Source organism: Dromiciops gliroides, chromosome X, assembly GCF_019393635.1.
Source record: "Dromiciops gliroides isolate mDroGli1 chromosome X, mDroGli1.pri, whole genome shotgun sequence".
Lineage (NCBI taxonomy): Eukaryota > Metazoa > Chordata > Mammalia > Microbiotheria > Microbiotheriidae > Dromiciops > Dromiciops gliroides.
Window position 1 is genome coordinate 84,607,981 of NC_057867.1, and position 60,948 is coordinate 84,668,928.

Consider the following 60,948-nt stretch of genomic DNA (forward strand, 5'->3'; position numbering starts at 1 on the left):
CTCTTGATATTTGTAAGGATGTGTTTAGACTTACTTGCTTTCTCTGTCAGGGTGAAATTAGCATCTCCACAGAAACCTCAAAGTTCTTGAGAGATCTGTAACTTCTAATTTGGGCGATTTGGTATTTCACTAGATAAATATTGCACTATAGAGGCCAAGGGTTTTTATGGCAGTTTGGGGCACATTTTTGTAGTCTCTAATTATACCTATTATTCTTAACTACTGTGGGAAGGCATGGAAAGGTAAATTGAATCAACCCTATGGGAGGCCTTGAATAGCAAGCATCCCAAATAACTGTTATTTAATAGACAACACTAGTGAAATTTTGCGAGCAATTAAGTGATAAGGTCATACCTGGGCACCAATAAGTCTGGTGGTAAATGTGGGAATGATTAAAAGAAAATGGTTGGAGGGAAACTATTAGGATTCTTCAGTTGTCCATGTGACATCCAATGAAGCATTGAATTAAAGAGGTCACCATGGGAATGATTAGAAGCTTCTGAACTTGGCAAGCCTTTGATTAGAGTGGATGAGGGAGAGGGAGGGGTCAGGGCTAATACCAAAAAATGGCAGAACATCTGGTAGTATGGTGGTACAAAATGAGACATATGGAAATCAGAAAAAAAAAGATACGAATTTTGAAGAAAATGAATGATTCAACTTTGGAAATGTTGAGTTACCATAGGAACATCCTAATGGGGATGTGATGGAAACAGCTAGAAACAAAGGAATTGGGAATAATTGGGGAAAGTTGGGGGTAGAGATTATCTTGAGGAATCATATAAGGGGTTAAGTGACCACACAGCTAGTAAGTGCTAAGTGTCTGAGGCCGGATTTGAACTCACGTCCTCCTGAATCCAGGGCCGGTGTCTTATCCACTGCACCACCTAGCTGCCCAACAATCATTAATTTTTTAAGCAATGTTATTATATATTCAGCAGGAGTCTGGAATAACAGGGACAAAATGAGTGTGGGGGTAAGGGATAGAGAACTGTGTTACAGAGGGAGGAGAGAGGACTGAGAAGAGGTGCTATCAAAGTAACAGGATGCTTTATTCATAAAACCCTGAAAATTTGTTCGATCCATAAGTTTTGAGTATGGGTTCAATTTTTCAGGGTCTCCTGTCATTAACCAATAATAATGTTAAAGACACAATAATGATGACAAGATATGAATGATAAGGTTTCCCGGATTACAGGACTCTGTTAACAAAACTTACCTCTACCCAGGGGAAGTTTACGTGCTGTAAAGGTGACATACAACTGATATGTTAGCTGTGGCACTGACCCCAGGAAGGCCTGAATCAATGCCATACGTTTGAAGGCATTATAGTGCATGCATAGCGTCCGTATTGAATGGGCAATCTCCCATTCCAGTGTCACTTCACTACCATTTTGGAGTATCTTTCTTCGTGTTGTACTGACATAAGTGTCCTCTTTTTCATGCTTCTGTTTCTTCAACAACTGAAGATATATCACAACAGCCTCCAAACATCTGTTAGAACAAATCATCATGGGAATCTAATCAAACTTTCTCTTTGGCACTTATGAATAGATGGAAATGCTGCTTTCATAACTTCCTTTATGTAATAGCCTATTCTTTTTATTATTCTTAAACACTTCTATGTGAAAGTTATTGTTGTCTTATGGAAATACAAAGATATGTAAAAGAACCATTTTGTCCTTAAATAATGGCAGTTCAGTAAAAATGGAGTTCCAAATCCATTCTTCTCTTCCCGCCTGAAACTGTATACCATGCCACAAGCAGGCAGAGAAAGCTTATTTTCACTGAGGACACTTAGTTTCATGTATATGCTTTGGGCTATCCATTTAGCAACCTCTCTTGATATGTAACACACGATGTACCATCCTGCTATTTGTCCAATATCCATCTGGTCTACATGTAATCTGTCTGCAGTCTGCTACTTTTTATTTTCACCCTTTCACAATCTCACCTACTGACACAACTTCAAATAATAACTCAATACAGATAACATCTCCAGATATGTATTCCCTCCTGAAATTTAACTGGATGTCCCACTAATACAGAAATTTTAGCATGCCACAAAAAAGTACCTTCTTCTCCCCTAATCCTACTGCAGCTTCCTTTTCCATCATTTTGTCTGTGACAAATTCTCCCATGTTTTTAAAAACTTTGAAGTTATTAAAATAATTCTGTGTCAGTTATTAACTTGCATTTATTTTACATGTACTTATTTTTGTAATTATTGCCTAGCACAGGACCCACCATGAATTAGGTACCTAATAAATGCTTCTTGAATGATCTACCCCCTCCTCTCTATACCACCACTCTAATACAAGCATTAACAACCATCCCAAATAAAGATACTAGCCAACTTCCATCATGTTCTCACTTTTTAATCTTGGCTATATAACATTCAGTATGTGAGAGAGTAAACAGTAGGAGAGACAGTCAGTTTCTTTGTTTTTCTATGTTTAAGCATGTTTTCCCCTATATTTTGAATACTCTCTCCACATCTCTACCTTTTCTAAACCTGCCCATTTTCAAGTCCCAAACCCCAAGCCATTCATAAAATCTACTGTTAGGCCCTCCAAACGTCGCCAATGTTGCCTTAATCAATCAACCAACACTGTGCTAGTCTCTGAGGTTACACGTACAAAGAATTAAATGGCCATTTGCACCCCACTCTCTCTCTCTCTCACACACACACACACACACACACACACACACACACACACACACACACATGCAATGCAGAGAAACACAAGCACAAACCACACACAGAATAGTTACTGCAAATTTGACAAAATGTTCCTTTGGTCAGACAAAGCTTCATGAATTGTTCTTATCTTTGCTTAAAACTTTCTCTCATGGGGGCAATTCAATTCAACAAACATTTTTATTGTCTACAATGTACAAAGGCCTGAAAGTGTTTTGATTTAAATGCTTTGAAAATAGACTGCAGATTCTAGGTACTCCCCCTTCAACCTTCCACTTCCTGCTGCCCTCACCTCCCCCTGGGGAAAAACCACCCAGCCCAGGCAATAGAAAGAATCCTGTATTTGTGGGATACTACCATGCCGTAAGAAATGATGAGCTGGTTGGTTTTAGAAAAACATGGAAAGATTTGCATGAAATAATGAAAAGTGAAATAATCATAACCAAGAGAACATTGTATACAGTAACAGCAATATTGTTTGAAAAATAATTGTGAACAAACAAGTTATTCTGAATACTATAAATACTCAAACCAACCATAAAGGAGGATGCTATGCACCTCCAGAGAAAGAACTGATAAATATGTTAGTATGCTTAGTACTGTTTTACATGTATTTATAAATCTGCATCAAATGCAGTGTGGGGTTGGGGGGCGGGGAGGAGGAAGGGAGATAGTTTGGAACTTAAAGTGTAACCAAAAACCCCCTTTTTTTTTGGCATGGGGCAATGGGGGTTAAGTGACTTACCCAGGGTCACACAGCCAGCAAGTGTCAAGTGTCTGAGGCTGGACTTGAACTCAGGTCCTTCTGAATCCAAGGCGGGTACTTTATCCACTGTGCCACCCAGCTGCCCCAGTAAACTAAATTTTTACAAAAGAATCACATAAGTGGATTCTGACACTTAATATATGAATAACCAGGGTCAAGTCATTTAATTTCTTAGAACCTCAGTTTTTTACTTAATGGTAAAATGGGGAATACTTACAGTACTAACCTCACAGAATTTGTGAGAAACTCACAAGGATTAGATAAGTATAAACTAAGGACGATGACAAGAACAATAGCAGTTATGAATAGTAACCTATTCCTTCATGATGATGTCTATTCCACTTATGAGTAGCTCTAATTTTTAGGGATTTTTTAAAAAATCACATCAAGCCAAAACTTTCCTCTTTACCGCTTCTGTATGCTGTTCTAGGTCTTCTTTCTGACCAAACCAATTAAATCTAATCCTAAGGATTTAAAGACAAGCATTTGTGATCCCCCTAATTATTATATTATTTAGGCTAAGAAGTGAAACATCTAAAATCACTACATCTTTCACCTGATTCTTGGACAACATAAACTCAAGGCACTTCTCAATCTCTTTTTTTTTTTCCTTAATGGAATGTATACTGGATAAAATGGCACTACAGGGAAGTTATATGAAAGAAAACATTCCAGAGTCAATACTAAAAGTACGATATATATGAATATAGGTATATGTGAGTGAGTGTGTGTGTGTGTGTGTGTGTGTGTTTGCAAAGTGTAGTAATGAGAAAATTTTAAAGTTGCTTACCTAACAATGGGTCCCATAAGTAGAAAGTGCATGAATAGCACTAGAGGTTTATTCTTGGATAAGTCCTTATGAACAATTATTAGAGTCAATTGGTCCATAATAGATCCACCAAAACAGAAAATGGATGTAAATCCCGTCCAGAACCTGTCGTTGTTTTTTCTATATATATCAATCATGTAGATAGCAGAAGCAACCTCACCACAGTAGAGGAATGTGGAAAATAGGATGCTAAATGGGAATGTAAACTGGGGCCTGGGACCATGTATCATTCCTTCCTCCAGAGATGGAACATGATCCACACTTTCTTCATCAGTACCTTCATAAGCTGTGGCCATCTTCAAGTTGCTGAGTATCACAGATTCTTCTGATCAGTTAACCAACGAAACTTCAAATTCTGGCCAAGTGGCAGTGAACAAGATACGTTTCAGGGTTCGTGTGTTTGGGAAGATGGGGGTAAGGGATATGAATATTTGATAAACAGGAATCTGTCCTACAATAAACTCGATGGGATCTGAGTTAGAGAACACCAAAACAACTCTAGTTTCATTGTAGTTTCTCCAGAACAAAAGCTATTAAGTAAACTGCACTTCCATTTTCAAATCCAGCCACAAGTCCTGACTCTTTCTTAAGGCACTGAATCATTAAGGAAAAATAAATTTTCTCCTCTTGTTGTCCCTTGGACTAAGTAGAGCCACCAATTATAAGGACAGAGAGGTTAAGTTTGCAATTTTTAAAAATGGCATATTAATCTAAATATATCCATGAAAGAAGTTCAAGGTGAAGTATTGGGGATGAGACGTCTCTCACTTTTAGTTCATGGTGTTTTGTCCCTTAGACTTCATGTCTTAATTCAAACAGAGCTGTTTAATTGCTTGCTGTTTCTTCCTGAGGGAAAAAATGTTTTTCCAAGTTTATCAGTGAGTAGCACATTTCAGTGTCTACAATACATACTCCCATATGACTACAGACTCTCAACTACAGTGTAACCAAATTTAACTTTGATCTCTAACCACCCCCAATCCACATTTTCCCTCTGAGTCACCAAAGAGTTTTGAAACAGCCAGATCCTTCTGGCCCCTGGCCTTCCTGACACAGTGCTTTCTCCACCATGACATTTTTCTAGATTTTATTTTCTGAATCCAATCACCCATCCTCCCATCCTGACATGCTTGGATCCTTCTGATCCTCTCTGTGAACCTGAGTTCGTCCCAAGTCTGAGGAGGTTTAGGACTGCATGGCATCCAAGACTCTCAGATCTCCCAGATACGTATCACACTGAACATGTGTGTGTGTGTGTACACACATTCACATCAGGTCTGTAATTTCTATTAAAAGAAAATTTTCAACTGCATTCACAAAGAAAGCTTAATTACTGCTTTTCAGGGTGGCTAGGTGGCACAGTGGATAAAGCACCGGCCCTGGATTCAGGAGTTCCTGAGTTCAAATCCGGCCTCAGACACTTGACAGTTACTAGCTGTGTGACCTTGGGCAAGTCACTTAAGCCCCATTGCCCTGCAAAAAAAAAAATTATTGCTTTTCAATTTCATATCATCTTCAAAATAGAAACTACAAGATCAGACCTAATTTGACAATCAGATAAGCAATCCCATTACCTATGTTTTTGATCGCTTCTTACCTTCTCTGGAAGTCTTCCTACAACTTAAAATGTTAATATCCCGATAGCCAAACTGTGAGATTTAAAATTGGATATTAGATCATAAATCTCCCCTACTTAACCTTTCCCTTAATTTATCTCCCAGACTAGTAAATGGAAGAAGATTCTGGTTTTCTAGTTAGAGCTTTTATTGTATGGTAGTCACAAGGTGATGTTGATTAGAAGGATAGGAAATTAGAAATAGAATACAAATCGTCTTAAGTCTAGGCTTAGTCTATATTCCGTATAAAACTCACCAAAAGCCGAAGGCCACCTTTGGGGAGAGAGACCGAGTCAAGCGCGTCCTGTTAATAATAATAGTTAATAATAATATTAATTAATAATAATTAATAATAATAGTTAACAATAATATTAATAATAGAAAACTCTGGATAAATAGTTGTGTCTACCTTAGTTTTTGTTTGTATAGTTTTCTTTGACTTCTACAGACACATTCAATATCTGACCTGTTAATTAGGTTACATTTCCTGGGTAACCACAACAATTGTATATTCTAAGTTCTGAAAGAGAATTTTCTGTGTGTTTCCCCAAAGTGACTTCTCTCTCAGCGTCCAGATCAAAGGGTGGGCAGAAATCCCTCTTGTGGTATTCAGAGCAGTTGCTAAAAGAGTCTGACTATTTGTGTGTTTTCAACATTCTGGTAGCTGGTAAGACATTGCTTTAGTTCACTATGTCAATGATGTTCAGAGTAAGACGATATTGTTAGTAATATTGTAAGCTTAAGTTACTTATATAGACTTTCTTTAACTACAGTCTGGTCAGTCTGTCTTGATTAATCTTTCAGTTAAGTCAACACCAGTCATTTTACTTCTGATAAGTTTCCAAAGAATCACATTTGCTGTGGCTCGGAGTTTTAGTGGTTTTTTGTTTTGTTTTCTTTTGTTTTTAAAAGCACACACATACAAACTGTCCATATAAACTGAGGGTGTTTTCTAGTTAATCTTCCCTCTAATGTTTTGAAAAAAGAAATCTAAGGACCTACAGAATTCTTTCAGTTTAAGCATTCTTTCTGAAACTGTTTTTAATATCAGTAGTTGTTGAACTACTTAATGGTAGCACGATGGATAGAGTATTAGAAGAAGACCTGGGTTCCCTGAGCAAGTCACTTTACCTCTGTTTGCCTCAGTGTTCTCAAGTGCAAAATGGGAATAATAACAGCATCTACCTCCTAGGCTGTTGTGAAGATCAAATGAGATCTCTTCCTCTCTTAGCCATGTTCAAGGTCACATTCTCTAAAGGTTTTCCTATGGTTTAGAGTTAATTACTTTTGGTTATTTACCTATGTTTATGTCATGCACTCCTTGCAAAATGTTTACAGAATCCCAAACACTCAAAGGGATTTAGGAGACCACCCAGGACAATAAGAATTTCTTCTTTAATATCACCAGAAAACTAGTCATCATGTTTTCGTTTAAAGCCCTATAGTGAGAGGAATCCAATCAACCAATGAACTAACAACTATTTTTTTTCCACTGCAACAAACATTTTATTTTTTTCCAGTTACATGTAAGGGTAGTTTTCAACACTCATTTTCATAAGATTTAGAGTTCCAAATGTTTCTCCCTCCATCCCTTTCCTCCCCCCTCCACAAGACAGCAACCAATCTGATATAGGTTGTATACGTACAATCCACAAGTGTTTTGGTTTTTTTTTTTAATAATTTCTTTCTCTGGGAGTGGATAGTATGCTTCATCATTAGTCCCTTGGGATTGTCTTGGATCATTGTATTGCTGAGATTAGTTGAGTCATTCACAATTGCTCATCAAACAATACTGCTGTCACTATGCACAGTGTCCTTCCAGTTCTGCTCACTTCATTATACATCAGTTCATATGAGTCTTTCCAGGTTTTTTTGGGATCATCCTGTTGGTCATTTCCTATAGCCCAATACCATTCCACTACAATCATATACCACAGCTTCTTCAGTTATTCCCCAACTAATGGACATTCCCTTGATTCCCAATTCTTAGCTACCACAAAGAGTTGCTATAAATATTTTTTTGTACAATTTCCCTCCTTTTCTCTTTTTCATGATTACAATTGTTAACTGTTTTCCTCCATCCTATTCCCTTCCCCATTATAATTACTCTATCTTCTATCTTCTTTCACCCTATCTCTCTTCAAGAGGGATTTACTTCTGTCTGTCCCCTCCCCCAATCTTCCCTCCCTTCTTTTGCCCCCTTCCCCTCCTATTTTCCTGCAGGGTTAGATAGACTACTCCACCCAATTGAGTGTGTATGTTATTCCCTCCCAGAATTGAGCCAGTTCTGATGAGATTAAGGTCTTTGATCTTTCTTATTCTGATGAGTGTAAAGTTCCTTTACTGCTCTGCTCCTCCCCCCTCTATTCCCCCCACTCCATAAGCCCTTTCCTGTTCCTTCACATGGAATTTCACCCCATGCTACCTCTGCCCTTCCCCTTTCCTCAGTGCATTCCTCTCACCACTCAATTTTACCCTGAAGATGTCATCATGGGGCAGCTAGGTGACACAGTAGACAAAGCATCCACCCAGGACCCCGGGGGACCCCAGCCAAAACCCGGCCTCAGACACAAGACTCACCCACTGCACGACCCCAGGTATGTCCCCCAACTCCAATTTTTTATGGTTCTCTAGGGTCTTGTATTTGAAAGTCAAATTTTCCATTCAGTTCAGGTCTTTTCATCATGAATACCTGAAAGTTCTCTTTTCATTGAAGTCCCATTTTTTCCTCTGAAAGATTATAGTTAGTTTTGCTGGATAGGTGGTTCTTCGTTGTAATCCCAATCCCTTTGCCCTCTAGAATATCATATTCCATGCCCTCTGGTCCTTTAGTGTAGAAGCTGCTAGATCTGGTGCTATCCTGACTAGGGCTCCCCAGTACTTGAATTCTTTCTTCTTGGCAGCTTGACCTGGGAGCTCTGGAATGCTATAATACTCCTGGGAGTTTTCCTTTTGGGATCTCTTTCAGGAGGTGATCGGTGGATTCTTTCAATTTCTATAGGGCAATTTTCCCTGACACTTGGAAGATGATGCCTAAGCTCTTTCCTTGTTCATGGTTTCCAGGCAGACCAATAATTTTCAAATTATCTCTCCTGGAGAGCATTTTTTTCCAAGAAGATATTTTACGTTGCCCTCTATTTTTTTTTTTATTCATTTGGTAGATACTGCTTATTATTTTAAGGAAAGCTCCACCTATTCCTAGGATCTCTAGTGTTTTTATTAGCAATGGGTGCTGTATTTTGGCAAAAGCTTTCTCTGCATCTATTGAGATAATCATATGATTTTGGTTAGTTTTCTTATTGATGTGGTTGATTATGTTAATAGTTTTCCTAATGTTGAACCAGCCCTGCATTCCCGGTATAAATCCCACCTGGTCATAGTGTATTATCCTGGTGATCACTTGCTGCAATCTCCTTGCTAATATCTTAAGATTTTAGCATCAGTATTCATTAGGGAAACTGGTCTATAATTTTCTTTCTCTGTTTTTGCTTTGCCTGGTTTTGGTATCACCACCATATTTGTGTCATAAAACAAATTTGGTAGAACTCCTTCACTTTATTTTTTTAATCATTTGGATTTACTTTACTGTATCTTGGTTTCTCATAAAGTCACTGGCTCCCATTTATTCAATTCTAATTCTTAGGTAATTATTTTCGTCAGAGAGATTTTTCCATTTGGCTGTTCAAGCTGTTGACTTTTTTCTCATGTCTTTCCTGCATCACCCTCATTTCTCTTTCCACTTTTCCCTCTACCTCTCTAACTTTATCTTCAAAGTTCTTTTTGAGCACCTCTTTGGCCTGAGACCAATTCATGTTTTTCTTGGAAGCTTTAGATATAGGGGCTCTGACATTGACATCTTCCTCTGAGGGTGCACCTCAATCTTCCTTGTCACTAAAGAAACCTTCTATGGTCCTTACCTTTCTCTTTCTGCTCATCTTGCCTTTCTTTTACTTGACTTTTAGCTCCTTAAAGTGGGGCACTGTTTGCAGGCTGCAGTATCCCAAGCTTCAGGAGGTCCCAGGTGGTATGATTTAAGGAGGAGCATGTTCTTCACTCACTTGGCCTATTTCCTGGTCCATAGATGACCCCAGACCAACTTGCTAATCAACCAGCTTTGTGTGCTGTGGTTTTCAGCTCCAATGAGCCTGTGCCCTTCCCCAACCTGGGCCATTGCTACTCAATCCTACCTCCTGGTTTCCAGCAGGGGTGAAAAACCCAAGTTCTGCCTTGGCACCAGCAGAGACCCCTGTAACCTCCCCCCTGCCCTGGGCTCAGCCCTCTCACCAGACTGTGAGCTTAGTTCCAGACAACACTGGTGCTGCAGCTGATTCAAAGGGTCTGGGGAGTCTCCTTCACAGGCTCGACCTGCCTGGGAATGGATCTGTGTCAGCGTGACTGTGGGGTTGGACTCCACTCCTGTCTCAGCACATCAGCTCCCTCCTTCTGACCTTCCAAGCCATCCTTGGTTGGAAAATGATCTCAGCACATTCTTCTGTGGATTTTGCTGCTCCAGGAATTGTCCTATGGCATTATTCAGATGTTTTTTGGAGCAATTGGTGCCATGAGTTTGAGAGCTCACTGCCTTTTCTCCACCATCTTGGCTCTGCCCCGGAAGTTCACAACTATCTGTTAAGGGCACACTATCTATCAGGCACTGAGCTATATTTTGGGGACACATACACAAAAATGAAGCCATCCCTGACCTTGAGGAGTTTACATTCCAACAAGGGAGACATATGTAACATGCATAAATAAAACACATACAAAATAAATAAATGCTATCTTAAGGTTTCAGGAAGAAACAGGTGGGGAGAAGTCACCAAGAAAGGAAGACCTCAGGGTAAGAGGCAACACTGGAACTGACCTTTGAAGGTCAAAGATTAAGAAACCACCACTGAACTCAGGAGTATGACACACTGTGGTCCCTCTACTCTGCATTTATGCATGTGGTTAGATGGATTTTAATCCTTAGGGTGTCTGTCCTGGAATGGAGAATTAAAGTCCCTTTTCTCACAATAATTGCCTCATGAAGTCATTGTTTGACATGGGAGCATGGGAGAGCTAAAGCAAAAGGGACCAAGCCAAAACTTTTTTTTAAGTAATAAACATTTTTATTTATAGTTTTGGGTTCCAATTTTTATCCCTCCTTCCCTCCCTCCCCTGCCGCACCTCCCCCCCCCTCCCCGGCTGGAGGTGGTAAGCAATCAGAAATGGGTTACACATGTATGATTATGTAAAACATTACCATACTGGTCATTTTGTGTAAGAAAATGTGAATAAAAGGGAAAATAATGAAAGTGAAAAATAGCATGTTTCAGTCTGTTCTATTAATGTCAGTGCTTTCTTTGGAGGTGGGTGGTATCTTCAATCAAGAGTCCTTTGGGATTGTCTTGGATCATTGTATTGCTTTCTCTGTGCACAATGTTCTCTTGGTTCTGCTCTCTTCACTGTACATCATTTCATACAAGTCTTTCCAGGCCTTTCTGAAATCATGCTGCTTGTCATTTCTTAGAGCACAATCATACCCCATCACCATCATATACCATGGCTTGTTTAGCCATGCCCCAATTGATGGGCATTCCTTTGATTTCCCATTCTTAGCCACCAAAAAAGAGCTCCAGGGCCGGTGCTTTACCCACTAGCTGCCCCATATGTAGTGTTACCTTGCTAGATTCACCCCAGGGTTTTAGCCTTCTTGGATACTTTTAGATAATTACCATTTAGCTATTCTTCCTAGTTTTGTGTCAACAATCACTCAACCAATCCACCTGTTAATGAGTATTCATTAAGTTACTATTATATATGAGGAATTATGGAATTACACTAGGCACTAGGAATACAAAAGCAAAACAGTCCCTACTAGCCAGCACCTTACATTATAATGAGAGAGACTACATGTACCTATATTGCTTCATACACAACTCCTATGAAGTATTTGTAAAATACAGAGGAGAGTACTAGGACCAGGGTCAAGCAGGAGGGGACTTCATATAGAAGGTGACTCTTGAGTGGCAAGCAAGGTGGATGGCAAGAAGACTGCTAAAATTGAAAATAAAGGTTATTCTACAGGAGGACATAATCAAATCTTCCCACTTCCAATGTCAGCACTTGATCTCCTTTGTCACCTAGTTGTGACAACTCAAGAGATTTTTGTCAAATGTTTATTAAAATCAAGGAAAACTATAGCTACAGTATTCTGCTTTCAGAGGGCAGACATGACTTAGGCTGGCACCCCATTAAGTTTAGGTCCATTCCGGCCTCAGATACTTAACACTTACTAGCTGTGTGACCCTAGGCAAGTCACTTAACCCCAATTGCCTCACCAACCCCCCCAAAAACAATTAAAAAAACAAATTAGCAATATAAAAAAAATGTTTTTTTAAGTTATGAGGTCCCATTGTTGTTGCTGTTGTAGTTGTTCTGACCCTTCGTGACTCCATTTGGAGTTTTCTTGGCAAGGATAATGGAGTGGCTTGTCATTTCCTTTTCCAGCTCATTTTACAGATGAAGAAAACCAAGGCAAACAGGGTTGAGTGACTTACCCAACATCACACAGCAATTAAGGGTCTGAGGCCAGATTTGCACTCAGCTCTTCCTGATTCTAAGCCCAGTGCTCTATCTACTGTGCCACCTAATTACCCCATTTCTGCCAGACAATCCTAATCTGTGTGTGTGTGTCCACACACATATATGCATATATATATGCTAGTCAATCCTAATGTGTGTACACACACACACACACACACATATCCATCTACTTGTCACTTCACCATTCCACTCTCCATAGTTCTTCCCATGTGTCCTGATGCTGTAAAAAACTCTCACTTGATCCTCCCATCCCTGTGACCTATCATCCTATATCTCTTATGTAGCCAAACTCCTTGCAAAAGCAATCTGCAATTAGTGTTTCTGCCTTTTCTCCTCTCACTGTCTTCTTAAACCCTCACAATATGGCTTCTGCCTTTACTTTCTCTAAACCTGATTAATCTTTGACCAAAGAGTACCTGTGTCCACATTGTTCTTCCTTAGAAGAAACAGTAATTTGCTTTTCTCTTCCTTGGTAAGGGCCTTGTATTTGCTTCAAAATATTCAATATTCAAAATAGTCAATGTTCTTTCTTTCTCCCATTCATAGAAAGATCTTACCATCCCTCTCTCCTCCCCTCTTCTCTTCTCCAAAGCAGCTATGTTTCCTCTCTGCCTCGGAGTTCTAGGAAAGTATTGAGAATTTCTTTCTTTAATGATGTTGACTTTAGTCCCATTCCAGTGTGTTCCCTCTCCTCTATTAACTACCAGTAATTAATGCCACAGCTCCATAGGTTTTACAAAGGGATATTTCAAAAATAGAACAAAAAGTATGAATGTTCTTCCCCACCACCTTATGGGCCTACTCTCCCCTGTAGCACTCCTGCCTTAAGGAAGAATGAGCTCAATCTCAATGCAATTTCCACATAGCATGGTTCCTACCAACTTCATGTACAAATGCGGCATTTCTTTCAGATGTGTTCATGTCTCATCTACCACTGGACAGGTCCTGAAGTTTATTTCTCACTCCCTGGGTCCTTGATGCTAGACCAGCTAACTGCAAAAGGAGTCTATGCTTGGACTTTAGGTCTTCTGACTTTTCAGAACTCTAGAATGTCATAGCCATCTCTAAGCTCCTTCAGCTAGAAACAAGAATGAATGGGGAAAAAACAGAGAAATCGCCATCACTGACGCCGTCACCATCATCATCTAAATTCTCAGTACGGAGCAATCACTACATGCCAGGCATTTTACAAATATTTATTAATCAAATAGATTATCAATTTGTTACTAATCACTACTAATCACCCATTAAACCTCACAACAACCGTGGGATATGGGTGTTATTATTCCCATTTTATAGTTGAGACAGATAGCAGTTAAATGACCTGCCCACAGTTACATAGTTGGTAACTGCCTGCATAGGATTTGAGTTCAGTTCTTTCTGACTCTAGGCCTAGCACTCCATCCAGTGTCCTTTTTGAGCTTTACTTATTATTATGGCGTTGGGAAACAGATGACCTAAGGCCCCATCCTCACCCAGGCATTCACCCTACTTCTCATTACACAGTCAATCAATGCTCCAACTCTCAACAAAGTATTTTCATTTCATGTTATCCCGCTTTCCTGCAGGCCGGCTTTCTGGAATCCTTTTCCACATGGGAGATTGCATCAACCCTTTCTCTGCTTATGTATGTGTGACCCTTTACCCATCCCTTATCTCTATTATAAAACTCATAGTCTCTTTCTAGAGACCTAAACCCTATGATGCTGAAAAAAATTTGATATCACGTTGGAAAATCACACTGCAGTTGCCTCTAGAGCTAAGATGTCTGTGTCTTCCTCACCAGCCAGTCATATCAGTATCCTAGGAGATAAGTGTTTGCCCTGTGGTCCTTCTCTCTGCATCTGTGGCAACATTTCTGGACCACCATTTTGGGAAGAAGCCCAGCCATGCTTCATTTCTCAGCAGGAAAAGAGTGAGATTTCTGTCAGTCATGCCAGTGAATTCACAATATGTTGTCCATAGCAAAAATTTTAATAACTTTTATTGTCACAGAAAGACAGAACAAGGTCATTTATTATAGCCTCTGGAATTCCTTGGACAGTTCAATATCACACTGTCTTCTATAAATCAATTCCTTCTTCTCATATCCCAACAACTTGTTTAACAACTTGTTAAATGTTAGGACTGGATAATTCCCACCATCCATTTTCTCTGATTATTCCTATGATGCTAAACAGAACTATAGGAACTCATAAAGCTAGGCCCGCTACAAATTTAGATTACTAAACTCCATTAAGCCCTCCCTGCAGCAAGGTAATCTTTCTACTCCACCCAAATGAATTTCCTATCTCACTGCCCACAGCAGCTGTCACAAATTTTCTCTTTTTTCCTCAAGCTTCTCACTTCCTTTTCTCTTGCTTCTTGCTTCTTTCTGTCATAAAGCACCAGCCCTGGATTCAGGAGGACCTGAGTTCAAATGTGACCTCAGACACTTGACATTTACTAGCTGTGTGACCCTGGGCAAGTCGCTTAACCCTCATTGTCCCCCTCCTGACCCCCCCCAAAAAAAAAACCATGAAAGAAATACAGTGGCACCTTGATCCTTCTTGACTTGCCTCCTGCTCCCTTGCCCTTTTGGATACTTTCTTTTCTTGGAGTTTTGATGAAAGGACTCAATATGTGTGTTTTTCTCCAACCTGTCTATTAGTTCTTCATCCTGGGTCCTTTTCTCTTCTTCTTTTTACCTCTATGGTATCTTGCTTGGATCATCTCCCTACAGATGATTCTTAGATCTATTTGACCATCCCTAATCTCTCTCCTGAGCATCAGTCTCACATCCACAGCTGGCTATTGGACATCTTAAGCAGAATGTCTCTTAGACATTTTTGTTTTGTTTTGTTTTGTTTTGTTTTGTTTTGTTTTGTTGTGGGGCAATGAGGGTTAAGTGACTTGCCCAAGGTCACACAGCTAGTAAGTGTCAAGTGTCTGAGGCCAGATTTGAACTCAGGCCTTTCTGAATCCAGGGCTGGTGCTTTATCCACTGTGCTACCTAGCTGCCCCTTCTCTTAGACATTTTAAATTCAACATGATCAAAACAAACTTCTCATCCTTCTGCCCAAACCCACTCTTCCAAACATCCCAATTTCTGTCAGTTGCCATCAGTATTGCAGCCAATTTGCAAACTGGAATGTCATCTCTTACTTACTCTCCCATTACATGACATATCCAATCACTTGTCTCATATTACAGATTCAACCTTTTGCAAAATCTTTTACATGTATCACAACGGCTTCCTAATATTGGTCTGCCTCTTTCCACCTAGTGTTTTGCCTGTCAAATCCATCCAGTAAATACAGTAATTCAAGAGACAGTCCTAAAGCACTACCTTCTTCTCAAGAGTGACTCCCCACTATTTCTACGATTGAATAAAAACATTTTTTCCTTCACAACTTACCTGCCTTCTACCTTTCTAGGCTTATTACACATTATAAACTGACCTTCATGGTATTGTTTATGCAATCTTATTTTTCTTTGCTTTTGCACGGATTTCCTGGCCCCATGTCTTTCATGCGTTCCCTCCTCGACTCCTTTTTAGAATCCCAAGTTACTTTCAAAGCTCAGCTGCTATCATCTCCTATATGAGACATCTCCCTTTTAAAATAATAAACAGTTAAAAAAAAGTTTTGGGTTCTAAATTTTATCCCTCCTTCCCTCCCTCCCCCACCCTTCCCTGATGGGGTAAGCAATCAGATGAGGCATGATTATAAAATATATCAGATAAAGCCCTGAGGATGGAGGAGTTTCATCAGAATGGATAAAAGAGTCACTGAGTTCAATAATATTAATAACAACAACTGTTATTTATAAAGCACTTTAAGGTTTTCAAAGTGTTTTGCAAATGTCTCCTTATTTTATCTTCTGAATAACCTTGGGGGCGGGGTAGGTGATATTATTACTTCCTTTTATGGAGGCAGACAGAAGTTAAGTGACTTGACCAAGGTCACAGAGTTAGTTAGTTTGACAGACCTGATGTGAATGTGTGTACACACACACACACATGTTCAGTGTGATATGTATCTGGGAGGTCTGAGAGTCTTGGATGCCATGCAGTCCTAAACCTCCTCAGACTTGGGACGAACTCAGGTTCACAGAGAGGATCAGAAGGATCCAAGCATGTCAGGATGGGAGGATGGGTGATTGGATTCAGAAAATAAAATCTAGAAAAATGTCATGGTGGAGAAAGCACTGTGTCAGGAAGGCCAGGGGCCAGAAGGATCTGGCTGTTTCAAAACTCTTTGGTGACTCAGAGGGAAAATGTGGATTGGGGGTGGTTAGAGATCAAAGTTAAATTTGGTTACACTGTAGTTGAGAGTCTGTAGTCATATGGGAGTATGTATTGTAGACACTGAAATGTGCTACTCACTGATAAACTTGGAAAAACATTTTTTCCCTCAGGAAGAAACAGCAAGCAATTAAACAGCTCTGTTTGAATTAAGACATGAAGTCTAAGGGACAAAACACCATGAACTAAAAGTGAGAGACGTCTCATCCCCAATACTTCACCTTGAACTTCTTTCATGGATATATTTAGATTAATATGCCATTTTTAAAAATTGCAAACTTAACCTCTCTGTCCTTATAATTGGTGGCTCTACTTAGTCCAAGGGACAACAAGAGGAGAAAATTTATTTTTCCTTAATGATTCAGTGCCTTAAGAAAGAGTCAGGACTTGTGGCTGGATTTGAAAATGGAAGTGCAGTTTACTTAATAGCTTTTGTTCTGGAGAAACTACAATGAAACTAGAGTTGTTTTGGTGTTCTCTAACTCAGATCCCATCGAGTTTATTGTAGGACAGATTCCTGTTTATCAAATATTCATATCCCTTACCCCCATCTTCCCAAACACACGAACCCTGAAACGTATCTTGTTCACTGCCACTTGGCCAGAATTTGAAGTTTCGTTGGTTAACTGATCAGAAGAATCTGTGATACTCAGCAACTTGAAGATGGCCACAGCTTATGAAGGTACTGATGAAGAAAGTGTGGATCATGTTCCATCTCTGGAGGAAGGAATGATACATGGTCCCAGGCCCCAGTTTACATTCCCATTTAGCATCCTATTTTCCACATTCCTCTACTGTGGTGAGGTTGCTTCTGCTATCTACATGATTGATATATATAGAAAAAACAACGACAGGTTCTGGACGGGATTTACATCCATTTTCTGTTTTGGTGGATCTATTATGGACCAATTGACTCTAATAATTGTTCATAAGGACTTATCCAAGAATAAACCTCTAGTGCTATTCATGCACTTTCTACTTATGGGACCCATTGTTAGGTAAGCAACTTTAAAATTTTCTCATTACTACACTTTGCAAACACACACACACACACACACACACTCACTCACATATACCTATATTCATATATATCGTACTTTTAGTATTGACTCTGGAATGTTTTCTTTCATATAACTTCCCTGTAGTGCCATTTTATCCAGTATACATTCCATTAAGGAAAAAAAAAAAAGAGATTGAGAAGTGCCTTGAGTTTATGTTGTCCAAGAATCAGGTGAAAGATGTAGTGATTTTAGATGTTTCACTTCTTAGCCTAAATAATATAATAATTAGGGGGATCACAAATGCTTGTCTTTAAATCCTTAGGATTAGATTTAATTGGTTTGGTCAGAAAGAAGACCTAGAACAGCATACAGAAGCGGTAAAGAGGAAAGTTTTGGCTTGATGTGATTTTTTAAAAAATCCCTAAAAATTAGAGCTACTCATAAGTGGAATAGACATCATCATGAAGGAATAGGTTACTATTCATAACTGCTATTGTTCTTGTCATCGTCCTTAGTTTATACTTATCTAATCCTTGTGAGTTTCTCACAAATTCTGTGAGGTTAGTACTGTAAGTATTCCCCATTTTACCATTAAGTAAAAAACTGAGGTTCTAAGAAATTAAATGACTTGACCCTGGTTATTCATATATTAAGTGTCAGAATCCACTTATGTGATTCTTTTGTAAAAATTTAGTTTACTGGGGCAGCTGGGTGGCACAGTGGATAAAGTACCCGCCTTGGATTCAGAAGGACCTGAGTTCAAGTCCAGCCTCAGACACTTGACACTTGCTGGCTGTGTGACCCTGGGTAAGTCACTTAACCCCCATTGCCCCATGCCAAAAAAAAAGGGGGTTTTTGGTTACACTTTAAGTTCCAAACTATCTCCCTTCCTCCTCCCCGCCCCCCAACCCCACACTGCATTTGATGCAGATTTATAAATACATGTAAAACAGTACTAAGCATACTAACATATTTATCAGTTCTTTCTCTGGAGGTGCATAGCATCCTCCTTTATGGTTGGTTTGAGTATTTATAGTATTCAGAATAACTTGTTTGTTCACAATTATTTTTCAAACAATATTGCTGTTACTGTATACAATGTTCTCTTGGTTATGATTATTTCACTTTTCATTATTTCATGCAAATCTTTCCATGTTTTTCTAAAACCAACCAGCTCATCATTTCTTACGGCATGGTAGTATCCCACAAATACAGGATTCTTTCTATTGCCTGGGCTGGGTGGTTTTTCCCCAGGGGGAGGTGAGGGCAGCAGGAAGTGGAAGGTTGAAGGGGGAGTACCTAGAATCTGCAGTCTATTTTCAAAGCATTTAAATCAAAACACTTTCAGGCCTTTGTACATTGTAGACAATAAAAATGTTTGTTGAATTGAATTGCCCCCATGAGAGAAAGTTTTAAGCAAAGATAAGAACAATTCATGAAGCTTTGTCTGACCAAAGGAACATTTTGTCAAATTTGCAGTAACTATTCTGTGTGTGGTTTGTGCTTGTGTTTCTCTGCATTGCATGTGTGTGTGTGTGTGTGTGTGTGTGTGTGTGTGTGTGTGTGTGAGAGAGAGAGAGAGTGGGGTGCAAATGGCCATTTAATTCTTTGTACGTGTAACCTCAGAGACTAGCACAGTGTTGGTTGATTGATTAAGGCAACATTGGCGACGTTTGGAGGGCCTAACAGTAGATTTTATGAATGGCTTGGGGTTTGGGACTTGAAAATGGGCAGGTTTAGAAAAGGTAGAGATGTGGAGAGAGTATTCAAAATATAGGGGAAAACATGCTTAAACATAGAAAAACAAAGAAACTGACTGTCTCTCCTACTGTTTACTCTCTCACATACTGAATGTTATATAGCCAAGATTAAAAAGTGAGAACATGATGGAAGTTGGCTAGTATCTTTATTTGGGATGGTTGTTAATGCTTGTATTAGAGTGGTGGTATAGAGAGGAGGGGGTAGATCATTCAAGAAGCATTTATTAGGTACCTAATTCATGGTGGGTCCTGTGCTAGGCAATAATTACAAAAATAAGTACATGTAAAATAAATGCAAGTTAATAACTGACACAGAATTATTTTAATAACTTCAAAGTTTTTAAAAACATGGGAGAATTTGTCACAGACAAAATGATGGAAAAGGAAGCTGCAGTAGGATTAGGGGAGAAGAAGGTACTTTTTTGTGGCATGCTAAAATTTCTGTATTAGTGGGACATCCAGTTAAATTTCAGGAGGGAATACATATCTGGAGATGTTATCTGTATTGAGTTATTATTTGAAGTTGTGTCAGTAGGTGAGATTGTGAAAGGGTGAAAATAAAAAGTAGCAGACTGCAGACAGATTACATGTAGACCAGATGGATATTGGACAAATAGCAGGATGGTACATCGTGTGTTACATATCAAGAGAGGTTGCTAAATGGATAGCCCAAAGCATATACATGAAACTAAGTGTCCTCAGTGAAAATAAGCTTTCTCTGCCTGCTTGTGGCATGGTATACAGTTTCAGGCGGGAAGAGAAGAATGGATTTGGAACTCCATTTTTACTGAACTGCCATTATTTAAGGACAAAATGGTTCTTTTACATATCTTTGTATTTCCATAAGACAACAATAACTTTCACATAGAAGTGTTTAAGAATAATAAAAAGAATAGGCTATTACATAAAGGAAGTTATGAAAGCAGCATTTCCATCTATTCATAAGTGCCAAAGAGAAAGTTTGATTAGATTCCCATGATGATTTGTTCTAACAGATGTTTGGAGGCTGTTGTGATATATCTTCAGTTGTTGAAGAAACAGAAGCATGAAAAAGAGGACACTTATGTCAGTACAACACGAAGAAAGATACTCCAAAATGGTAGTGAAGTGACACTGGAATGGGAGATTGCCCATTCAATACGGACGCTATGCATGCACTATAATGCCTTCAAACGTATGGCATTGATTCAGGCCTTCCTGGGGTCAGTGCCACAGCTAACATATCAGTTGTATGTCACCTTTACAGCACGTAAACTTCCCCTGGGTAGAGGTAAGTTTTGTTAACAGAGTCCTGTAATCCGGGAAACCTTATCATTCATATCTTGTCATCATTATTGTGTCTTTAACATTATTATTGGTTAATGACAGGAGACCCTGAAAAATTGAACCCATACTCAAAACTTATGGATCGAACAAATTTTCAGGGTTTTATGAATAAAGCATCCTGTTACTTTGATAGCACCTCTTCTCAGTCCTCTCTCCTCCCTCTGTAACACAGTTCTCTATCCCTTACCCCCACACTCATTTTGTCCCTGTTATTCCAGACTCCTGCTGAATATATAATAACATTGCTTAAAAAATTAATGATTGTTGGGCAGCTAGGTGGTGCAGTGGATAAGACACCGGCCCTGGATTCAGGAGGACGTGAGTTCAAATCCGGCCTCAGACACTTAGCACTTACTAGCTGTGTGGTCACTTAACCCCTTATATGATTCCTCAAGATAATCTCTACCCCCAACTTTCCCCAATTATTCCCAATTCCTTTGTTTCTAGCTGTTTCCATCACATCCCCATTAGGATGTTCCTATGGTAACTCAACATTTCCAAAGTTGAATCATTCATTTTCTTCAAAATTCGTATCTTTTTTTTTCTGATTTCCATATGTCTCATTTTGTACCACCATACTACCAGATGTTCTGCCATTTTTTGGTATTAGCCCTGACCCCTCCCTCTCCCTCATCCACTCTAATCAAAGGCTTGCCAAGTTCAGAAGCTTCTAATCATTCCCATGGTGACCTCTTTAATTCAATGCTTCATTGGATGTCACATGGACAACTGAAGAATCCTAATAGTTTCCCTCCAACCATTTTCTTTTAATCATTCCCACATTTACCACCAGACTTATTGGTGCCCAGGTATGACCTTATCACTTAATTGCTCGCAAAATTTCACTAGTGTTGTCTATTAAATAACAGTTATTTGGGATGCTTGCTATTCAAGGCCTCCCATAGGGTTGATTCAATTTACCTTTCCATGCCTTCCCACAGTAGTTAAGAATAATAGGTATAATTAGAGACTACAAAAATGTGCCCCAAACTGCCATAAAAACCCTTGGCCTCTATAGTGCAATATTTATCTAGTGAAATACCAAATCGCCCAAATTAGAAGTTACAGATCTCTCAAGAACTTTGAGGTTTCTGTGGAGATGCTAATTTCACCCTGACAGAGAAAGCAAGTAAGTCTAAACACATCCTTACAAATATCAAGAGAGAAGTAGACATTAGTGGTACACCCCTTTTGGGGTGTGTATGTGTGTGTGTTTTGTTTTGTTTTGCAGGGCAATGAGGGTTAAGTGACTTGCCCAGGGTCACACAGCTAGTTAAGTATCAAGTGTCTGAGGCCGGATTTGAATTCAGGTCCTCCTGAATCCAGGCTGGGTGCTTTATCCACTGCGCCACCTAACTGCCCCGTGGTATTATTCTTTGGGTGTAACATTCCTGCCTTGAAAGTACATCAGTCAGTTCTTTCTCAGATGGAGCAAAGAATGTAAATAGATGACCCCCTCAGTCAAAGTGGCCTTTCCTTTTTTACACATTCATCTGAAGATTCCCCCATCCTAGATCCTTCCAGAAAAAGCAATCATATCACAACACATGCAACAATCATGGATCATTCTAAAGCAAACAGACCTTTGTAATCCACAAAATGAACAGGTAGTTCTTACCACAAGGGGTGTTCTTAAAAGCTGCAGAGAAGAGAATATGAAGGAGATAAGAAAGTGTTCAACTGGGGAAGCTAGGTGACGCAGTGGATAAGAGCACTGGCCCCGGCTTCAGGAGGCCCTGAGTTCAAATCCGGCCTCAGACACTTGACACTTACTGGCTGCGTGACCCTGGGCAAGTCATTTAACCCCCGTTGCCTCATCAAGAAAGAAAGAAAGAAAGAAAGAAAGAAAGAAAGAAAGAAAGAAAGAAAGAAAGAAAGAAAGAAAGAAAGAAAGAAAGAAAGAAAGAAAGAAAGAAAGAAAGAAAGAGAGAGAGAGAGAGAGAGAGAGAAAGAAAGAAAGAAAGGAAGGAAGAAAGAAAGAAAGAAAGAAAGAGTTCAACTGTGTTAAAGACTGCAGAGAGGTCAAGAAGGATGAGGACTGAAAAAATAGTCTTTGGATTTTGCAACAAAGAGATCACTGGCAACTTTGGAGAGAGAGCAGTTTTGATGGAATGATGAGATCAGAAGCCATTTTGTGTGGGATTAAGAGAGTGAGAGGAGAAAAAGTGGAGCTACCTATTAGAAGTGGCCTTTTTGAGGAGCTGAGCCACAAAAGACAGAAGAGATACAGGATGACAGGTAGCAGGAATGGAAGGCTCTAGTGTGGGGCTTTTTGTTTGTTTTCAGGATGGTGAGACATGGGCAGGGTGTGGCCAGTAGATGAGGAAAGCCTGAAGATAAGTGAAAGGATGGAGATGACAGAGGAGGCCATCTGCTAGAGGAGACTGAATGGAATGGGATCACTTGAGTAAGTGGAAGGGATAGCCTTGGTAAGGGGCAAGGCCACTCCATTGTGTGAGATAAGGATGAAGGAAGCATCCACATTAATAGGAAATGAAGAAGGGGAAAGAAGAGGGAGCACACAGCAAATGGCCTCAATATTTTGTGTAAAATATGAGACAAGGTTCTCAGGCAAGAGAGTGAGGGGAGGTGGAACTGTAAGAGGAGAACATCAGAAAAGCAGCACTGAATTTTACTGGATGTTTGAATGAAACCAAACTTGATATTTTAGGTTGAGGCAAAAGTCTATTTAAAAAAAATAATGCTCTAATTAAATAATTAGTTATTTTGTTGGCTAGCTTATTGGTTTATTTAGCCAACTTTCTGTTTTCATTCCAAGAGCTAGAAGGGAACAAAAAGGACAAAAGAATGCATTTGCCTCTCTCATATGCAAGAGGTGACAAAGTGTGTGCTGAAACCAGCTTATGTTAGTTCAGGAGAACTGATTGTTGCATTTTCAATGTACACCTTGGAAATGCACAAATCTAGGCTTGATTTATTGTTTGGTTGATGACCTCAATGACTCAATGAAAAAAACATAAAAAATGCAGGTTAACCTTAAAAGCATGTCATCTGTGGGTTTTCCCTCCTAGAGCTAATTTGAAATTTGCCACCATTTGCCACTGATTAATACTATGTCTGAGATCGTGTGATAGTGTACAATCAAAATTAAGCAATTGTAGGACACAGAAGAATCTCAGAATAAAGGAAAATGATGCATAATGCCTCTGTTACTAAGACTCTTCATAGATTGGAAATTCATTTATCAAATTTGCATTACTTCATGTGAGAAGGTTATTTATTCACTTAAAACAAATTTGCTGATCAATCCAAATTCACACAAGTTCCTGGATTCAAAGGAAAATTTTACGTGATTCATGTGGAAATCAGAACATAAGTAAAAATTGTGCAAGATTTCTTCCTGGAGTTCAAAAACATGTGTGCATACATATATACTGTGTATTATACACATCTACACATGTACACACATACATGCATACACACATGCACAAATATGTCCTATATATCAATATCATATCAGATGATGCATAAATATTTTTTTGTTCACATACTTTCCCCCTTTCCTTGATCTCTTTGGGGGTATAACTGTAGTGATGGTATGGTAGGTACAACTCATTGGGGGCATAGTTTTGAACTGCTTTCCAGAATGGCTAGACTAGTCCACTAATGGTACCATTAACGGTAAATTAATATACCCTTCCCCCCCTCCTTTTGTTTTGTTTTTTTAGCGTTTGCTATTTTTCTTTTGGGGGTTGGAAAGAGGTCAACTTTGACAATCTGAAAGTATGAGGTGGAATTCCAAGACTGGTTTTAATTTGCACTTCTCAAATTGTTAGTGATTTAGGGCAGGGCCTCTTAAACTTTTCCCACTCACTACCCCTTTTTGCCTGAGAAATTTTTACGCAACCCTGGGTACACAGGTATTCATAACCTTTTACTGTTGCCAATTTTTCCACAGCTACCACATTCAGTTACACAACCGAAAAGGTGAATTATTTTAGTTGATATTTTCACCTCTATAATATTGGCTCTGCCTTTCCATGAGCAATTAGTGTTTGTCCAGTTATTTCTAATAATATCTTTACTTCCTGAAAGAGTGTTTTGTTTTTGTATTCAGAGTATTCCTAAGAGGTTGATTCCCAGATATCTTATACACCATGGCTGGAAAGAGCACAAAAGATTTGGCTGGAAGTCTCTTCAACCTCTTTTTCACATATTATTGTTTTGGTTAGCTTTTAAAAGTCTATAATAACTTTAAAAGTGGTTATAATAGACATCCTCAATTTAGCAGTGACATCATTAGAAAGGCCTCTTTTATTCGTATTACATATGTTGCTGTCTCTTGGTTTTTGATAGATACTACTTACCTTATTAAAGAAAGATTCACTTACATTCTCCCATTTTCTTGGGGTTTTAATGGAAATGGGTGTTGTATTTTGGCAAAGGCAAAAATACTGCATATGTTGACACAATCCTATGTGGGAGGGTTTTATATTATCTTTATAGCTTTCCTGATATTAAACCAGCCCTGAATTCCTTGTAGAAATCTGATCTAGTCATAATGTATAATCCTTTTGATATGTTACTATAGCTTGTTTGTGAATATATTACTTAAAATTTTGCACTTAAGAGATCAGTAAATCCATTAAGAGATACTGATATCTAGTTTCCTTGAACTCAACATGTCCAAAACAGTTTTGCTTTTAAAGCATTTCACAACCTTCCCCTCTTCCCTCTTTCCAGTCTTCTTATAATTTACTTCCTGCGACATGTGCTGCAATTGATTGATACTGGCTTCCTGACTGTTTGTTGAACAAGACTTTCCTTCTCCTGACTCTGGGACATTTCCAGCAGTTAATCCCTATGCCTTGAATTCTCTCCCTTCAAGCATCCTTTAAGCTCCTGTTAAAACCCCAACTTTAAAGAAGCTTTTCCCAATTCTCTTTAATGCTTTTTTTTCTGTTGATTCTCCCCAATTTATCCTATATATAACTTGCTTGTACATGTGTACATCTCGTCTCCCCTTTCCCTTCCTTTGTACACCCAGGGTTTAGCAGAGTGCCTATGAAATGCCTTTGGACTTGATGTCATTCCTTTCAGTAACTTTCTTGGGTTGCAAGGCGGGGGAGGGGGGGGCGGGGGCGGGGGGGGGGGGCAGGGCGGGGTTAAGGAAAATTCTTCAACACCAGAGTGGTGTTGATTTTTCATCTCATTGTGTGATCATTACATCACTTTGTTAACACCTTGACCTTACATCCAACTTCCTTTTGCTTGTGTGTTGTCAACTTTTCTTAGCCATCCTTTTTTTCTAACTCCTCAAGTACTTCTTGAGGCTGGTAACTTTGCACAGCCCTTCCTCGCTCAAAATACAATTCACTGCAAGTCATGACATCTGTCATGGTCCTCTGAGAATGAAGGACAAAACAAAAACAACAAAAAGAACAAACACTTTCTCTCTTTTGCTACTTCCTTTTATTCTTTTGATCTTCTCCTCACTTCCTTCTACTTTTAGCTTGTACATTCCCCCAAAATCAATTTCTTGCTTTCTGCTCCACCTTCTTTTCTTCAACTCCACTTCCTTCTCCAATACAAATTTCTATAAAAACTAAAATTTATATTTCAGTCACAGGTGGCAATTGTATTTTATTATGTCTTCTTGTGTCACTCTTGTGAGTTAGTATTCATAATTACTTGCTCAGAGTACAAAGTTATAAATCACAAATACTAAAGATTGAAGAAAGATTTTCATCATCCAGTTTTTAAAATTACCTAATCTCTCATTCTTTTCTGTTTCTCTTACAGCCGTACTGATGACCTTTGCCCTGATATCTACCACCTATGGGGCTATTCTCTGTAATATGCTGGCCATTCAAATCAAGTATGATGACTATAAGATCAACCTACAGCCTCTAGAATTCATCTGTATCACCATCTGGCGTTGTCTGGAGATAACCTCACGTCTTGTTATTCTGGTGCTCTTCTCTGCATCCTTAAAATTGAGAGCTGTGCCCTTCATGTTAGGTGTCTTGATGATTCCCCTATTGGAGCCCTGGGTTGAATTTTGGAGAAGTGGTGCTAAGTTTCCCAGCAATACTGAAAAAAATATTAGCTGGGTGGGCACCCTTGCCATGCTTATGCTAGTCACTATCCTATATGCAGGCATCAATTTCTCCTGCTGGTCAGCAGTGAAGCTTCGCTTGGCTGATAGAGAATTAATTGACAAATCACAGAACTGGGGTCACATGGCTCTACATTATAGTATTCGACTAACAGAAAATGTGATCATGGTAGTGGTGTTTAGATTGCGAGGGGGGAAAACAATAATTTATTGCTGTGACTCATTAATTGCCCTACAGCTCATCATAACCTACCTGTTATCCATTGGTTTCATGCTACTCTTCCATCAGTATTTGCATCCAGGGTGGTCAGACAAAGCATTACCAGAATATGCTGAAACTCAGCCTGAAGAAATATAATACTGGTATAAACATTTATTAAAACCAAACATTAAAATTAAAGAAAAAACACAAATATCTGACAATTTGCTGGTTTAATTAGATTAGGGTGGGGCTAATTTAATGGACAATGCAACAAACGTCAATAAGGATAAGAGATACTTACAGATATACAATTCCTACCCTTTCACCAGAGAATACTGAACAAGTATTTCTGAGATTTCTACATGTGGTTCTTCCCAAGATATTTGTGGAAATTTTTTTTTTCTTTTTTCTTGCATCACCATAGTTATCCCAAATATTCCTTCTCATTGCCCTCACAGAGAGCCATCCCATGTAGCAAAGAATATGTTTTTAGAGAGGAAAAAAAGTCACGGTTGATAACACTGAATAAAGTCTGAAAACATGTGCAACATGGAATACCTGCGGCGCTTCCATCTCCATGAAGGGGTGGGTGGGGCAGTCTTCTCATCTTTCTCCTTCAAAGTCCTATTTGATATTTATAATTTTCTTACATTTACTTCTGAGTTTGGGGTATGGGGTTCTTTCCATTTATACTGTTGCAGTCACCACGGTGTATATTGTTTTCTTGGCTCTGCTTACTTCACACTACATCGGTTCATATAAATCTTTCCCTGCTTCTCTGCATTCATCACACACACCATTTCTACATGTGCACTAACACATCACAGTTTGGTAACCATTCCCTGGTTGATGGACATCTACTTTATTTCCAGTGCTTAGCCACCACCACCACCACCACCACCACCACCAAAAAAAAAAAAATACCTTGGGGTATCAGTGCATAAACAGAGTCTCAGGTTCAAAGAGCATGGACATTTTAGTCACTTTTGGTTTTCATAATTCTAAATTGCTTTCCAAAATGATTGTAAACATCAACAATGTTTTAGTGTTGTTGTCATTTCAGTTGTGTCTGACCAACTCTTGGGGTTTTCTTGACAAAGAACCACTGGAGTGGTCTGCCATTTCTTTCTCCAGCTCAATTTACAGATGAGGAAACTGAGGCAAACAGGGTTAAGTGACTTGCTTAGAGTTACACAAACTTTAAGTGTCTGGGGCCAGACTGGAACTCAAGAAGCTGAGTCTTCCTGATTTCAGGCCAAGCATGCTACCTACTGTGCCACCTAGCAATCCTATTTTATCAACTGGGGAATGCCTATTAATAACATGTTATACATATGCATACACACGTGTGTACATGTGTCTGTACATACTTGTAAGCACGTACCCATACACAGAGACACACTCAATCCACCATTAAGCATGCTAAGATTTAACATTCCTGTTTCTGGTGACACTGGTGATTTGGGGGCCTCCTTCCTGTAGTGGCCCAGAAATAAAAGTATCTTGAAGTTTGATATGACATGATAAAACCTGAATGTTCCCTGTTCTTTGTCAGCTTGGAGCAGCTTGGGGGAATTGGGTGGAGACCCAGTTAAACAAAAGGATTATTTTCATCTCCCCTCTAGCCTACAATTCTCCTTTGTGACAAATAGTTTGAGCACTCTTTTCTCCATCCTGATGCTGTCTCTGTGTATGGACTTCACTGGGAAAGCTTGCAGCTGGAATACTGTCTGACTTCTTTGTGTCCCTTTTCTGAAAGCAGGCCAATGAATATAGTTTTTGAGATGGCTGTGTGAGTTTGTGAAGTGTGGAGGATTTCAGGAGTAGCAGGTCATGTCAATAACAGGAATTAGCAAGAGGAAAGCTTCTTGCCATTTTACCAGCAGACAAGTTCCAAGAGTGCCAAAGTAGGATGTAAAAATGTCTAATAAGTAGTCCTGGAAATATGAGCCATGATTAGAATTATTTCTGGGAGGTGTTAACAAAGAATAAGAAAATAGAATGCCCTATGTCCTCCATTCTTAAAGGGAGTTTTGTATAATGGAGATACAACAGTAGTATCAAGTGTAGACCTGTCCAGTTATGCATTGTTTCCATTTCAGAGTATGCCCCCCCCCCCTGCAGCTAGGTGTCGCAGTGGATAAGGCACCAGCCTTGGATTCAGGAGGACCTGAGTTCAAACCCAGCCTCAGACACTTACTAGCTGTGTGACCCTGGGCAAGTCACTTAACCCCACTCCCCTGCCAAAAAACAAACAAACAAACAAAAAGAGTACAGAGAGGGCAGCTAGGTGGCGCAGTGGATAGAGCACCGGCCCTGAATTCAGAAGGACCTGAGTTCAAATCCGGCCTCAGACACTTGACATTTACTAGCTGTGTGACCCTGAGCAAGTCACTTAACCCTCATTGTCCCACCCCACCCCCAAAAAAGTAGAGAGCAAACAGGACTTGAGGTAACATCCCCCTTCTCTTCTAGTCCCATTCTTATGGCTCTCTAGTGATCCCCGCTTCCCTAACATGCTGATCAACCCCAACTGACCGTGAAGTCCTCCCAGCGATGGGAGCCCAAGAAGAGGTGTGGTGGTGGGGTGATCGCATACTGTCTTCCTATAGCAGTCTCTATTCACATTACCATTCTTTGTCAACCTGCCATATTTCTAGCAATAACTCTTTGGCAGATACCACGGAAAACAGATTTTTTTTGCGGGGGAGAAACAGGATTCCCCAAATAAACTACATGGCAAATCAGTCCAAGAGGATTTGTTTTACTGGGAGGAAAAAAGTGACTCTAATTGTGACAATCATGATTGTTGAGCGAGAAGGCAAACCTGTTCAGATTTTAATGTTTTTTTTTTCCCTTTGTTATCTGTTCTTTCTGAAAGGATGAACAATCCCCACACTGGAAAGGGCAAAACAAAACTAGGTTCTGAGTAGATTACACAATAGATTATCATCCCTGTATGGCAACAGTCATACCTAGTCACATTCTTGGACACTGAAAGAACTGGCAGATGTGATTACTGAGCCATAGTCAGCAATATATGAAATGCTATGGAAAATGGGAGAGGTATCCAAGGTTGAAGAAGAGCAAATATCACAATTTTCAAAAAAGGAAAGAGAATAAACTATAAAATATTTTAGGCCAGTGGCTTGAGTTCAGATTCTTTCAAAAATCCCAGAAGGGATTAGATAGTGAATATCCAGTTTAAACAAAAGCAGCAGTAATTACAGAACTACCAGAGCTTTAACTTCATGATGTTTCCTAAACTGCTACAGTTTACCCAGATTTTATCGAAGTATTTGGTAATGTATCCCACACTGTTCTTGCTGAGCTACGTGGGCTTCATCAACATAATTAGGCTGATTCAAAGGTGGGGTTGCCATAAACGGTTCAATAACATAGTGGGAGGTGTTCATTGGAATACCCCAATGGTATATGGTTGGCTATGTGCCTTTTAACATGTTTTTCATGACTAGCAATCTCAACAAATTTTCAAATGTCCCAATGAGATAGGGTTACAAAAGAAATTATTAGAAATTATTAGGCTGAAGCTGAATCCAGTAAGATGAAGTTAATAGGTATCAGTGCAATCTCTTCCATTTGGACTCAAACAACTTAAACTCATAGAAGATGGGGAAAACACAGAGAGCACTTTGTTTGAAAAGGACCTGGGGTTCTAGTGGACTGTAAATCAGTCAGCAATAGAACAGCCAACAAAGTTAATGAAATCTTGGACTGCACTGAAATAAGGTTATTAAACCTTATAAAAACCCTGTTATTAAAATTTTTTCTGAATACTGTCCTTTATCCTTGATGCAAGAGTTTATGAAGATCACCAATAAGCTAAAGAGCTACCAGAAGACAGCGAGGATGAACAACCTCGAGACCACATAGCAGTTGAAGAAATAAATAGGGGGTGACTAACTTGGAAAGAAGATATTAAGAGCTGTCCTAAAACAGAGCTGACTTGTTGGATCACCAGCAAAGTTAAGAACAATAGGTGGAAGCTGCCCAAAGACAGTTAGGCTTCGTGTCAGGAAAAACTCTTCAACTCTTACATTTGGCCAAAAGTGAGATGGACTGCTGTGGGGCAACTGGTAGTGCACTGCATGAAGAGCTGGTTATGGGGTCAGCTAGGTGGTGCAGTGGATAAAGCACCAGCCATGGATTCAGGAGGACCTGAGTTCAAATCTGGTCTTGGACATGTGACATTTACTAGCTGTGTGACACTGGGCAAGTCACTTAACTTTCACTGCCTCCTCCCCTTCTCCCCCCCCACACAAAAAGAGCTGGTTCTGGGTCTTGCCTCAGGCACCTACTAGCCATTAGAACATAGGCAAACCACTTGACCTGTTTGCCTCAGTTTTCTCATCTCCAAAATGTGGGTAATAGCACTATGCCTCAGTTATTTGTAAAGGGTTTAACTCATAGTCAACAATACATGAAAGCTGGGGTTTTTGTTGTTTGTTCTGGGTGTTTTTTCTTTTTCTGAGAAATGGCAGATTCTTCCCTTCCTGAGCCCATGCAAATGTCAGTGGGACTGATCTTGGCTCTTTCTGCTAACTCCCTTTCCCTCACCTCCATCTCAAAGATTATCTCAATGTCTGTGGTAGCATGATTAGCCTTTTTATATTACTAGATGTTTTCTCTTCATCAAATAATATGGACAAGGGCTTCATGATCCCATCATTAAGTTCCAAGCATAGCCCTACCCACACTTCTTAAGACTACATTTCTGGATGCTCTAGGATGGCTAAGTAATAGAAGTTGCCTAAGGTGAAAGGGAATCATTTTTAGAGGAAAAAAAAGTAAAGGGGCTGTTTCTCTTAATTATCCTATAAACAATGTGAGATTCAATTCATCTCTTGAAACTAGCTTTCTTCCCACCCAAAACTTCCCAAAACTTTTCCTGATCAATCCCTCCAACCAGCCCAACCAAAGCAAAACATTTTCCTGAGGGTTAGAGGACAATAGTTGAAGCTGTTTGCCTTCTAAAAAGTGACCATATTATTTCAGAGAGAACATGGTTGGATCTGGACTGCTTAGCCTAAAGAGTCACTAGTAGGGGAAAAAGGAAAAGTATGAAACGGGTTTGGTGTTCTATATCCCTAATCTAGAATCCCTCTTATGCCCATAGGCATAAGAAAAGAGGTTTATCCTCTTATCCTGGGCATAAGAAGAGAGGTTTCCAAACAAGGTTCCAATAGCATGAAAGTTCCAGTAACCTGTGAACTCTGGATGTTGTGCTTAGGTGTTTGGGACAATTCCACTTCTGAAAAATCATTAACAGTGGAATTCCAAGTAATGTGAATTTTTAACAAGTGGGAAGGAATTTTTATGATCCTCAGTTTCCTCCCTATACAGTTTCATGCACATGATGCCTCCGAACACTTCCCTTCCGTGAAGAGCAACTCTTTAGTCAAGGAAATCAGATCTTAGAAACCTAGGCTAGAAAAATAAAATAGTGTGAGCAGGTGGGATTTTCTGGTCTTTCTATAAATTCAGAGTCCTTTATTGTACAGATTAAAAAAAACCACCTGGGGCCTAGAAAACAAGGATAGAGTCACTAAAGGCAAACTGTGAGTTGGTGGCAGAGCTAGGCAAGAACTGAAGTTTCCTGAGTCTCATTCTGAGACCCTATCCCAAAGTTATATGCTGGCACCTAACATTATCTTTCTCTCCCCTACAACCTTCCCTCAATTATATATCCCAAGGCCCAGAGAAGCACTAAGATGGTGACAATAAACAAACAAACAAACAAACAAACAAACCCCTTTTCTTTTATTCCTGACATGAAGAAAATAATAAAATTAAATTAAAATAGACAATCTCAAGAACAAAGGGTTTCTGTGGGGGTGTTTTGGTGGCGGGGCACCACCCTCTCTTTGAACAAATTAATCACATCCCAGCAATGGGTATTTTTCACTTGTAAAAAAATATGAATAACCCAGAACTAGGTGAACACATAAGAGCAGGAGAGAACAAGCTGACAAGGCTGCTTCATCACTGAACTTCCAGTGATTTAAAGTCATGAAACAAAGGATTCCTTTTCCCCACACCTTCTGGGGTGAATGAGATAGGAGTTTTGAGGAAAAATGGGACACAGACAGAAAGACAGAGACAGGGAGATAAATACAGCACTAGGTGGAGAGAATAGAATATGAAAAATAAAAGGATGGAAAATTAAGTGTAAGCCTCACTGAGCACTGTGGGAGAGGAACACTTACAAAATTTTGCATAGCCCCTGGCCCAGTCTAGTATTTTCCCCTAGCTATAACTTCTCTCTTCATCTCTGGAAGAGTAATGGCTTTGCCAAAGCAAGAGAATGAGAAACACACTAAAGCAGAATGTCGAAAGAAGAGCCTTTTCTTTTCAGGAAAATAGAATCCAAGAGATCCCAGGGCTTATGCTGAGGTGTTGAGGTCTGAACATTGGGTGGACCAGAGAGACAAATGAATACGTGGAAGGCTGTGAGCCCTACATATCTGAGCCCTCTTTATTTCCCAGTTTTATCATCTTGCCCTGAGGTGGGCATTCTGGTAAAGAAGAGGAAGGTGAAGAAAGGGGTTAAGAGGCTCAGTCATCTTGTTACAACGTTATCACAAATCTTGCTTAGAAGAACAAAGAGATAGACAAGGGGAAGAGGGCAGCAAACAGATGCCAGAGGGACAGGTAGATGACTTAATCCCCCAGCTCCCTGGCCTCACCTCTACACTGTTTTGGCTCTGGCTAGAACTATCACTTTCCTTGGTCAGGCTAGCTGAAGAGACAGCAACACCCCTGGGAAGTCCCATGCCTCTGTCCTCCTCATGATCCTTCTTCATGATTTCTTCACCTACTGCCACTCTGGCCCGAGTTCTCTTTGGCTCCAGCTGTTCCCTTGATGCATCCTTGAGTTCACCACTATTCTGTGTCTTCGGACGGTGCCGCTTCTCTAGGGTTCGACCCCGAATCCGAGTTCCACCCTGTTCTGCCTTCTCCAACTAAGGATTAACAGACAAAGAGAAGGCACACACCTCAGACAACACATATTCAACATTTTCACTGTCAACACAACTCTCAACCCTCAACCAAACCTCACCTCGAGCAATGTACGGAGCCGTGTCAAATCTGGAGGACGGCCAGCCTGTAACAACTGCCAGATGCTATGGTTCTCATCCAGTGTCACCTCCAGCAGGTCACCCTCTATCATCAGCTCCTCCAATGGAGCTCGTGCTGCCTCAGGCAGCTCTAACACTGGACCTTTGAGTTGTGGCAGCAGTGATAAAAGCATATCTAGGTCTGTAAAAGCCATGAATGGATACTAGGTTCAGTGGGCAGATATAGATTTAAGTCCCTTAGAATACCTCAAAGGGACATGGACTCTCTTTTCCCATTTCCACCCTTCTCCCTTTCCCCCATATATCCTAGAATCTCTTTATTTCCTACCTGAAAACCCTCCAGCAGCAGTTTTCTTGAGCTTTGTGCTCCCATCTCTGTTTTCCAAAGATACCTGGGACTAGTGATCAGAATGGGAGAAAGAGTGAGAGAAGCCAACTAATTAATTCCTATCTACCCCCAAATAGCCAAGAGAATCTTTCCTACCTGCAGTTACAACTAATAACTCTCCAGAGTCAGGCGGAAATAGCTTGGGGTAAACAGAGCATGAACCTTACCTTGGATTCACTGCTGATGCTTTCTCTCAGTGTAGCTGGCACTGGGGTAAAAAGCTGGGCACAGGGAGCCCCAGGTGGAGGTCCGGTCGGCTGCTGAAGCCACTGTCGTAATTCAGTTAGACGAGCCAGTAGCACTGCTACATCATGGGAGGCCAAGGCCTGGCGTGCTCGACCCTGCCAGCCAATAGCTCGCTCTGTGAGGCACTGTAGCGCCTCACCCTCAGGTAGCCGTACAGGTAATTTCTGCAGGGCCACCAGAAGGGCCAGAATAGTCTCTAGGCGAGGGCGGCGAGAGCGCATGCAAAGTGGGCACAAAAATTTTGTATCCCACTCCCACCATGCTAGGGGAACTGGGGAGATAGGATTCAGTGGCCGGGGTACACTGGGTCGAGGGGCTGACACACATCTCCCATGGAACCAATCCTGGCAGAGGTCACACTGAATAGCCCCTTCACCCACTGGTGCCCGCCCACACAAGCAGGGTGAGGATGTGACATCATCAGATACAAGTGATGATGGGCAAGGCTTGGTCATGTTGGCATGACGAAGATGAAGGATGCCTTCTTTTTCCTTTAGCTCACCCTCCTTGAAGGCCAAGATCTGCACCAAGGAAAGTGATACAGATCATTTTAGGGAACCCAAGTCTAATCACAACCAAATGTTGCCTTGTGTCAGGCAGTGCATTCTAACAAGAAACAGTGACTTACATAACATAACATTAGAAACATATGTTGTTGTTGTCAGAGGAAACAGCCTATCCTAAATTTGTTACTTATCTTGAGTATGGACACAGGGAAGTGAAAGCCCTTGAGAAGACCTATATATGTCAAATTTTGATGTTCTCAGGAGAATCCTTGAGTTGAGGCATAAAGCAAAAAAAGAGTGATTTGTGTGACTAAAATGCGAGAGACTTTTCGATTATATGTGTGTAGGACCACAGATGTCAAAGCCCCATAGAAACTGTAAGTTAAATCCTCTCATTGTGGTATTTGGAAAATTAAGGCCAAGATAAATATGTAAGGGTAGACAATAAAAAAATGCAGTCCTCTTGCTATAAACAAATGAGACACATATGGAGATGGACTCACTCAAATGGAGGGAAGCATATAGGGGGAAAACTTCACCCCAAAATTTCAACTAGCCCAAAGTTATTTTTCCAGTTGTGATAATTGGAATGACACCCACTGCTGGGAAAGATATTGCCAGGAAGCTCTGCCATGAGGAGAAAGCATGTGATTTAGACACCATGTGACTTTAGTGTCTGGAAGTTACCCGGCATCTGGAAGTTGCCCAGCATCCGGATGTTACATCTATAGAACCACCTGTGGAACCTGTCAATCAGTGCTACCAGCCAATTAGCTTGGAGCTGTGTGTGTGGACAGCCCTGTTTCCTGTTTCACAAGAGGCTTCTGGGAAAAGCCCCAGGGAGAGGCTCTTCGGGTGGGAAACTTTGGTTGGGGAGCAAGTGGAGACAGATTAGGGAGAGCAGGCAGATCTAATTCTTGATCCACGTGTTTCTCTTTACTAACCCCTAATATACTTTAATAAATACTTAAAGCCCAAAGATTGATGCTATACATTTTCTTTTTTTTCTTTTTTTTAGTAAGGCAATTGGGGTTAAGTGACTTGCCCAGGGTCACACAGCTAGTAAGTGTTAAGTGTCTGAGGCCGGATTTGAACTCAGGTACTCCTGAATCCAGGGCCGGTGCTCTATCCACTGTGCCATCTAGCTGCCCGCGATACATTTTCTAATTTAAGGTGACCACTCATTAGATTTTAGACATCATAGCTAGAATTTTACATAGTAGATTAGATCTAACTCCTACTGGGACTTGATGAACTCCATAATAGCTATCCAAGCCTTCTCACCACTGAGCCTGGATCTCTGAGGTCCTGGGCAGACAGACCCAAAAGTTCTGTATCTGACTTGTATAAGCCCAGCTCCTTTTCCTTCCACCGATTCCGCTTCATGGTGTCTGAGCCAGCATCTGCACACGGACACAATACCTGAAGGAGGAGGAATGGAGATGAGCAGTTCCAAGTACAGAGAAACCAGCTGCCTAGTCACAAAATAGGAGCTGAAGAAAAGAAGCAGGAGGAATCACAGGAAGAATTAAGGTTAATGGTGACAGGAAAAGAAGATGGCAATGGCAATGCTTACCTCAAGAAGAGTATAGCAGGAATTCTTTTTGAGGAAGGTCTTGGAAGCCTTTTCCCGCCAGGAGTGTGCCGTAAGCACCTGTAACTCTAGCTGCTTCAACTCCTCTAGTCCAACAGGGAGATCTCGACCCACAGCCACTAAGCCCTCCAAGTCATCCAGGCAAGGATAATGGTCACCATTCTAGGAGAGGATGGGGGACTTAGTTCTCCTAAGAGAAAAAAATGCTTGAACATTTTCCTAGTTTCAACTTTTTCTTCTGTAAGAATGGATAAGCAGAAAAGACTCCTATTTCCCTAGTCTTGGTCTTATGGCTAAAATCTTGGGCACTTTCCAAGTCTCTTTCCTCAGGTCATTTCCTCAGGTCATTCAGCAGGTTCTTCAAATTCTACTTCTTTAATATGTCCCTCCTTTCCATATGTCCTGGACCTCATCATCAAAACTAGACTTGTTTTTTGCATCCTGTTTTTTCAACATGCCCTCACTTAAATCACTCACCACTTCTCAACAAACCTAAGTCCTCTGTCCATTCTGTTCTTCCTTGAACTCTGTCATCCTCAATTGCCTCTTGCACTCATGTCTTACTGAAGCAGCAGCCAGGTGGCAGAGTGGTCAGAGCGCTAGGCCTGGAGTCAGAATAACCTGAGTTCAAATCTGGACTCAAGTCACTTAATTAACTACCCCCTAGGTAAGGGGAACTTGGACAAATCACTTAACTAACCTCTGTCTGCCATGGCTCCTTTATAAAAAGGGGAAAATAGGGACCGCTAGATGGCGCAGTGGATAGAGCACCAACCCTGGAGTCAGGAGGACCTGAGTTCAAATCTGGCATCAGACACTTGACACTTACTAGCTGTGTGACCCTGGGCAAGTCACTTAACCCCAATTGCCTCACCAAGGGGGGAAAAAAAAGTCAAACATAAAAAGGGGAAAATATTTTCCCATCACCACAATAAGAAATTATTATAACCATAGTTTCTACATAGCTCTGACCATCCTCTGGTGACAAAGGCTCCCTGGCTGTCCCCTCAACTAAAGGCATGAGAGTTGGAATACTCTACATTGCCACTTCTGGGTTCCCAATCACTCAGGATCCTCTCTTCAAGTTTCATATTATTTCTATCCACCACCCAAACAAAATCCTGATAGCTCTTTCCTACAGACTACCAGGTCATTCACCCCTTCTTTCCTCAATAAATTTAATACCTGGCTCACAATTTGTCTCCTCCCCAACTCCTGTCCTCATACTAGATGACTTCAACATATTGATTCTCCCTTTAAACTACTCATTTTTTCAACCTACTTATCTCCCAAGAGTGACTCCACCTAACCTCAGCTACACACTAGTGGCAGAGTGGAGAGTGAGTGAACCGTACTATCATTAGAATTGGTTCAAAGAGGGAATAACATACATACTCAAGTGGGTATAATATTTTTTTTTTAGTGAGGCAATGGGGGTAAAGTGAATTGCCCAGGGTCACACAGCTAGTAAGTGTCAAGTGTCTGAGGCCGGATTTGAACTCAGGTACTCCTGACTCCAGGGCCGGTGTTCTATCCACTGCACCACCTAGCTGCCCCTTATAATAATATATTTTTGCCGTGAGGGAAGGTGGGAGGGAGGGAGATAAGGCGGGTGGGAGAAGAGGGGAAGGAGGAAGGGCAGGTTGGGGAGAGAGCAGTAAAAAGCAAAACACTTTTGAGGAAGGTAAAGATATTCTGCATAACTGCACAAGTATGACACACTGAATTGCTTGATTTCATAGGGAGGAGGGAGGGTGTCAGAAAAATTTAGAACACAGAATTAGCTCAAAGACCTTAATTTCATCAGAGTGGGCTCAAGGAAGGAATAACACACACACCCAATTGGATGGAAGAATCTATCTAACCCTTCAGGAAAATAGGAGGGAAGGGTGAAAAAATGGAGGGCAGTGTTGGGGAGGGGGCAGTCAGAAGTAAAACACTTTTGAAAAGGAATAGGGCAAAGTAAGATAGGAAATAGAGTAAATATCATGGGAAGGGAATAGGATGGAGAAAAATAGCTATGATGATTGATTATAATGGCAAAACGTATGGTACCTACTCTGCTGGGCTACTGTGAAGAAATTTCTTTGTCATGTTTAAGGTACTATATAAAAGTTATGATGAACAGGATGCTATCAGAAAAACCTGGAAAGACCTACATGAACTGAAGCAGAATGAAATGTACTGTACACAAAATAACAGCAATAGTGTAAGATGATCTGCTGAGAAGCACGTGGTTATTTTCAGCAAGGCAACAATCCAATATAACTCTGAAGGACTTATGAAAATTGCAATCCATTTACAGAGAAAGAACTGATGGTATCTGAAAACAGATGGAAACAATTTTTTTTGACAGTTCCCCAATATGATGTTTTGTTTTTTATCTATTTTGTCTCACAACCTAGATAACGTGGTAACATTTTCCATGACTATTCATGTATAGCTTACATTGAATTGCTTGAGTTCTTGGGGGTGGGGGATGTTAAGGGAGGGAGAAAGAGAAGTTGGAACACAAAGTTTTAAAAAATTGATGTCCAAATTTGTTTTTACATATATTTTGGAAAATAAAATTCTAAACAGAAAAAAAACCCACATAATTCAGCATGTCTTGGAAATATGTACTTTGAAGTGACATGACATTTGTTTTTATGTGCAATGGAAAACAACATTACAAACTTAATTGCAAACCATAAAAAAAAAAAAAAAGATGGTAATACCCTGCATCATGGCAGCACCCAAAAAAGGACCAGCTCTGTATTAAAGAACTCTCACATCCACATATCTGACTGCAATCACACATGCTGTTGAAAGGTGGGGGAGGGGCAGCTAGTTGGCATAGTGGATAAAGCACTGGCTCTGGATTCAAGAGTACCTGAGTTCAAATCCGGTCTCAGACATTTGACACTTACTACGTGACCCTGGGCATGTCACTTAACCCTCATTCGCTCATACTGCCCCCCCAAAAAAAAGTGAGGGAAAAAAGTCACAAAACTGGTCTAACTAGATGTACACGAATGACTGTTATAACACCTCAACTGAGCCCTCACTGCAGGGAGGCCATCCTACTATAACTCCCATATCAATTCCTTTTTGTTCTCCACCTCCACAGTGGCTCTCACAAACCTCTCTCCTCACATTCACCATAACTCCCTCTATCTATCAACTGAAACCTTACCTCATTTTTACAGAAAATATTTAGACCACTGGCCATAAGCTCCCTCTTCTCTCCTCTTCCTCATCTTCTATCACTCAAGTGTGATTTCTCACTATCTTTTCTTCTACCCCTACCTCCTATGATGAGACTGCCTTACTACTCAGCAAGGCTATCCATTCCACCTGTTCAAGTGATTCCAATCTATCCCATCTCCTCCAACAGACTGCCCTTCCCCCATTATCTCTACTCTTACCCTTATTTTCACTCTCTCCCTCTCTGCTGGCTCCTTCTCCATATGCTCATGTTTCCCCCATCCTGAAAAAACACTTACTTGATCCTTCCATCCCTGCTATCATATTTCTTCTTCCTTTTGTAACTAAATTCCTCAAAAAGATAGGTGCCTCTACATTCCCTCCTCCCACTCCCTTCTGAATGATTCACAATCCAGCTTCTAACCTCAACATTCCACCAAAACCACTCTTTCTAAAGTTACCAGTGATCTCTTAGTTGCCAAATCCAGGACTTTTACATCATGAATTTGAGGCTCCTCTGTCACTTGGCCTCCATCTTGATCCTCATTCCTCACAACTACCCAAGCTAAGTCAGTAAGCCAAAAAAGTATTAACTGCAGAAATACTAATGTGAGACAGAAAGTGGAAAGGGAATTGCAGGTATTCCCCAGTGTAATCCTCACCTGGATTTCATCAACATCTGCAATCCATGCTCGGGCCTTGGCAAGAGCATCTTTCAGTGCCAGGATGTTGGGAAGGTGGACAGGAATATTCTCTGCCTCATGAATGATGGCTTCCAACATGGCAGGAGGATGCTTTTGCCTGAGTAATAAGAACATAAATACTTTTAAAGGGCTTATATTAATCCCCATATATGGAGGGAAGGAAAAAGTCAGGCATGGGAACAGGGCTTGGTTCTTAGTCTAAGATGCTATCTGGCTATTCCACTGTCAAACCCCCTTTAACAATTCTTCCTTAGTGCCACCACCCAAATCTAGGAGAAAAGATACATGTATAGTGTGAGAAAAAAGATTAAGTTTAGACAGGAACAGTTAGAATGTAAGGGAGGATGAAATGTAGGATCTAAGGTGAACACAGAAGGAAAAAAGATGGGCTTCAGCCTAAGTACAGAGCATATATATGGGGGACGGGGGAGAGAAGACAAGAACAGAGGCACCTGATGCACGAAATGCAAGATACTGGCAGGTAACAAGAAGACAGTGTGTAGTGCCATAAAAGTATAAAAGTATCAATAAATAGTAAAATGAAGACAAGGGAGAGAGACATGAGAAAGGGATGGAGGCAGTCAAGTTATACCTGGCTTCCAAACAGAGATGGGCCTTTTCTTCCCAGCGTTCGGCAATGGTGAGTAGCTCCTGAAGTTCAGCCCGAGCATTATCTACAGCAGGGCTGGGTGCTACATTGGCTCCCAAAGCCAAAAGTCTCCTCATAACTGCTAGGGTGCCCCGTTGAGCAGGAGGCACTAGAGTTCGCCTCACCTCATCCAGCCAGTAGCACTGCTGCATTTGTCGCCTCAGCTGCTTGGCCTCAGGCACCTCAATCCCCAGCTGTTCAGCCCTCTCCAGTAGGTTTGGAAGGAGGGGCAAGCTGGCAGGCAATGTTGCAAGAGCTTTTTGTGCCTCCACCTGGAAGGCCTCTACCTGTTCTAAGACACCCTGTGTGGGGATGAGGTAGATAGGTAGGTGTTAACCTTTGATCAAGCAAACAAACCAAAAGAACAATCCACAGAAGTCCTACTAATCTTTTTAAGTAGAACTTTTCATATTCCTTACTTTGACATCTCCAATCTGATGCATGGCACAAGGAAGGCTACTCATCTGTTCAATGAAGGCCTGCAACTCTTCTAGGGTTAGCTGAGGTGAGTCTACCCTATATGAATATGGGAAAGGATGATCACTAAGAATTCAGTTCACATCATGTTTCTTTCTATATTTGTCTCATGCTCATCTCTATTTTCCCTAGCCTACTCTCATCCTGTCCTCCCAATTCTCTGAGGTACTCCTTAGAAGACAAAGCACACAATGGAGAAAACATTTAAACTGAATCTTGCATCGGCTCAAGTGTCCTGGCAGCACTGAACACACACACCTTGCATTTCAAGAAGACTACAGGTTATTCATTTTTCCACTTTGCTATTCTCTAACTCTCCAAAGTCACCAAGTCCTGCCCATAAACTCACTCCACTCTACCTGTGTTCCTGAATGCTGACCAACCCCAAGGCTTGGGAAATGCATTTCTCAGCTTGACTCAGACAATTCTTCAGCCGTTGCAAAAGCTCACTGTGGGGAAAGTGACGCTCTCGAGCCTCTGACTCCAATGCTCTTAGCTCTTCCAGACCTGAGAAATGAGGAGTACTGGGTATGTTAGAATTTCAACTCAATCCTGTTTTCCTTGAAATTTCATTCATTTTCTGGGGAGTTATAGTGTAGAGTTGGGGAAAGTGAGGCCAGTAAGGGCCCAACTGTCACTCACTGCGCTTCCGCCCATCCTCCAGGTCTAAAGCTACTCGAACCTTGCCAGCCCAAGTATCAAAGGATTCAGCCCGAATTTTCAGTTTGTGTAACATGGCAGGAAGTTCATCCAGGGTATATCGGTATCTAGTCAGAACGAATAGAACAAGAAGTCACTTAGAGTATCCTAGAATGATTACTAGTACTGCCCTGTAGACCTAACCTAATCCAGTCTCACCGTAAATACTGTTTGCTACGGGGGCACTTGCAAAGGTCATCAATGTGGGAGAGGCAGACGAGCCCATCGGGACAGTCATAACAAGCCAATGCTGATAGAAAACATGTTGTTTTACATTTGGCACACTGGCGCTCATCATCTGGGAGTAGCTCAAAGGCTTCACGCTCTGCCTCTGTGATGCCCTGGAATATGTAAGTTACTAGGTTATTCAGTTCCCAGAAACTATAAAATACCTTTACACAAATAATTATATTTAACAACAGAGAACATATACTTGGTAAACGCCAAACAAATGCTTTGTTATTTACTCAATCATTAATCAATTCATTCATTTCAATGCAAAAGGGTATTCCTATAATGTGGAAGGAGGGTGCAAGGAGGGTGTTGGGAGGGAAATTTTGTTATTCATACAAGTTATCAGTTTATTGAGAAAAAAACCACATTAGCTTGGATATCTTGGTTTCTAGAAAATGGAACATTTTCTTGCTCCTCCACAAAACATTTACCTTCTCAAGTAGGGCCTTTCGTAGTTGCCGCTCTTCTTGCACCATAATAAACATCTCTTTATGTACTGCTGCTGCCAAATTCAAGTCCAGTTTCTCAGGAGAAGTAGCCATCTTGCAAATGAGCTCTTCGTGGGAGAAGACACAGTAACGCCGTAGTCGTCTGTAGTGTTCGATGCACTGGCGTCCAGCAGGCAGCTGGCAACAGTGAAACTCCGTATGGTGAGAAAAGCCATAGAACTGCAGGGACCTTTTGTTTACTTCTTATAGCCCCAAACTCAATATTCCCAAAACTAAAGTCTAATTCCTTGCTCACCCAATCAGCAGTGCAAAAATTCACAGCTTCAGCAAAGTTGTAACCCTGGTTGAAGCCACTATGGTAAGCACGGGGAAAGGTAATGACAAATTCTCCTGCACACTGGTTTGTTCGGACAACCTAAGGAAAAAACAGAATGTGCATGTACGTGTGCATGCACACGTACATGTATACACATATGAAAATAAAAATGAAAACTAGGAAGTTGAGCTTCTCCATGAGGAATCAGGCTAAAATGGAGTTATAATGAAATAACATTGGTCCTACCATCAAGATCTTTTCGATTTGATGAGGACAAATATACCACAAACTTTACTGTTAAGACATGCCTTCTAAACCAATTTTCAATTTGTGCTGTCCTTTCTATCATCTAAATAAATGTGAAGAATTTTACCTTTTTAGATAGGAAGACCCCCAGAGCATGGGACCTACAGAAATATAAGCCTCTTTTCATTCAGATCTAAATGTATAAGCTGCTATAAAGTCCATAATAAGAACTTATAGTCCTCAGAAAAAGGACAAGGAAAGGCAAAAACTAGGTATATACCAATGCTCAGAAGCAGGCTAGAGAGCTGACAGCATTCATTCCCTGAGACATGCACAAGCATGCGAATAGGGAGGTGTAGATCTAATGAAGAGAACAAAATATAGAATACAGTATCCACTTAAACCCATATAGCCTATGTTAGAGGATAAAGCACCTCAGAGATGAAAGTGAGAAGTAACACAGAAAAAGGAGGTGGGTAACTGGACTATCAGTTAGGTTGGGGCTGAAGCCAATGGAGTTAAAATTTAGATCTTAAAAAGATGAAAAATCTTCATTTTCCAGGGAACAGATAAAGAGCTATCAAAAAGCTACAGGGTAGCTAGGTGGTGCAGTGGATAGAGCACTGGCCCTAGAGTCAGGAGTACCTGAGTTCAAATCCGGTCTCAGACACTTAACACTGACTAGCTGTGTGACCCTGGGAAAGTCACTTAACACCAACTGCCTCACTAAAAAACAAACAAACAAAAAGCTGTCTAAAGTATGGATAAAGGACAATATTCTTTTCCTTTCAAGAGTATTTTATATTACTTTGTACCTACTACTTCGTGCTTATTTCACTTGTATCCAAAAAGGCCCTCAGATGCCCAAGGACTGTTATTGAGATGAAACAAATCTTTTTAATTCCTGGTGATGAGCCATAAATCTTGCACGTGATAAGCATTTAATAAATGTTAACTGAATTGAACTGAAAAGGAAATAGGAGGTAGTGGCTGTATATTTAAACCTGCCATTCACAGTATCTGTCAGTACCAGGTTCTCTGTGTTGCAAAGTGAAAAAGTGACTCAGGGATTCTAACTACTCTACTTTATGAGTTTTATCATGCCATGGAAAAAGTAGAAAAGAGAAGGAAAATGAAAAAAAAAAGGTAAGATGGTGGGATGAAAAATGAAGCAAGGAATGTGTGACACTGACCGGAACTCCATGTGACATGAGGGTATTGGGATTCATAAGAGTGACCAACTGATGAAGGAGATCAGGTTGACTGTCAAATAGCTCAGGAGTCAATTTCTTCATCACTTCCTCCAAGTGTTCAGCTGCAAATGAGGGTACTCCATACCATGTCTTTGGTTCACCCCTGACAGTAAGTATATGAAAAAGGTTACACTGCAGGCTCTACTTAAAATTTTACTTTCCTACCCAGTCCCAACTCCAAGAGTTTGACCACCTGCTCACCAATGAAGATAATTAATAGAGTAGCTCCAATGGTCTTCAATGTGCCAGCAAAAAGCAGAAAAGACCATGCCCACGTATAGCCAGGGAACCTTCATGCCTGAAATGTCAGCATTGATGTGGCATAGGACTGACTGCTCCAGAACAGGCATTACATTCAGGTTCCAGCCACTGGCTGCATACTCCTAGAGAAAGTAGAGAAACATGTGAGTCTTGGGGAATAAAATGAGACTCACGGAATGACTGTAAAAAATGAATATTGTAAAACTCAAAGTACTAGAAAATATGTTATTGATTTAAATACATTTCCAAGTGTAGCACTATTTCCTATCCCCTTCTTTCTATTTCCTTAAATAGTGTGATGATATATATATAAAATATAAGACAATTTCTGGGTAATTTAATCATGTTATTAATAGGCTGGCAGATTATTAATCTGTCAATAGCCATTTCTCAGACCAAACACCCCTAAGAGCAGTGGGGTCCCAGTTTATAAACCCTTCTAACTGTAGGAGGTCCATCACAAAGCAATCAAATCTAACTGACATGATTTGGAGGTGTGTTATGTTAAAATGAAGTCTGGGGATAACTTAAGAGACTCAAATCTTGGTCAAGATGACATCTAAGAAAAAATGTGCAAAATGTTCTCCCAGTATCCTCCCCAAGCTGATCAGAGCAAAATAGTGAAGTAAAGTAAAGCCCTTCAGTTATTTAGATAGAGGCCTGTCTCCAACCAAGAATTCTTTTAAACTTGGGCTTAACCCAGATGAAGAGATTCAACAGAATCTTTCAAGGAGAACTTAGACTTTGGGTGATCAAGGGGAGAAAGGATTAAGAAAAAAGGGGAGGGGCAGCTAGGTGGCACAGTGCATACAGCACCGGCCCTGGATTGAGGAGTACCTGAGTTCAAATCTGGTCTCAGACACTTAACACTTACTAGCTGTGTGACCCTGGGCAAGTCACTTAACCCCAAATGCCTTACCAAAAAGAAAAAAGAAAAAGGGGAGGGGGCAGCTAAGTGGCACAGTGGATAAAGCACCAGCCCTGGATTCAGGAGTACCTGAGTTCAAATCTGACCTCAGACACTTAACACTTACTAGCTGTGTGACCCTAGGCAAGTCACTTAACCCCAAATTGCCTCACTAAAAACAACAACAAAAAACAAAACAAAACAACAACAACAAAAAAACTGCATTCAAATCCGGCCTCAGACACTTGACACTTACTAGTTGTGTGACCCTGGGCAAGTCACTTAACCCTCACTGCTCCACCAAAGAAAAGAAAAAAAGGGGAAATCACTATATATTTACTAATAATTATTTCTCACAACTAAACATAATTTTACCTGCTGACTAAGTTGCAAAACTACTCCAAAATGGACCTATATTATCTTGATTTCGGTCCAATTTACATATAACACAGGATTTTCCCCTCCCACATAGAAAATCCCACATCTAACAATTGTACCTCTTCCTCATCGGACAAATGCTTCTTGCTATCATTAATGGGGAAACCACTGCCAAACTCCTTGGAATGGATATCAGCCCCATACTCCACAGTTACATCCTCTTCAATGCTGTTCACAAGCCGCCAGAACTCTCTCTCTACTAACTCTGTGGGTACCATCTGGGAAATAAGAACAGAGTGCTTATATGTGTGTATTCAAAGAGGAGTGGTAGAAATAGTGGGAGGGGTGGGAACAGGGAGCAGCTACAAACCACTCTCCAATCCTTGGGTTTTAGGGACACAATGAAGAGAAGAAATTGGAATTCAGTCCCCTCTCCCACTTCTTTCACCCTCTGAAAATTATCTGGCCCCTACCACCTACATGTACAGGCATGTTGAAGTAATCAGACTTGAATGTGTCAGCCATTTCACCAAAGCTTTGAAGTGTATATTCTCTTGTGGCCTGTTCAAAGCCAAATGCTTCTGGGGGTCTTTTACACTCCTGAAATGGGGAGGAGGAGGGTGGAGGTGGAGGGAGAGAGGAATAAATCAAATATGTAGAAATGAAAACCTCTCCAAAGCAAGATTTTAAATTACATATTCAGTTTAGCTACTAAGACATTCTTTATACTACATCTCCTAATCCACATTCCAGTAAAACTGGGCCCAAGTATCTCTCCAAAAAGCCAGACTACATATTTTTTTTTACATACTAATACTTCTGCTTAAAATGAAATGCATTCTTCCAATCTGCTTGATTCTCAAAATCTAGTTCTAACAGGGAGCTACATTGTCTTCCTCAAACCTCTCCGACCATACTGAGCTTTCCTTCCATGTTGTTTTCTTTGGTCACATTATCTTGAACTGCTTTATTCTGACAACACTACAATGGTAACTCAAATAATAGTTAATTCTCAAAAGATCCCTGTTTGGTAACTGGGACTGTTAAACAGAGGTTATCCCTCAAAAGAAGAAGTTACCATACCGCCATGACACATTTTGGACAACGCCAGACACCTTTGGGGATCTCAGGCAGAGGCGGTAGTAGGCAGAAAATGTGGTAATTGTCATCACAGCCATCACACAGCAGGAGCTTATCATCTTCATCCCCCCGGGCACATATCCGGCATACATAAGAGTCAATCTTCGAAGAGGGAGACAAGAATGATAAACACTTACCCAACCATGACCAACCTGCTCATCAAAGCTATTTCTGATAAGCCCTTCCATGCTCATACTAGTCTATCTAACCATGCAATTCTCTAACTCACCTAAGAGAAATGAAAGGCACTTGAAGTTGTAGCCTTTGATCATGTGAAAGAATTCAATTATAGTCTTAGTGACAGAGATAATCTATCTTTAAAAAAACTATAATAATCTAGCTTCAAAAAACCCATTCTACATATCTAATTGTCAGGGTTTTTCCCCCATATACGACTAAGGAAACGTATCTATGTTATCATGCGTATAAAGAATTCCTGGAGAAGGATCTTCATTCTACCAAAGGAAATTGGCATCTTGTCTACAATTTATCTTAATGAACTGCTTAAAGCACTGAGACTTCTAACTTGTGTGTTAATGGAAGAACTTGAACTTTGGTATTCTTGGCTCCAAGAACTGGCTCTCTAATCACTACAAATGTGGCCTCTTATTTTCCCAAATATGTTGTCCTAACTTACCTCCTCACCTCAATGATTCCATATTATGCCTTCTAAAACCAAGCAGAACCAATCACTCCCTTTTCACATAGCAAATATTCATATAACTCTCAAATGTTTTTATCATGATATATATCTCATGCCATATAGTAAGAATAGCACAAGTTTTCACCTATTGACTTTTCTTTTTACAGCTAGCTGGCAAATTTGGATAGAGTACTGGGATTAAAATCAGGAAGACTCATCTTCTTGAGTTCAAATCCAGCCTCAGACACTTACTGTGTGACCCTGGGGAAGCCACTTAACCCGGCTTGCCTTGGTTTTCTCATCTGTAAAATGAGCTGAAGGAAATGACAAACCACCTCAGTATCTTTGCCAAGAAAATCCCAAATGGGATCATCATTAAGAGTCAGATTAAGAATAGCAACGATTTAACAAGTATTTTCATTTCATGTGTTATTTTTACAGAGTATTAATAGGAACCTTGAAGAGTAGAATCAAATCTTAAAATTTCACAGACTAACTTGTGCTTTGCTAAATGGGTGTGGCTCAGATGTCTACTACTCCTATGAGTCAATTCAATATCAAAAATTGGTATGATTTTAGAAATCAAAACAACACTAAAGATGGACCACAGAATGCATCTGACTTGTAGCTTCCATGTGTGTTCTTATCCCACTGAAATGAATGTCCATTCCTGTGGTGGTAAAAGGTCTGGATTCTAACATCAACTTTGTTACAGCACTCTCCTTGCCCCTTTTATGAGTAAGGGAATGATGTAAAGTTTTGTCTGACAATATTATATTTTAGACCCAAGTCCTATTACTTCAGATGTTTTAAGTTCTGTTATCTGCAGGATACATTTGATCTAATTCCACACCCATCCCTTCCCCCTACCAAAAAAGAGAGCTTGAAATTTCTTACAAACTGGGCATTACTGTGGTTCCTCCGAAGGCGCATTGTCATTTTGGTACAAGGCTCCAGGCTGTGAAAGAGTTCCTCCTTTCCATCCATTAAAGTTTTAGGGAAGGATGCATCTACCTTCAGATCTATGCCCGTTTCCTCTTTCACCACCACTGTGGGAGGACATTCAGGTCCATCTTTATCCTGAGAAGCTGAGACTAAAACAAAGTGAGAAAAATTCCTGCCACAGACCAAGCCTCACCCAAAGATCAGAGTGAGGTGTCCTCAGTGGGACTTACTATTTCTCATCCCTTCTACCTAAGACTCACCCTTTTTTCTAAGATTTTTTTCTTTGGCCATGAGTCCAAGGCCCATCATCTTGGGGCCAGCTCCATAAATCTGCAATTTCTTCAGTTCTGGATTTTTCTCAATATCTTCCTCAGTAGGTTCTGGCTGCAAAAGACAGAAGCATTTTAGTGGTATTATTTAATGGTGTCCAACATGGTTTTGTCCCCATCCCAGAAAACAATTTTGTGGGGAAGAAAATGGAGAGCACTACATTATGTACACCTGGGTCCGTTATCTGAGAACAACTGGGATATTTTAAATCCCTAGCTAGGCATAAAAGTATATGAAGTTGGGGCAGCTAGGTGGCGCAGTGGATAGAGCATCGGCCCTGAAGTCATGAGTACCTGAGTTCAAATCCAGCCTCAGACACTTAACACTTACTAGCTGTGTGACCCTGGGCAAGTCACTTAACCCCAATTGCCTCACTAAAAAAAAAAAAAAAAAAGCATATGAAGTTACAAGTCTTTTCCTTGGAAAGGTGTTCTCTGATCTTTCAGCATTAAAGCAAAGCAAAACCATCATTCCTCCCAAATAAAGTGTTCACAACATAAAAGCACATCCATGAACAACACATTTAAGTAGACCCAGAAAAATGAGGTTAGGGATCCACAAAGAAAAAGATGAACAAAACTAGCAAACTCTTTAAAAAGTTCTGTTAGGTTACGGTGGAAGGGGATGAAGCAAGAATCAATGAGATACTCACATCAGGCTGCAGCCTTTTAGCACGTCGACCATAAGTGTTGATTTTAGAGGGCTGTACAGACTGACGCAGAGGGATGCTATGGGGTTTGTATTCCTTGTCCTTTTCACTATCAAATGGACGAGTATTACACTGCTGGAGAGTACACAGGGAAAAAGCAGATGGGGCCATGCCCCTGACAATTAAGCTCACACAACCAAATCAATCATCTAGTAACTAAGCTTTTGGTTCTGCTTTGAAGTGAAAGAAACTATCCAATGGTATTAGTTATATCAAATTTTTATTGCAATCTCATCACAAGCACTACTCATTTTCTACATATTGTCTGTTTTGCTGGTATATTCTTACTGATTAATGCTACAGTAATGTGTGACATCATTGCTATCTCTACTATCCAGTAACATGAGAAAATATAGAGTAGATAAAGTCTGGGGTTGCAGGGTGGGAAGGGGAATTACTTTCTGGAGGAGTGAATATGGAAAATCTATATGACAAATGTCATTCTCTCACCCGCTGGGAGCTGAGCCTAGTTTGGACCAGCAGGAAGAAAAAAGAGAGTTAGTGTGATGGGGGCAGAGATTCTATCTCTGCTCCTTTTCTTTACCACCAGGTTGGCTCCAGACTGGTACATCTCATAGGGGTAGATGATTCGCTCATAATGAGAGCGCAACAAGGAACCAATATTTTTGCCAGCTGGGTAGTTCAGGCGTTGGGCCACACGAGCCCAACGACGGTCTTTGCTGATGGCCTCATAGCCTCCCTCTTCCACCACAATCTGGAAATACAGAGTGTACAATGGGGTTACTCACACTCCAAACAATGCTCAGGCTATCTAACATCCAATGGGCTAGGGTGTACATCTTAACAGCCTAAATCACCAGAAAATGTCATTTCCCTACTTATCCCCCTTACCCATTGTCATTGTATAACCCAGCCTCAAATCTAGAAGAGAAGACTGCCCTAAGAAGGTTGGTTATCCTGGTGACAATCAACTTTTGTGGCCTGAGGTATTTATATCTCAAAAAGATTTGATAGCCAGAGGGTAGGTCAAATGGAAGGACAAGATGATAGATATACTTTGCTAAGGCTGTAGAGATCCAGAATGCGCCGCTCCACATTTGGGATCTTCAGTGAAGACCCCTGTATCTCCCAAAACTTGGCGATCTGGTCTAAGTAGTTGAGCTTCACTCTAGTCTGGGCCTAAGAAAAGAGGTAAGGTTGAGCAAAGTTTCACTGTACCACTCCAATATAGCTGGCATTTCTCCCTGTATCTTGATACCATGAACTTGAGAGGGTCAGTCCCTCATCTAAATTAGGGAATAGTAGTTTCCACTCCCTACAGATACCTCATCATGACAAAACTATGACTTAAGGTCCACCAAAATTGGTCACACATAAGCATGTAAGTTATATACAAATATAATACAAAGTAATTGTTGAAAGTAGAAGGAAGCCTATACTGTTAGTGAAAGAGCTATGAATGTCATGACATGGTTGTTTTAGAAAAATCACTGTGGTGATATCTGCAGGGTATTAAATGATGGTAATATTCTCAACACTAATGGGGAAAATTTCAGAATGTATCGATTTTTGGGAAAGACAATCAACCACTCAGTAAATATGAAACACTTGCTTTATGTCTGGCACTGTGGCAATCAAGAGGAAGACAGTAAGTTTATTTTAAGGTGCTTGAGCTTAAAAGGCGTATGGGGCATTCACTCTGGCTTATCCAATAGCAATACCAACAGGTATTTGGGGATAACAGCTTTGAAGTCCAATGAAGATCCTAGAACTGGAAATTTAGATCTAGAGTCAGTTATGTGAAAAATAAAGTTATCAAGAGATTATATAGAAGGGAAGATACAAAAAGGGTGCACTCTTCTTATCTTTATAATTCAGGATGAAATTTCACTGAATTCTCCCAAATGCTAGATAAAAGCTAACATGCTTTAAAAAATGGTCTATTCTTTTAGTTAAGTTCTGGCATTGATATTTACAAGTTTTGACTATATTATGAGTAGCAAAGGATTAGGTTGCTTTTATGATATTATTACATGTTTAGTGTATAGTGATGTCATGTTGAAACTGGATAATCTAGATTAGTGGAAACTATTAATAAATTGAAGAAGTCTGTAGGGAAAAGTTATTATCAGAAATTACTTTGGAAAGGTATAAGTAACTGGGTAATAATAGAACAAATAGATATTTACCATTTAGAAGAAACAACCAATGAATCTACAGATGTTTACAGTACTTAATGGCAAAACAAAATTAAAAGAGGTTTATCTGGAGTTAGGGGATGTTAGTAGAAATTTGTTTTAGTGCTGAAGACTTGTTAAATTTTTCAATTTATCTTACCTCTAATTCATTTAGTCTCTGGATTCTCGGTGTGAATCTGAAATTGTCGACTTCCACAGCAAAGGGTGGCTGCCAGTCCTTATATGAAAGGAGGAAAAAATATAAAGGTTAATTAACTGTAGTTACTTTGGAGAACTTCTGATTTTTTTGTTTTTGTTTTTTGTTACAGAGAGAAAATGTTACTAAATTTTAAGATGTAAAGCATATATATTTTTAGTTTTTTCTCTTGATTATGGCATTAATTTAAAATTGTGGGTTTTATTGTGTTTTGTATGTTTTATTGATATCTGCCACAGAGAAATAGTTAACTTATGTCAAATGGGTTAGTTATGGGGTACTTTTTATAGTCAAATTCTTGGCAGAATGAATTGTGGTATTTTATTATCTATACAAATTAATGACATTAATGTATGTCCTAAAATTGAGTGATATGGAGTCATTTAAAGATTATGTAGTTTTAGAAATATAAGTTTTTATGGTTTTATGTTCATTTATATGGGGAATACTGAGTGAAAATGGAATTGAATTTAAAACTGAGTATTACTTTGTTGCTATATGTTTCAATAATAAATTTCATGTTATTTAATTATTTTTTGGAGGAATCATGTATTTTTGCTGACTAATGTTCACGTTTTTTAATTGGCTGAAAATTCAGATGATTTTTATTTCATGTTGCTTTTTCTATTTCCCCCCCTGTGACAATGACTGTCTTTTAAAAATATGGTAATTTTTACCCCCCCCCCCCCCCGCCCTGTTTCATTTTTTATTTAAAAAGCAAAGCTGAATGTCGATATTTTGGTGATTGTGGCCTATAAAAAAAATTCCTAGTTTTTTCATTTTAAAATTTTGGTGATAGGCCTCTGTGATACTTAGTTTTAACTATGTTCCAATCCTTAATTAAATTTTAGGATATGTGTCCGGATGGAGTGTTTTTAGCCCTTCTCTAAACGTTAATTTGCCCAATTTATGTAAATATCTTACCGCTGGCGGCCGGATCTTGCAGATACCCGACTTCTCGGCGATGGGCCGGATCTTGGAGATGTAACCCAGCGGGTCCTGGAACTCGGCCCAGCTCGGCTCGAATACGGGACACTCTGGTGGGGGTACAAAATCCTCTGGCCCTGTCTCCATGGTCACTTCAAAGAGACCTTGCGTAACTCCAGATTTTGTTTTGCTTTAATTGATTGAAAAAATGGTAACATCCTCTAACGACGTTGCTTAAAATTTTCTAACGCCGCCATTTTGACTACCGCAGCCTCGTTACCGCTTTCAGAATTCCTCCGCGCACTTCTCCCTTTTCTTCACGTACAAAGATCTTGAAATGCAAAAAAACCCAAAACAAAACAAAAAAAACCCCAACTCTCCCTAAAATTTAAAGCAAATTTTTATGTTGCAGCTCTCCTTTAATACACAAAACAAAACAAAAACAAAGCAAAAGAAAACAAAACAATTCAAGTTAAAGAAATTCACTTTCGGTTACAAGTGCGCAAGGACACCCTTAACGGAGACGGCGAGACCCGGAAGTTAAAATTTAGAAGTACGTTCTAAAATTCTAAAATAAAGTGAACCCAGAAAAAAAAGATATTATCTCAGAATTTGAAATGAAAACAAAACATAACAAAAAACCCCGAAAACACCCCTGAGATCTTCCTACAGCCCCACAAATATAATCTTACCACTAATAAAAAGAACCTTAAATTTAGTGAGTCTTCAAACTACGATTAAAAACACATTAAAATCCACAAATTAAACCCCCAAATCCTAATTCCTTATTTAAAAAAAAAATTTCAAGGTATTAAAAATGCCTCAATTTAACCAAAAACAAAAATATAACCAAGTTAATCATATCTTATCTGCTTCATTATGTGAGTTTTCTTGGCAAAGACACAAGACAATCATTTCCTTTACCTCAATTTACAAGTGAGGTTAGAGCGACTCCCAAAAAAATAAATACACATCATTAAAACCAACTCAAACAACTGCTTGAACATTAAACGTGAAAACTAATTATAATCACAAGTGTCCTGATGTAACATATTTGATAAACTCTTCCTAATCAATTCACCAAATAAAAGTGTTTAAATAAATCACATATAACACAGAATAACAATTTTAAAATAATTGGGACAAAAAAATTTCCTGTCATTAAATTATATGTAAAAAACAAATTAAAAAGAATACTCTGAACTACCCATTTCTTATTACAAAGTTCCTGCATATTAGATGGAATGACTGTAGATTATGACAAAAATAGTGAAAATACTCTGAAAAATCCTTCCAACCTCCCCATCCCTGCACCACTCCCCAAGGTTCCCAAAACTGATTTCTGCTTCCTGACCTCCTGGACTTTCTTCAAAGCTCCTCCCCAAATCCTGTCACCTTCCTCCTATAATTATTAGTGTTATGGGGAGAATAGGTGAGGATTTGAGGTAGAGGTATCCTTGAGCAGGAGAAAGGCAGATACTTTTTATAGAGGTCCAATGGTGGTCTGATGAGGTGATCCATCTGACTGTGGAAAGTTCTCCTATTGAGGAAGGACTATCCCCCCCCACTGGTGGTGGCTGGGGGAATTAGGTGAGGGGTGGCTGAGGATCTTTCAAGCCATCTCTCCTCCTCCTCCCAACACAAAGGCAGAAGCCACACCTAATCTTATTTCCCCAGGTGTGGGGGAGATTGGAATGAAGGGTGGTGGTCCTCAGTCCCAATCCCAGTGCCACTTATCTCTTTATGTGTGTCTGTCCTTTAGTTTAGTTTCTCAAGGAGAAAGTTCTTTGATGGTACCCCAGAGAACTTCTTGGGTAGAGTAGGCCTATAGCATTAATAACACCTGCAATTTTTCCTTTGCAGCATCTCTCAAACACATCCTCCTCTGACACTCCCACCTCTTGATTATATTTTTTCTCTTCTATTTTTTTTTTTTTTTTAGTGAGGCAACTGGGGTTAAGTGACTTGCCCAGGGACACACAGCTAGTAAGTGTTAAGTGTCTGAGGCCGGATTTGAGCTCAGGTACTCCTGACTCCAGGGCCGGTGCTCTATCTACTGCACCACCTAGTTACCCCTCTTCTATTGTTTTAAGATTTTTTTGTTGCTGCCTCCTATTCAATATATACAAACTTCTGTCATAGTTTTTCAATAACTATTTGTCAGATCTAATTTCTTAAATCTATTGTTATTTAAGTCATACAGTTTATGTTTTTTCACACTTCAATTTAAATCTGAATTTTACAATAAGACACTTATGATCTGAAGCATCTAATGATGTCCATGTGTACAGTTAAAAACACTTTGCTATGACAAATTATATTGACAAAACCATTATTTTGTACCCTACTTCATTTTGTACTTCTAGACCAAATTTAGCATTCCCATCTCCTATTAATTTGTAATCTATGCTTTCAAGGCCCTTTATGGTGTGAAAAGGATATAGTTAATCTTTCTATTTTTCTGCATTTGTCTGTGATTTTTTTTATGCCCCAGGACATGGCCAATTTTTGTTATCCTTACTAGTATTGTCCTACTGTTTTTTTAGTCCTATAATTCATTTAACTTTTCCTTTAAGAATGTGCTTTGCTGTTTGGTGAAATATGTTTAATATGGATAGATCTTCATTGTCTATGCTACTTTTTAGCAAAATATAATTTCCCTCATTAACTTTTTTTTTGGGGGGGGGGAGTAGGGCAATGAGGGTTAAGTGACTTGCCCAGGGTCACACAGCTAGTACGTGTCAAGTGTCTGAGGCCAGATTTTATGAACTCAAGTCTTTCTGAATCCAGGGCCAGTGCTTTATCCACTGCACTACCTAGCTGCTCCCATTAACTCTTAATTAGGTCCAATTACTACACCTACCTTTTTAACTTCAGTAAAAGCATTCTGTTAAAGTCCCTGTAACTCCAAACTTTTTTGGTCCTCCTTTCATACTCAAGAAGTTTAAATTTTTTGGTCATGGGGGGTTGAGTGCTTATAGTAATTTATTGTAAAATTTAGGATAAGGATTTGGTCATGGGCTCTGTTTTGTCTGCTGGCCATTACATGTCATCTACAGCTTCTGCAAAACTTCCAAAAAATTTCTATTTAATTTCTTATGTTGACCCTAGATATAGCAAAACTTTGACAGGGAAAGTCACAAGGTGGAAAGAAAAACTATATTTATATTCTTCCTTCTTTGAACCAGTTCAAATAACAATGAAATCCAAACATTGTCCCCTCCCCCCAACTCCATTGTAAAAACTCATCTATGTGCCTCTTTTATTTGATTTTTTTTGTTTTTGTTTTTTTGTGGGGCAATTGGAGTTAAGTGACTTGCCCAGGGTCACACAGCTAGTTAAGTGTTAAATGTCTGAGGCCAGATTTGAACTCAGGTCCCCCTGAATCCAGGGCCATGCTCTATCCACTGTGCTACCTAGCTGCCCCTTTTAACTTGAAATCATTTCCTCCATTGTTCCCTTCTAACCCTTTGTTATGAGCCCAAAGTACCCCAGAAGTTCTCTGGGGCACATAAAAGAACCTTCTCCTTGAAAAACTAAACCAGAGGACAGATACAGACTGAGCTAGTTTCAGGACCCCTACCTTTCATTCTAGTCTCCCTCAACTGTGGGGCAATAAGATTAGGTGTGGTTGCTTCCTTTGTGTCCTGAAGAGATGGCTTGGGAGATATGCAGCCACCCCTCACCCAACTCCTCTAGCCACCACCAGTGGGGGATGGTCCTCCCTCACTAAAGGAACTTTCCAGTCAGATAGTCACCCCCATCAGTCCTCTATAAAAGTACCTGCCAGTCTCCTGCTCGAAGAGATTGGTATTTCAGAGCCACATGCTTAGTGCCATACCTCTCTCCCTATGAGAAGTTCAAGGATTTCTCTTGGTTTCCCTTTCCTTCCTCAGTCCTGAAATAAACCACTATCTTATTCTAACAGCTTTTGTGTGCAAGAGGGTATAATTCTTTAAAGAGGAATTCCTAAGGACCCCAACCCCTACCCCAAACCCCGTACCAAATTCTCCCCATAACACCTTTATCACTTTCTTTTTTTTTAGATTATGTGGGATAGCCTAATTAGATTAGGCCAATATGATCATCTCACACCTATTGCCTCTAGTTTCCTCATTGCCATAATTATGATAAAATTCTTGGAGGTTATGTATTATGTATTGCCTTCCTATATGATAATGTAAACAGTTCAATCTTATTAACTTCAAGATTTCTCCCTCATGCTTACCTTTTGGGGATCTGTTTCAGGAGGTGATTGATGAATCTTTTCATTTCTATTTGCACTCTAAGATATCTGGGCAGTTTTCCTTTATTTATTTCCTTTATAACTGAGAAAATAATTATTAATAATGAATTTCTAAGAGAAACCCAAATGTGTTAGTGTTACCTGCTTTCTCCCACTCCTTCAGCTTAACAAAAGGAATGCAGATTGATTTCTAGATGGTTGGAAACCGCCCTCCCCCAACTCATGTCAATCAGTGGTGCTAAATTATGTTAACCAATTAGCTTAGATCAATGTGTGGTGACCCACCTCTACCAAAAAGAAGATAAAGTTCTTGGGCACATGAGGGTACCACTCTCTCTTTCTCTTGGTTCTTCTTCCTGGGACTCTTACTATCCAAGCTGGGTATGTCATTGTTTAGGCTTATAACTCTGTGACTAACAGAGAAGTCACATGGTCAATATTTATTAATGTGATACTAATAATAAATGCATACTGCCAAACTGATGCAATATTTTTATAAACCCTAGTCTACTCCCACTGTATTTTAAATAACACATAACTTATGATGAGTAGGCACTTAGAAAAAAAATTGTGATCATCTTGTCTGTTTCCGATACCCTGAATGCTCTTCCTCCTGATTTCTGCTTCCTGACCTCCTTGACTTCCTTCAAATCCTAGCTAAAATTCCACCTTCTACAAGAAACTTTTCTCAATTCCCACCTTCCCTTTATCTCTAGTTTATCCCACATTTTTGTTTGCAAGTGTATACAGTTGTTTGCATATTGTTTTCCTCCGGTGTTCAATTCTTCATAACCCCATTTGGATTTTTCTTAGCAAAGATACTGGGGTAATTTACCACTTCCTTCTCTAGCTGTAATTTAAGTTATCCATTTTATTTTCTGTGATCCTCTCTCACTCAATTTCTCATAAGCTCTTCTTCCCTTATCTATATTCTGAAAGGTAATTTTTCCTTTGCTGCTCTAACTTATGTTATGATCCTATTAATCTATTTGGGATATCATTTTGGAATACTGGATGGTGTTACTTTTTTTTTCTTGCAGGGCAGTGAGGGTTAAGTGGCTTCCCCAAGGTCACTCAACTAGTAAGTGTAAAGCACCTGAGGCTGGATTTGAACTCAGGTCCTCCTGAATCCAGGGCCAGTGCTTTATCCACTGTGCCACCTAGCTGCCCCCTCTAAACCTAATTGACAACTTTCTAAGCAATTTTTGTCAGTAAGTCCTTCCCCCCCGTACCGAAGGATTTTAATGATTATTACTTTTTAGTACAATTAATTACCTACTACTCTTAGATACACTTCCTTCCCATTAAAAAAAATACCTTTGAGATTTTGTCCTTTTTATTTTTCTATAGGAATTTTATTTTTCCAATATTTTGGTCTCTCTGCAGTGTGTTTTAGAGGTTCTAGATTTCAAATTAGGAGGTATAAAATTAGGGTTAGCTAACCCTAACCCTATCTACACCAACAAGATTGAACATCTCTGGACAGATATGCCTGGGTATGCTCAGGATTGAAAAGCATATTCCTTGAGGGTAACAGTAAAATAACAACAGAGGCAGCTAGATGGCACATTGGATAGAGTACTGGCCCTGGAGTCAGGAGGACCTGAGTTCAAATCTGGTCTCAGACACTTAGCACTTACTAGCTGTGTGACCCTGGGCAAGTCACCTAACCCCAACTGCCTCACCCTCCCCCCCCAAATAAAATAACAACAACAACAATTTCTCTCATTATGACACCAATATAACTTTTCAGAGCTACAGCTAAGAGCTATATTTTGTACTAAATGTCAACATTCCAAGAAGCAATTTATTACATTGGAAACAACATCAAGAAAGCAACCATCAAACAAGAGCATAGCTTCAAACAAGGCAAATAAATCCTAGGATAACTTTTAACAGCTGTTGTTTCAGTGAAATTTCTGGCATAACCAAAACCAACACCAGAACCACCTACTTCTACTTAGGGCAGTATCTGCTCCAGAACTCACTAGGTAGTAGCTGAGAATCCCTATTCTGGGCCCATTAAATACTGTATTTCCCTCTCCAGAACTCTGTGGTTGAAACAATATCTGAAAGGCTGGATCTAGCATGCTTCAGAGCAAGGGCAACAGAAGAATGGATCCACAGTTGTGAGGGGAGAACTTTCTCTGTTGTCTTTCCTGTCTTTCTTGGGCAGCTTGTTCCAGGTTAAATGGAGTGGGAGAGAAGCATTAGTTTTGATGTACTTGTACACAAAGGGAAAAAGTATGAGTAGGAAGTGGAAGTTTAAAAATGGATTAGATTTTATGAGAGAAAATATTATATAAAAATTTTAATTTTCAAAAGATGAGTTACTTTGTTAGTTTTTCTTTGGGAATTTGCAAGTAAATAACTGTAAAGTAAATAAATCACTGAAGGAATTTGCTATTAAGTCAGGGCTTGTTTGTGATAACCTGTAAGATCCTGCTCAGCTCTAGTTTCCAGATAACAGGCTGAAACATAGCAAGTAATAAGATTTAATATGTAACAGTTCTAAAATAATCAATGTGGGAATTGGTATCTTTATTTTCCAGAAGAACAAACTAAGGATAAAAAAATTTCAATGATATGCCAAATGATAAAATGCACCCATTAACTAACCCAAAGTAGTAGTATCCGTTATGCTGGGAATGTTTGACTTGTGACATATAGATTAGTTTGTGTAATGAAAAATTTAAGTAATAAAAACACTGTATATTTTATTATTATTTATTCATTCCAATTTTTATTTAAATATATTTAAAGCTTAACAACCACAATTATTAAACATTTTGAAAGATAAAAGTTAATATATTACTATATTTGAATGTCTAATTCTTCCCCTCCATACACACAAAATTCTCCAGAAACACAATTCTAGTACTTAGGAATATTTGAAAAAGCTAATGA

At 39.8% G+C, this 60,948-nt stretch overlaps 3 protein-coding genes across 5 annotated transcripts in view; 1 reads left to right on the forward strand and 2 right to left on the reverse strand.

Annotated features, from left to right (window-relative positions):
* Window positions 1-4,592, reverse strand: part of LOC122733448 (XK-related protein 2-like) — a 9,865-nt gene extending 5,273 nt beyond the window's left edge. Inside the window, exons 1-2 of the mRNA XM_043973875.1 lie at window positions 4,258-4,592; window positions 1,220-1,494 (exon numbers count right to left, since the gene is read on the reverse strand). Of these exons, the coding sequence (XP_043829810.1) occupies window positions 1,220-1,494; window positions 4,258-4,592 (610 nt within the window). The remainder of the gene's footprint in view (window positions 1-1,219; window positions 1,495-4,257) is intronic.
* Window positions 4,593-14,264: 9,672 nt separating this feature from the next.
* On the forward strand, window positions 14,265-27,309 carry LOC122734034 (XK-related protein 2-like). Its single transcript, XM_043974708.1, has 4 exons — window positions 14,265-14,415; window positions 17,420-17,783; window positions 20,542-20,816; window positions 26,636-27,309. The coding sequence occupies exons 1-4, from the start codon at window positions 14,265-14,267 to the stop codon at window positions 27,307-27,309; spliced, it is 1,464 nt and encodes a 487-aa protein (XP_043830643.1).
* Window positions 27,310-32,913: 5,604 nt separating this feature from the next.
* Window positions 32,914-54,310, reverse strand: LOC122733447 (lysine-specific demethylase 5C-like). Of its 3 annotated transcripts, none has more exons than XM_043973874.1 (26): window positions 53,793-54,310; window positions 52,812-52,889; window positions 51,531-51,653; window positions 51,058-51,228; window positions 50,457-50,588; window positions 49,735-49,858; window positions 49,427-49,578; window positions 47,830-47,988; window positions 47,227-47,346; window positions 46,866-47,024; window positions 45,402-45,583; window positions 45,141-45,303; window positions 43,681-43,800; window positions 43,368-43,562; window positions 42,862-43,043; window positions 42,646-42,770; window positions 42,363-42,510; window positions 41,946-42,042; window positions 41,470-41,828; window positions 40,836-40,974; window positions 36,970-37,149; window positions 36,678-36,815; window positions 34,809-35,408; window positions 34,582-34,651; window positions 34,235-34,434; window positions 32,914-34,136 (listed from the first exon to the last, which is right to left on the reverse strand). In XM_043973874.1, the coding sequence occupies exons 1-26, from the start codon at window positions 53,940-53,942 to the stop codon at window positions 33,753-33,755; spliced, it is 4,650 nt and encodes a 1,549-aa protein (XP_043829809.1). In that variant the 5' UTR covers window positions 53,943-54,310; the 3' UTR covers window positions 32,914-33,752. The 3 variants fall into 3 exon arrangements, with proteins under 3 accessions (XP_043829809.1, XP_043829808.1, XP_043829807.1); XM_043973873.1 differs by having other exon boundaries at window positions 49,427-49,617; XM_043973872.1 differs by having other exon boundaries at window positions 49,427-49,623.
* Window positions 54,311-60,948: the final 6,638 nt, after the last annotated feature.

Coding starts and splice junctions, on each gene's coding strand:
- LOC122734034 (XM_043974708.1), top strand. CDS start 14,265: ATGTCTGTGTCTTCCTCACCAGCCAGTCATATCAGTATCCTAGGAGAT. Junction 17,784..20,541: donor CTTATGGGACCCATTGTTAG/GTAAGCAACTTT, acceptor TTGTTCTAACAG/ATGTTTGGAGGCTGTTGTGA. Junction 20,817..26,635: donor TAAACTTCCCCTGGGTAGAG/GTAAGTTTTGTT, acceptor TTTCTCTTACAG/CCGTACTGATGACCTTTGCC.
- LOC122733447 (XM_043973872.1), bottom strand. CDS start 53,942: ATGGAGACAGGGCCAGAGGATTTTGTACCCCCACCAGAGTGTCCCGTA. Junction 37,150..40,835: donor CAGATGTTGATGAAATCCAG/GTGAGGATTACA, acceptor ATCCTCTCCTAG/AATGGTGACCATTATCCTTG. Junction 36,816..36,969: donor CCTGCTATACTCTTCTTGAG/GTAAGCATTGCC, acceptor CTCCTCCTTCAG/GTATTGTGTCCGTGTGCAGA.